Source organism: Populus nigra, chromosome 11 (assembly GCF_951802175.1).
Source record: "Populus nigra chromosome 11, ddPopNigr1.1, whole genome shotgun sequence".
Lineage (NCBI taxonomy): Eukaryota > Viridiplantae > Streptophyta > Magnoliopsida > Malpighiales > Salicaceae > Populus > Populus nigra.
This window is the reverse complement of record NC_084862.1, coordinates 10,688,062-10,760,150: the sequence shown is the minus strand read 5'-3', so window position 1 is coordinate 10,760,150 and position 72,089 is coordinate 10,688,062. Positions and strand designations below refer to the sequence as shown.

Below are 72,089 nucleotides of genomic sequence, written 5' to 3'. Positions count from 1 at the left end.
TAAGCAAATAAATTCAATTCATAAGCAAATTTGAATTTAATTGTAATTAGGTAACCGAATGGTTAATTTTGGAATACAATTTGAGGGATTTTATAAATCTTTTTGGCTGAATTCTACTTAATTTTTACCCAAAAAGGGCATCTGCTATACAAGAATTGAAGTTCCTGGAAAAACTACATGCATTGTTTATTCCGATTGCCTAATTTTCTTTCCAGCCATGTGAGCTTGTTACTGAGACACTTAAATAAATAAATCTACATTGCTAGTAAATCATCAATTCAATTTGATCTCAGCGGAACACTGAATGGTTGTGCCCACTTCTAAGCTTCAAGTCCCTTTTAATTGAAAGAAAATTTGCAGTTTGGCACCTGAACATTTCCCGGCAGATCAATTTCCAATTGCAAACATACATCAAAAACTGAGAAATCAACATTACTTAAGGCAGATTATAGGTGAGAGTGGTTAAATCATATCCTATATCCAGTCAAGCAACTGGTACCATGGTGTCCAGTAACTGAAAGTCCCTTGTGTTGGTAAAGTTTTGAAAATTCCCGTCAGCCTCAAGACCAGGGAAAAGGGGGGGATACAAGTCAAACCTCAGATAACTCGAAGTAGTTTCTGAAGAGTTCAATCCTACAAGTCAGCCTCTATTTTACTAAAATTGCACATCTAACATATACAGTCTTCAGTTATAGTAGTTCAGCAATGTGCATATTTTTAACTTTGATCCCCTTGCATACCTATAATTGATGCAGTTCTGTGATCCCTGGAACTCCAATTCCATGTCATTAACAACACTGATCCTTGATTGTCATCAATTTCCCCTTGCCTTCTCAAGATCAGGAAGATCTGCAAGCAATGCCTCATACAGTCAGATATGGCATCACAAGCAATAGAAGAAATGAAATTAAAGGTAAAGTTGCACAGACAAAAGCAATTTATTCGTTTGTATAATGCAACTTGACACTTGAAATGATATGGACTGCATAATAGTGGAATAATTTTTAAAAAAAAAACATTGTCTTCGTAGTTTTGGAATAAAAAAACTCGAATTTTCCATGTGGACTGAAAGTCACAAAGCATTCTTTTCATTACATGCACTTAAAGGTTTGGAAGTTCATAGATGATAATGCATATAAAGATTATGAAAATTAAGCACACACTGCATACTACATTGTTGCAGAATCCTATCCATGCACGTGAAGTACACACAGAGGATGGTAAATATGATGCAACCAAGGTCTAACTTACAAAGCATTCCTTCATCCTCACTGCTCCCATCATCTTTTTCATACTGCAAAAGAACAGGTGTTAAATAATCGAGCAGACTTGAAGCACTGCTATAATCATTCTTTATATTAACAGAAAACCAAACAACAAAAGAAAACAAATTACCCCAGCATTATTGTCATCAGAGGCATCAGCTGCAAGGGACAACAGAAATTTGATCAGATCCAATCAGAAACTGACGCTGTAAACTCTTGCATACTAAACCATATATTCTCGAGTTATTTAATACAAATCATAAAGCAGCCATGTTATGCAGTGAACAAAGAGAAATAAGGAAAAGTTCATGCATGCCAGATTGCTAAGGATTGTGTTGGGATGCATTATTGGTTGAAAGAATAGACTTTATTTTCATTGAAGAGCACAAGTACTAACAAAACTCAAAAGCATCACCATCATGGTATTGCTAATAAATTTCAAGAATTGTTCAGTCATTTCATGCCACACACACCCATGGTGCACAAAACAGTCAAGACTGCAAACACTTCAAAAGGTGTAAACTAATTAATTTTTCTATAAACATCGGAATTACATATTCTGCACATTATGGCATTCATTGTGAGAGATAATGAATGTCAACCATACAATAGCAATATCAACATCCATCGTTAACACAATTCACTGGCTAGAATCAATCAAAATGACTCTTGAGAGTCTTTTAGCATACAATTCTTCTTCAAGCTAGGAAGATATCTAATTTCCTCACTAGTAGAACCTCACTAATGTGCACTCCCACTTTACATGTGAGGATAGAACAATACCTGTTCATCAAGAAAAAGAAGCCAAAAATACAACCCAAGAGAAAAACACTAAGCTATTCTGGGGAAACAGGACCACACACAAATTAGAGGAAGATAATTTAACAAGGCAAGTCCAACTTGTGCTAAGCTTTTAGATATTAAACCACTCAAGTTAAATGCATTAAACAATCAAATGACAGGACTTTGGGACAGGATTAGATATCATGAAGTTCAATCAATTATACTATACCCTAACGAAGGGCAGAATCATGTTTTGAAAACTTGAGCCCCATAGAGAACTTTGAGAGACCTCATAACGTAACCCAAAGAACAGGTTGTGAGAACTTACAAGCTGACTTTTCATCATCCTCATCAAACCACTTGTTCCAATCCACCTTAATGTAAGGAGCAGGCTTCCCATCAGATTTTAACAGCCTTTTCCACCAGACTTTCTCTTCTTTCTGGATTGAGCATATAATGTTCCTCAACCCAACCTTAGTTTTAGAACCCTGCATAGTTAACATCAAAGCCTTAAAGCATGAACATTATAACTTTTCAAAAGTTTGCAATGAAAAAATCAATGGAGAAAATTACTAGGAATTTTCATATTTAAACATTGCAATTACAAATACTACACGTTGAAATGTCATATGAACAAAATTCTTAATTATGTGGCACCAGGTTTCTCTAACTTGAGCAGGTCAGTTACATGACAAAAAAGTATAAGACGTAGGAGACAATTCTAAGTATGGGATATTATATGCTACATGAAAACCTTTTGAGTAACAGATCAGGAATGGCATGAAAAAAAAATGAAAATTTTAAGATACAAGCATTTTCTTATATTCAATGCTTATGCACAACAATAATTCTAGAAAATATTCCTCATGATGTTCTTGACGATGTGATGTACATGAAAACCTAAGGAATGTCTGTGAAAGCACAACATGGAACTTATCCTGACTAGTAATGTTTCATCAGAGTGAATTGGAAGCCTGGCTTCAAAATGAGGTTTCATGCTAACTTGTCGATCAGAGTATAAGTGGAAGACTGACTGGCTCTATGTTAATTCATTCATAAATAGTTAATCATTTACTTGTAAGCTAACCAGAGGGAGGGAGGGAGGGAGGGAGGGAGAGGAAGGAGAGGGATTGACATCTCTTTGATTAGAAAGGCGTTGCTTGATATTGAATTAGCAGCAACAAAATTTTTCCGTGTTTAAGTTTTATCCTTCTGTTTCCTTTTTTCCCAGGAGGCGTTTAAGCAAAGGCATCACATCGGAAATGGTTCCAGAGCTAGTGGCAACAAAAACGGAGTGACAGAGACAACGATGGAGAGTCATTAAAAGCAGAAGCGATAGCAGCAGATAGAAAGGAGAACTATTCTAAGGGGAGCAGTACTGATGGTTAAATAGATCGAAATTGGATCTCATGTCAACTATTCTAACTTAATCCATAAATTCTCCCACCCGAAAGAAAAAAGAAAAGAAAACAGAGCATGAAGCACAACATGCATGAGTTATTTTCTCCAAACTAAGCCAATTTTCTACACAAAAATGCATAACATGAAGATGCATTAAAAAGTATGGCCAAAAGAAATGCAGCAATTCCCAACTTGGCTTCAAATCTACCAAATTCAAGTATTTTTTCCTTCTTGAGAAAAGTAAAACTGGCATGCAGGAAGTGTTACGACACCACAGATATCAAACATGATTTTACCTCCTCTAACACAAGGACCAGCAACTTCAAAAAGAACCTATCATTAACATTCTTCTTCCAATGAAACAAAATGACTGCAAACCATCAACTACACAACTGTTCTCTTTCCGATAAAATGACAAGAACCCGCAAAAGATTTCACAACTCAATGCCAAAAGAGTGAAAATACAAAGAGAAATTACATAAAATAAATAAATACCTCAGGAACAATGTTTCCAAAGAGTTCCAAACTGAAATCAAAGGATTCGCCTTGAACCCCAACAGCAGAGAAACTAAATAACCCTCCACCTTCACATTTCACTGATACGTCTTTAGCATCAGGTAATGCAATCGTCAAGTAAACCTTGTCTGATCTCTGAGCCCACAGAACCTCAGGGTGCCGACTGCACATACAAACCACCAAAGTAAAAAATAATTGCAGAGTCAGAGTCAGAGAGAAAGGGAGGACAGGAGAAATGACCTGACCTCATTGTTTCTATGGAGGGCGGGTGACTGATGGCGGAAACGAGTGGTCGTTTGAGGGTAATGGGAGAGGACAGTAGCCAACAGTAAAACCCTACAAAGAAGACGACTACTGTGTCTTTGCCTGCTCTTGTCAGTGCACTGTATATAAATTATTGTCTTTTAAGAGATTGTAGCATTTTTTTAAAAAATATTTTTTTATTTAAAAATATATTAAAATAATTTTTTATTTTTAAAAAATTATTTTTAAAATTAACACATTAAAAAAATTAAAAAAATATTTAAATTTTGATCGAATATGAATTGAACCATGTTTTATAAACGGGATCTTACTAATTATAACATGAGCCGAACTATAATTTTTTTTTAAAAAAATAATATTAGATGTTGAGATAAAAAAATATCATAAAAAAATTATTCATGAGAAATTTATAATTATAATAGTTAAAGTTAAGTCAATCTTAGATATTTTGTTAAATTTGTAGCCTATATCATGAGATTAAAATCCAATAAAAATAAAAAGAATCATAAAGTCTTAAAAAAAATATATGTTAACTTTTCAAATTCATAACCTTATTTATTAGAGTTAAAACACCCAATCTAAACAAACCATAAAATCCAATTTCAAATCAATCAAATATTGAAAGATGAAAGAAAAGGAAAGAAAGGCTCATAGGTGACAAAGAATCACCATTATAGACACACACTGCATCAACAAGAAGAGAACATGATTACGCTTCTAACAATATAAAAAGGTATTTTTGGATGTCGGGAGGCACTACACGTGCCTTCTGGGACATGGGCGCCTCTTACGAGCCTTTGGCGCACCACACACGCAAGTCCTTATTTGTTTTTTATTTATCCAAATACCAAATATGCCCTTGAGCTCACTTTATAATTACAAAAAAAAATCATTATGAAAAGACTAAGAGGCCTTTTAACTCTAGGTTTAAATTTTTTGCTTTTACAGGTATTTTTGTCATTTCACTGTGTGTTTTAATTGTTTATTATTTTTATAGTTAGTCAAATAACAAATTGTCTTTGCATTATAATAACGAAAAAAATCATTGTGAAAAGATGAGAATGCTCCTTGACGCCAAATTTAATTTTTTGCTTCTAATGATATTTTGATTGTTTTACTATGCAATCGAGATGAGAAAAGACTCATCTATCCCTAATGAATTTTATAATAATTAATGGGTATGTGAAAAGACTTTAATGCTTTTGAAAGATAGTGTTAAGTTTTTTGGATAGAATGATATAACAACTATTACACTGTTTCTGTTACAGTGAACAATGTCAGAAGATCCGGAGCTAGAGTGTTTTTCCAACACCAATTAAGTTTCGTTAATATGAAGAAACAAATAGTAAACCCTCTCTTATTTTAAAAAATTTACAACAAAGTCATTTCTAATTCAATTTTTAAAGATGCATTCTATCATATTGCATCTTTTTATTAATAATTATAGTGGGATCATCAACGTCATTGGACTTAGTAATTTTTTTTATTCTAAAGATTGTTTTACATTTAATTATACAACAACAAAGAGTATGAGATTTTTTTATGAAATAATATTTTAAAAGAAAAAAACAAAACATGTTTATAGAACTGAGATAACAAAGTATATAATTGATAATAAAAGATGAAATTGAATTTTTTTAGTTTTAAGTTAAACATAAAAATAATGAAAATTGTATTTTGTTTTAAATTAAGGGATAAAAAGGGCATTAAACATTATGACTTAACTTATCTATCCAACCAAGTTCAATATTTTTTTTCTTAAAATTATATTTAACCTAAATATAAATTAATTTAAAAAAAAAACAAAAAAAGCCAAAAAAAAAAAAAGCTTAGTGTGTCTGGGCATTTGAAAGGAAAGGCTTAGATGCATGGGTATTAAAGCCCAGGCCCATACGCTTGAGATTGGTTTTTTTAAAATGAGCAAATGACATGTAACTTACTAAGGAAAATGACATGTCAGTCCGGATTCGAGACACTGTTACTGTGCTTAAAAAAATCATAGCAATGAGTTTTTCACCATAAAAAACCCAAATTTTAAGTCATTTCAACCTACAAACACCTTACCAACACTCTTAAAACATCTACAAACTAAATCATCAACCTAAAAATATATAAAAAATCTAATAACCCGAAATCAAACCAAGTTATTTTTTTCTTCCTCAAATTAGGTTTGTTTTTTAGGCAACATTGAGGCTTCAAACAACAACTATCAAACTCCTCTCATTGCATGGAATTGGTGGACACCAATAACAACCATTTTGATGGTCGAAAATGGCATGAATAGTGACTTTCTCTCTCAACTTAGAAATCTAACAATTTCTCTTTCTCTCTCATTTCTCAAACTAGAAACTGAAAAAAAAATTGTATCAAAATTAAATTGCAAAACAATTTAGAGATTGAAATTTTAAAGTTAGAAGACTAAAGCAAACTTTTCGTGAGAACTTTGAACCTACCACCCATTTTCGATGCCTTTTCCACATTATTCCTCCTTCTTTAAATCTTATCCTTGGTCAGTAAATTTGAATCAATTGCCATTTAATTTGGCCTTAAAAGGATGCGATTTCTTAAAAAAAAAAGTTTGAGAGTCAAATTAAGAAAATACAAAAAATTTAAATAGTAAATCCATGGTGAAATGTAAAAGCATGAACAGTACAAATGTGTACAATAATTCCCCCACATGTTTTAGAATTTTTGTTAGTAGAATCATTTTCATGTTTCATACAAATTATTGTAAACTACATTAGATTTAGCATTAATACTAAAGTAAGCTCCATATTATCATTCTTGATACTTTCCTACTTCTACCTTATTATATTTCTCTAATTACTCTGGATATTCATCTAATTCTTATATGGTAATTGATTTGGCACAAGTTCAAAATTGTTTTTCTATGTCTTTACTATGATTGGTCTTCCTTGAATTTGCAAATATATGTCTGGCACACCACCTCTGTTATAGTCTAATTTAGACTCTAAATTATATAGAAAAGAACATAGACCTTATCAAACATAACAAAAGCAATAAATGATATTAATTCATGCAAATAACATAACCTTATAATTAATAAAATAATAATATATTATCTTATAGGTTTGATAAGAGTGGTTCAATTATTTATTCTTGAGGATACACAACAATACGCTTTGATAATTGAAAAACATAAATAACGATATAATTTTAATAGTCTAGTGTTCAGAAGACTTGATGAGAGTGTGCCAAAGGGCATTAAAGCTTATACGATAAATATATTTTCTTACTAAACATATCAAACTATCTATAAGTTTTATTAAAAATTACTTGATCATTATAAAATTAAGGTGAAGATTATTGGCTCAAAGGTTATTCAATCTAATATGTTGTAAAGAATACTTCTCCATTTTATACCCATAAATCCCAAAATAAAAACTATTGTTACCCAATTTTTGACCCATCTTTTTGATAAAATTTTTGAAAAATACATAAATAGCGAAAAACAACGAAAATCTAAAAAATACATTTTTTAATATATTTGTATTATTTTTAGCATCGTTTCAAAAGAATTTAAATTTTCAAGGGTCTTTAAAACACGTTTGACTTTTAACATGTTATTTTTAAAATCAATAATTTTCCTCATTCAAGTCGATGTTGATAAGAAAAATAAAAAAAATAAGAAAAATCAAATTTACAAAAAAAAAAAAAAAGAAGTTGAGGGATAGACCTCCCCCACTATCCCTTTCTCCCCTCAACCACCAACCACCACCCTCATCCCATCTCGACTGTCATCTCCCAAAACCAACAACCCTGCACACAGACCTCCCCCTCTTCAAGCCAAAGCTTTTGCCCCCCCCCCCCCCCGAAAAAAACCATTTTCCCCTCGGCCATTTCAACATCTAAAAACCTAAACCAGCCTTATTTTTTTTCTTTTGCCCCCAGCCGTCAACTTTCTTGGCTGCTCCCTTCCTCTAGATACGGTCGCTCTCCGCCCCCCTCTCATTTGCAAAAATAAGAGAGAACCTCCTCTCTCTTTTTCCCTGATCTTCACTCTTCAACTGGCCATAGTCCCACGGTCTCCCTCTTCAACCACAGACATCGTTTCTCCTCCCCCTAACCGGACAACCATCCCATCTCTATCGCAGCTTTAACGGCCACGGACAACAATAACCGTCGGATCTTCCATTGATAGAAGAGAAATAAATAAAGAAGGGAGAAGGCAAAGAAACGAGATCGATCTAAAAAAACCAAAGCAAATATGAAAAACAAAGGAAATAAAAACTAAAATCAACTAGTTGTTGAGATTTTACTGTTTGTACAGGACACCATCGGCGAGGAAAGGAAGAGGGGAGGAAGTTGTTCTAGATCCCCTTGCTTTCTTGGATTTTCTTGTAGTGGCGCGCGAACCCATGCACCGCTAGTGGCGTGGCGCGTGGAGAAGACACACCGCCACTGTTCATGCAGTTCTAGGAGGTCTTCCCTGCAATTCCTGGAGTTTTTGGGTTTATTTTGTAAATTTAAAATTATTTAATTTACTTTTTTGTTTAGTTTTGAATTTTTATAATTTGTAGTGTGCAAATATGGATGTAAAAAAGAAAAACAAAAAAAGGAAAAATATAGTGAAAGTGAATGTGTTGTTTGTATTTTTTTTATGGTTTTTTTTTATGATAAAATTGCAAAGAATAAAGAATAATGTAATATTTTGATTTGCTCACGGTTAAAAATTATGAACTTATACATAAGTCATATTTCTAATATCCGATAAAAGAACAAAATTTTTAAAACTTCTTTATCACATCAAAGTCACGAAGCAGCTTAACTCAGTTAGGGTGCGTTAGAGGTGCTAATACCTTCTCTAACCACAATCAGTCCTTTACCCGTGAATCTCTGATAAGACCAATACATCTGGATTTCCTAATAACCCTCAATGAAATACTAGGTGGTAACTCCCAACAATCAAGCAAACATAACGAAAATCACCAACGGATGCCACGCCGGGACATGCAACAAAAACAAACAAAGTATATAACCTTATACTCTACTCTTCAAATACGTCACCTCAACCAAGATTTCAAAGCAAGAGGTTTGCTTAATTTAACCTCGATGCAAACTCTAGCAAAATTATCACAAGGTTTATATAGGGTTGCCTTGTCCATCTTAATTTATGTCCTAACTTATCACCAGTTTAGGTTAGGATTATTTTATCATATAAATTGTAGAAATTCAAACCTAAGCTTGTGCTTCATCAATAATAACTTTTTTTATAATTAAAAAGCAGTTGTTGTTGTTGAAAGTAAGCTAGTGATCCACTATTAATTATGGACCTTTAAGTAGAATACTTGTACAAATTCCTTAAGCAAGTTCAACAAATGATAAAATATTGTAAATTTAGCTTTTGATTTTGCCAATAATATGCTACACTAAAATTACTTATAATAATCTTATAGGTTACTCCTTATTTTAAATTCATTAAAACTAATATTACTAGGAGTTCATTAGGCATCCCTAAAATAGTTAGGATGAGAGGTGTTCTATGAGTTTATTGTGGCTTATGAACTTTAATAACATCAATATTACTCACTCACTTTTCAACTTTTAATAAGATCAATATAGTTATGGTTATAAAGTTGCAAGCTATTTTGTCGCATAGGATGTTGAATATTTAATGGTTATTCTTGAATTTAATTCATAAGAAATGATTCACACTATCATAATTTCTAAAGGTTTATTACTTTCTTGTTATGCTATTCTTATTGATATCAATGTTCTTAGGTAGTGTTTGGTTTTTATCTCGAGAAAAACTTATTTTATGTTTTTGTCTCCATTTATCCAACCAAACATGTTTATGTCATTTTTATATATGCCTTTTATATCTTAGAATACTAACCAAACACAACCTTATCAAATAACATTGACATTGTTATCTTCATCATGTTTCACAAGAGAATAATACTATAACAAATTATCTATCAAGGTAAGGATCTTTAAAAGATAGTTCTTTTTTAATATGAGATTAACTAATTACCTATGGTATGTTATGGGTGTGATTTCAAACTGATTTTTAATTTTAAAAGAAGAAAAAGAAGAAGAATATGTTAGTATCAAGGGTGAATGAAAAAACCAATCAACCGATCAAACTAAGAAAATAAAAAAAAATAACCAAAAAGGCTGAACCAAGAAAAAAACTGAATGAACCAATAAAAAATCATAAAAAAATTCAGTTCAATTGGGTTTTGGTTTAGAGTCCAAAACTAAAAAAACTAGATCGAACCAAACTGGTTCAACCCAAAACTAAACCTAGTATAAAAGAAAAATAGGTACAAAGAAAAACTTTTCTCAAACCCTACCTCATTAGCAACTAGTAGTTGCCCCCTCTCTTTTTACTCTCTTAATCTTCCTCTAAAGTTTTTCTTCTTCTTTTATTTTCAAGAATTCCATAATCTTTACCAGAGACATGTATCTTTTTCTATGTTTAAAAAGTATTTGATGTATGGACTTATTACTGGTCACTATCATTATAATGTGTGTTACCATTAAAAGGTGTCATCTAATGCTATTGGGTTGTTTAAAAAATCCACACTATTCAGTGCATTGAAGATCTATTGACATTTTGCTTACTTTTATCTTCGAATAGGTATGAGGACTATTTGCTCCAAAATTTGTTTTTGATTTGGTCACCTATATTCTTACTAATGCACTGATTAGCCTATCTTCATTGTTTTACACTAATCGACTAGAGGATGAGACATACAGGTTAAAAAACTGAACAATAAATTTCTCATAAGTCACAAGGGATTATCACTTCTCTTTCCATAGGAATTTATGTGCAAGATTAGTAAGAGAGAGAAAAAAATCAGATATTGAAATCAAATTTACTTGAGCCCAGGAAAAAGGTGAACTGAAATAAATTCAGTTTGAAAAGGAAAAAACTGAACTAAACTAACAAAGGTTGGTTTGAACTAGTTTTTGGTTCAGTTCGATTCAAAACCTTGAAAAAACATAAATTTAGCTTGATTGTTTATTTTGGTTCAAGACCGAACAAAAAATAATCATCCTTAGCTAGTATCATGAACATATTTTCTTGCATCAGGAAGAAATCTAATTGAAAAATAAAAAGTTGCTACATGTATTTAAAAATTACACGACAAATAAATCATGCGCTAACCAAAGGTCAAAACAAGAAACTAAAAGATAGATGCATGTGGTGATCTTTGACATCGTGACATGTGATGTTCTTTAATTTTTTCATCTATATAATTATATAGTAATAAAAATGGAGTTTCATCATAAATATAGTAATTTAAATTTTATAGAAAAATATAATTCTTAGTATAATATTTTTATTAATATATTTTTTAACAAAAAATATAACTTTCATTAATTATGTTACATGAAAACTATAAGCAATTAAAATTAATATCCAAAAATATTATACCATAATATCTCTTTAATCCAAACCTCCTTCCCTTATTAATTTATTATTCTTTTACAAAATATTTTTTTATCAGAATTTTTGATTTTTAAACAAAAAATTATCATCATCAAAGCAAGTTTTATAAAATAAAATAATAAATTGATGATTTCGACATGAATATATTAAGAAAATAAAAATAATAATGTTGAGAAAAATCATATGAAAAATTTACAAAAAAAAATTAAAAATAAATATTTTATCCATATTTTAGAATGCTATGCATATTGGGTTCATACATAATTATTTTGAAAACAATTGTTAATATCACCATGAGGATTCTGATATTATTTAAAAACAATAGCTTTATGTGGATTGTTATTTAAATATCATTTAAATAAATTTATTTTAAAGTAACTCAATTACAAAATATAAAAAACAATGAGATTTTAAAAATTAAAATTAAATGACGCATCATTTATCTATTATTTTTTTGGTTACTAGAACAGGGTTCAAGTTTTTGAATCTCAGAAACCCATATATCAATATTTTTTCACAAAAAAAAATGATAAAGGACATCCCATGATCCTTTATAACTATGTTTTCAATAATAAAACACATTGTAATTAACCTAAGACCTCATAATCAGATAAAATTATTTTTTTTTTAAATTTCAATCTATTTTTTTTCAAGATCTTAGAAGGTGGAAATCACCTTCATTAAGTTTCTTAGTAAAGTTATTAGTGGTTCAAATCTGATTACTCAAAAGCTTTCTCTCACCTTAATTTTCTTTGATCATTAGAAGGTGGAAATCACCTCCATTAAGTTCCTTATTAAAGTTATTGGTAGCTGAAATCTGATTACTCAGAAGCTTTCTCTCACTTTAATTTTTTTTGACCATTTTCTCTCTTATTTTTTTGGGACATAAATGAAAAATCCAAAATGTAGATTTTTGTGTCCTTTGAACAATAAATATTTGAAAGAGACTATCATTTTTGCCGATGTTAATTTTGATCATTATAATATTAATTTTGGTTTTTTTTTTATTTTAAAATAATTTCAAACTCCTCCATGAAAAATCGAGATGCCATTCAATATTGAGACAACTTACAACATCTAGGGCTTGTAAAAGATTAAATTGAAAGAAAAAAAAGTTTGATGATCAAAACGGAATGAAATCAAAATTCATGGAAATAAGGCTAAAAAAATGCAAATAAATAATGCTATAAATAATAATAAAAATATAAGATGTTGAATAGAAACGTACACCTCCTATTTTAGTTTCTTTTTTTTTTAATTAATGTCAATATTCGCAAAGCATTTAGCTAAATGATATTATTAATATTGCTTTTCATGCGAATGTAACCAAGGAAAAAAAATGAAAAAAAAATGAAACACATCACATGAATTGCATTTAGAATCTCTCTGTAATAATAATAATAATTTCTCCTAAATTTCACAAGGAATACGTGTCCATTGCCCATGCCAAAAACCGCCCCCTCATGCAAAAAATTCACAGAATGCACATACTCTCCCTGTTTTTATCAGTGTCCACGTGCTGTTCACTCATGTCACGTGACACAAAACTTCTCCTTCTTTCCCACTATAAGTTATAACACTGAAACAGACCACTCTCATGGAAAATGTCACGCGCTTAAAGCCCAAGCTCTAACTAAACCCCCGCCTCTAAAACCCTAACAAGAGTCTCCTACCCTTCTCCCTCATCACTAAAACGATGACCCAAAACGACGGCGAACCGGCAGAAGAAGAATGCCCCCCAAAACCCCAAACTTTACTAACCCTAACCGCTACCCATTTATCCAGTTCAATCTCGAACCTCTCCGCCTCCTCTCGCGCGATTCCGTCGAACAAAGACTTCCATTTCTACTACAACTTCGACGAATTCAAGGTCCCGATTCAGGAAATCGCAGCGAAATCTCAGTCGCTACTCGAATCAATCGGGTCTTCCTCTTCAAATGATTTATTCAAAGAGAAATTACAGTTCCCTAGCGATGTTGACATCGACGAGGCTTATGATTGGTTGGTGAATGTAAACGACGAGATTTTTGAGCGTTTTGATACTTCAATTGATGAATTCAAGAGAGTCCGAGAAGAAACGGGTCGGGTTGTGGACGTGGATAATGAGGATGGGTTTCAATTGGTGCTTGGGAAGAAGAATAAGAGGTTAATGAAGGAAGCGTTGAGTGATGACTCGGCGAGTTGTGCTGGTGTTGACTCAGGAGTGAAAGTGGCGGATAACAAGAAGGGGATTTTGGGAAATAAGGCGAAGGTCCCGTTTCATATACCTACGATAAGAAGGCCGCAAGAGGAGCATAATATTTTGGTTAATAATTCGAATAGGAGTTTTGAGCATGTTTGGTTGGAGAGAAGCGAAGATGGGTCGAGGGCTATTCATCCACTGGTTAGTGATTTACACGTTTTTAGATTTCTAAATTGTGTTATATGGTTTGATTCACATTGTTAATCTGCTTTTTCACGGTCATTATTATATTTGTAATGTTAGACTTCTGTAAAGCATGCATTCAGAATTGTGTATCTTTAAGGCTTTTCTCAAGTATTATTGACTAAAAATGTTACCAATTACAATATAATGTATGGCAGGGTTAACCCATGTGGTGGTGAGTAGTCAATTGGATAGTAATTGTAAGGAAGGGCTGAAGTGTTAAAAATTAATTTAGATAAATTCATATTTTTGAGCAGTCTGTTGATTGTATTTGGTAAAAATTGTGCAATGTGGCTAGCATCTGCATACATGGTTGAAGAAGTGAAAAATCCACTCCCTCTTTCAGAAAATTTTCTATTCTAATGGCTCTTCTTTTACAAATGTTTTGGGTCTCTGTGGTTGTTTCCTTATCAAGCACATTGAATGACTTCTGATCAGTTAGCATCTCTAAATATTTTGATTACTATATAAAATGTAATCTTTGTATAGTGTCTGTATTCAGAGAAGTTTTATTGATCTTTACCATCAAAAGCATCTCTTGCTGCAATCTTTACCAATGTTATCCAGATTGCTTTTTGGATCACACAATTCTACACCTTTGCTTTCCAAAATTCACCCGACAATTTTACCCTCAAAAAAATTGTACTAGAATGAGAACAGTTGAAACACCAAACTCTTTAAAATCTCTGGCAGTGCATTAACTTATTCTCGTTATATTCTCAATTATTTGGTAATTGAGCTTTGGATATTTGACCAAATGGTTTGAAAAACTTCAACACTGAAGAAATGTCTTTTCATGGGCTTGATTTGATTATGGACCAAATCAAGTGTTAATTTGATGGCCTTGATCAATAACTTATCTTACATATAATAACTGTGTTTTATTAACCAGCTGATTTTTCTACAAAAATCCTTTTTATATGTGACTTAATATTAAGGAATACTGGAATTCAGTAGTTTTAATATTCTTAAAAATATAGATCAAAAGTGTGGACATAAAACTCAAAGACAGGATGGGTGAGGGAAGTATGGAGTTGCACATTTTAACTTATTCTAGTTATATTTATATTTTTAAAACATAATTTTAGTAGTATGTAAAATTTTTCGGTATTTATGATTTGATATTTTAGACACTCCATCAAGCCTTCTTAAGAAAGTAATTTGAACAACCTTGATCTTTACCTTAAGTAGCTCTGAACACCTTAAATATCTAGCTTTTATTTTTTGTTCTTTACAATTATTTGATGTTACTATTTCCTGTAAAATGATTCCCGAGCTGCAGACATAGTGAATGAAGTTAATTTTAATTGATTTACCTGAAACTCACTCTAATGTGTTCAATATTTACCTCTACCCTTTCTCCACTTTCCTCTTTTTGCTTGGAAAGAGTTCCCAGTTATGTCCTCAGGATTCATTTGTTACTTTACTTTCTAGGTGCGGAACTGCCCCCCATGAGATCTGTTGGGTGCATTGCTTACAAATTGCCCTGGCTTGTCTAGTAACATGCATAAGAGCAGCATACCTTCTAATTTGCTTTTTTGGCAATATTCTGTGCCAGAAGGTTTTAATGTCCTTGAAAGGTAATTTCAATGACTGGGAAACCTTTCCTTTGACAGGAGCTGGGTTCTTCTATTTCCCTCCCAGCCTGAGCAACCTTGATTGAGGGATGTGAAGCAATGCTGAATCACCCATAGGTTTTCATCACATCTAGAATTCGTAGCTAAGACAGATGCTGACTGTTCTATTCATGAATGAGCTATTTGTTTGCCTTATCCATTTACATGATCAGGTGGCCTTCTGATTATGTGTGTGCTATGCATGGTTATGTATCAATTTGTAATGGATTCTATTTGTCCAACAGAATATATGTTCGTGTTACATCATTGACTATGTTTTGGTACATCATAAGGGTTTGAAAGGCCGTTGGTTGTATTTGTTTATATATTGATGCTGTCTGGAATTTGTTTACCAATGTGATATGGTTTGGATCTAGCTATTCATTTGTTATTCTCATTCCACATCAGTAGCTTTTTGCTTACTTCATTCTTGTATTATTTGGTTATGATTTCTGAAGATAGAAGACTAATTAGCTTCTTATTATTCCTCTCTCATGTGTATAGGAAAAGCTGTCTGTTCTTGATTTTGTGGATAAAAGAATTGGGGATGTTGAGCCTGCACCACCTTTTCCAACAGAGAGTACTCCATTTAAGCTAGTCGAAGAAGTCAAGGATTTGAAGGAGTTGGCAGCTAAATTGCGTGGTGTCAATGAATTTGCAGTAAAAACTGAGTATTTCAATTGTCATTATTAGTTATAACCTTTGAATAACTAAACTAGAAGTTGTATGAATGCCATTTTGTTTCTTTCTCGAGTCCTCAAATGCACAACCTTGTGTTACAGTATTGCTGCTTTCCTCCTGTGATTACTTTTTTTGTTATCATAAAATTTTGCAATCACTCTTGAAGGTCCAATTAATGGGCATATATGTTACTTTATAGGATTACTTGTAAACTAACTTCAGTCATAGATGATGGCTTCATTTAATTGTTTTGTATGTCCTACATGCCAGTTCAATGTTGACGTTTGCTTCTTTGTTTGTTTACAAATTGTGGAGTATAACCTTTTTTGATCCAATGGCTAGGTTGATTTGGAGCACAATCAGTATCGATCTTTTCAAGGATTGACATGCTTGATGCAAATTTCAACTAGAACCGAGGATTTTATTGTTGATACATTAAAACTTCGAATACATGTTGGCCCATATCTTAGGGAAGTTTTCAAGGATCCTGCCAAGAGAAAGGTCTGGTATTGAATTTCTGCTTTCTCCCTCCCTCCCTCCCTCCCTCCCTCTCTTTTATGTCAGGTTTGTCATATTTGTGATAGAATTTAATTTAATTAGGTCATGCATGGAGCAGATCGAGACATTGTGTGGCTTCAACGTGACTTTGGCATATATATCTGCAATCTGTTTGACACTGGACAGGTCTTGTACTTTGACTTTATTGCTTCTCTTAACCACTTGATTTAATTTTCTTGCTACTCAACAGTTCTTTATTTCAACATCATATACAATGACTCTGTAAACTCGTTTTTTCAATGGTTTATCCAGAAAATCTGGGATCATAGTGGGATCATAGCTAGTTGATAGTTTGGGTGTGCCAATCTGGTAGTATGTCGTGTGATCTTGTGCAATTTGATTTTTCTTATACACACCACCTTTTTTGTCGTTAAATAAATTAGGCCAGACATTTTTTGTATTATTTAAAATGTAGTTTCTTGTTGTCAATATATGCCTCTATGAATCAAGCAAGGCTAGAGGTCTTACTCTGGAAATTACGGATCAGAAGTCAATTTTCTGTGTCCCTTTAAAACAAAGTGTCAGACCCGTATTCTTGCACATCTTAGCTGATAGATTTACCAGAATTTAATTATTTTATTTTTCATGACCTCAATAATTTCTTCTTTTCTCCTTTCTCGTTGAATGTTCATTAGCATTTAGTGCTCTTTTGATTAACACTTCTATTTCCATCCCTAGGCCTCGAGAGTGCTGAAGTTGGAAAGAAATAGTTTGGAGTACCTTCTACATCACTTTTGTGGGGTCACTGCCAAGAAAGAGTAGGTCCCCATGTAATCACTTGATCTGCCACTGCTTATGGTTTGATTCATATAACTTTGCACATACTTGTATGCCTAAATTTACCAAAGTACAACGAGTGTTTGTGTTTTTTTTTTCCTGGTTTGGTGTGTGTAGTTGTTTTTATAAAAATCCCAGTAGAGTTGACTTGTCTGTTCATGGTAGATACCAGAATGCAGAATGGAGACTACGCCCTCTTCCTGATGAGATGATCAGGTGAATTCATATTTTAGAAATTTTGTCTTTTGTTTTCCAAACATGCCACCCAGAGCATATACTGGAGTCTTGAGCAACTATTTCATGCAATCAGTGAACAAGTGTGCTGGTGAATTCAGATTAATTAGATGGATCATTTTTCCCATTTGGAGTCAATGATAGTTTTGGTTTTTGCTAGACTTGAAATATAATCAACTAGTTGGCATAGGTCGCTTTTCCAGCTATGCAATCAAGGATACTTTCCATGCTATGTTATGATACAAGAATGTGTGATATTGAAAGACTACTTAGTAGTATGTTGCATGCAAAACCTCACCACCCCTCATAATGCTAGTGTAGTGTGACAGCTTTCCCACATACAAAGATTTTCTTGTTTTTGCTGTTTTATTCACTCATGTCAAGTGTATATTTCAATCAAAATTGATCAATTTGTATGTCTGATTTTCTATTATACCAGCCAAAAGTGTTCATCTGTTGATCTGTGCTTTTGATACACAGATATCTGTTTCTGGAACAATGATGATTCTGTATTTGTGTGTGTATATATATATTGTTTAAGAAATTCTATTTAGATAATTGTAAATGTCAATTTGTCAATAGGAGAATGAGAAAATTGAAAAGGAAATCATGGAGAAAAAAATGGGAGAAATTTTTAAAAAAGGAATAGAGGTGCAGAAAACATATTGGTTAAACTTTTCTATATATTAGAAAAAGAGGAAGAAAAAGACCAGTGGTGGTTGCCGGGACCACAAGTGAGTGGATATGGAAATGGAAGGAAATTTCACTCTTTGAAGAGTAAGATGTTTCAGGCGTTTAATAACACATTGTTGGTATTTTATGAGAAAGTTCCATCTAGTGGTAAAGTTTCTTTTGTAATAATCTTCCAGTTGTGTAAGCTTGTTCTTCATCATATACAATTTGTTTTCCGGAAACAGGATGAATTACGACTTGCATGGTGCTCTGAAGTCTTTCTAGTTTGCTCATATCTCTTAATGCTGTTTTATCATCATTGTACATCTCTATTATTGATGTTGGTTTAGGTAAATGTAGTCGATGTTTACTCTCTACATTTATCTAATGGGCGACTTTTTTGGTGACAGATATGCCAGAGAAGATACCCACTATCTGCTGCATATATATGATTTGATGAGGGCATTGTTACTCACAAAGCACAGCGACCATGATAATGGTGATCCACCATTGGTAGAGGTATGGTTTTGATAAAAACAACAGGCATTTTCTAGATTGTTCAACCATGTGAAAGAATGAGACGACAGAGACTGGGAGGATGGAATGTGACTATCATCTGTCCTTTCCTCAGTTTTGTGTGGGAGCTAGGTCTTCTATTTTGGTCGGCGTTATTCTTGCTTGGTGATATTTTTTGTATTTTTTTTATTCACACGTCTCTGGACAAGTGAAGACTCATACCAAAAATGGCAGATTGCTAGAATTTCTGTAAATTGAGCATTGGATTTGGCATCACTATTTTATGTGGTTACAAGTCCTTTAATGCTGCAACCTTGATTTCTTCCATGTTATCTTTGATGGGAACTGGGAAGGCTTTCTTTCACCTGATTACTGGAGTCGATTATGATTTTAGAAATAGGTTATGGTCATTGTTGACTACAACATTACTAACGAGTGAGTGATTGTTGATAACAGGTCTACAAACGCAGTTATGATGTATGCATGCAGTTGTATGAGAAGGAGCTTTTCACTGAAAATTCGTATCTCAATATGTATGGGTATGTTACAGACCATTTTACTTTAAGATTATATGTATCATCACATGAACTGTGTAATATTTTGTACAGCAATGCTTTTTTTTTTTCCTGTTAATTTGGCTGTTTCTGTGCCTTTTCTTTCTTTGGTATTTACAATATCTTGAACATAATCCATCAGCGCTTCATTTCTATACTTTATTTCTGAGGTGCTGTTATGTCTTGATTTAGGTTGCCTAATGCTGGTTTCAATGCTCAGCAGCTTGCCATTGTTGCAGTAAGTAGTTGCCTTTTTTCATTTACTTAATTTGTCAAATTGAGTGAACTAACACTGCAATAGATGCATCTTTGTTGCTGAGTTATAATAGACTCCTGTTTGGTTTAAACTTGGATATTTTACCTACTGCATTTCTTTAATTTCCAGGGGCTTTACGAGTGGAGAGATGCCATTGCCCGTGCAGAAGATGAGAGCACGGGTTATATATTGCCAAACAAAACTCTTCTTGAAATTGGTAAGAATCTTCTCAAATTTGTCATAACTTCAACTTAGACTGTTTGCATTCTTATGGTAAATGTTGACTCTTAAATCTTCTTTTGTTTGGAAATGGTGAAAGCCAAGGAGATGCCTGTTACGCCTAGCAAATTACGTCGACTGCTGAAATCAAAGCACTCATATATTGAACGACACCTTAGTTCTGTTGTTAGCATCATTAGGCATTCCATGCAAACCTCTGCTGCTTTTGAAGCTGCTGTTCAACATTTAAAGGAGAGAAGCATGGAAACAGTAAGACTTGCTGCACATATTTGATGATCTCCACATATATATCATAGAGGTGTCTCAGCACTGAATTTAGAATTTATTATGAATCTTAACTTACAAAGATGCCTAAATTACGAGTTCATGCTAGAAATGGATTTAATAACTATTTAATTGAGGGCCATGTCCCACTCCCTGGATGATGACAGGCTGAGAATTCAACCTATCTCGTGTGGTGTTGCTTTGACTACAGTTTTGAAGAACAAAACTGTTGATATTCTTGAAAAAAGAAAAAAAATAGTGGGTTTTGATGCTCTAGCCAAAGTACTGGGTCTTATGTGTTTAAAGTGAAGCGAACCTATTCCCTTGAGATTAACAGAGTTGCACTCTAATTTGAAAAGTTGGGCAAGCAGAATGAGTCCAGGTCAATCTGAATTGACTGCATGGTTGGGCTTGTTTAATAACTGCTTGAATTCTGATGGTCCTTGGATGTAAAGTTGTAATCATGTTTCCCACTAAGTTGGAGAGTTGCTTTTACTTTTTTCTCCCCTTAGTGCCGGTTTATTTGATAACTGAAAGATATTTTTTTGAAGGCCTCACAAAAAGATATAGAAGTTAATGATGGTTGTGAAGAAAAAAGCGTTCATGGTGGCAATGGAATGAATGGCAGTGTGGCTGCTGAAACTTCTGTGCAGCTGAAAAGGGGGCTTCTGAAGCAGGGAAGCGGTATTATTGAACTTGGCAAAGGTGGGCAAGAAAGCTCTGCCAAGCATCATGGTGAAAATGGTGGAGTGAAGACTGGGTCTAGTAGTTATATTTCAGATACATCTCCAGTAGCAAAGGTTGTAGATATTTGATAAGTAGATCGATATTTACCCTTGTTAGAGATCTTTAGACTAACATGTCCACCTTTTTCTGCTCAGGTTGCTGGAGCAACTGTTCAGATTCTAAAGAAGCCAACTGGTGCTTTTGGGGCCCTTCTCAGGGGTGCAGCAGCAAAGAGGAAACTTGGTACTGATAAAAAGGTGAACATTCTACCCTTGACTTTGCTTCCTCTTCAACAATCTAGACAGCGTTCACATAACCCAGAACATGGAAATGGATCTTTCACTAGGGTGGTCTGCCTTGTGGTTGAGTTTCTGAGTACATTAATTTTGAAAGGCATTAAAATCAGTATCACACACACTAAATGGAAGGTGCATGAATGGAAATGTTCTTGCCCATCTCTATCTGTTATTTTTCTTTTTCCCACTGAAGAGTGTTTTTTTTTTTGGTTGGGGTTCTGTTACAAATTCTTTTTGAACTGTCCGCATTATTTAGCATGTTCCTTACCTTTGGTAATTCCACCACTACTCAATTATACCAGGGAACACAATTTGGGTGTCTTAACATGCTTAACTTATCAAGTCATCTTGATGCATCTAACTGCCTTTTATCCTCGTTTAAAACTCCTTTTATTCTATTTTTGACTTCTGTTTGACATTATTTTTACAAATATTTAGGCCGGGGAAGAGGTCAAGTTAGAAAAGATAAGATCCTCAGTGAACCTTCCATTCCATTCATTTATGCCCAGAAATGAACCTCCAAAACCAGTAGTAGAAGAGCCCATTGTTTCAGAAATTTCACATCCTGAAGAATCTTTGGCTGTCCCAGCCACTGGTTCTAGTTTGCAAGATATAATAATGTTGGATGATGATTCGGATATGGAACAAGACACTCGTATTGGAGAACCAGAGAGAGATGATTCCAAGACCACAAATGTCAACAGGGATGACAAATCTTCAGGAACTGCTTTGGAAACAGACAAAGTTGAGGAACCTGTTTCTCTGTCAGATTTGTCTACAAGTTCCCAAAAGCGCTTCCAATCCAGTAATCAAAATAGAAGAACTGCAGAAGGTAAGGAATCTGGAGAATCAATTAGTGTTTTGAAGCTGAAGCCATTTGATTATACTGCTGCACTCAGATTTGGTGATGGCCCGACAGAAAACTTGAAAGTAGGGAATGACAAAAATCAGAGGGACGTGCGTGTTTCTGTGGGTAAGATAAAAAGTTCTCCAGGAGTCCCAGTACAAAAGGATGATGAGACAGGAGAATTTCGCGAAGGCAGAAGACGTCAGGCCTTTCCCGCAACTGGGAATAGGAGTGCAACATTCCGATGAGTGCGTTAGGAGTCTAGTTGTAGAAAACAATTAAAGATAATATCTTGTCAGTGCTCTGAAATTTAAAACAACTTTTCACGTTACCATCCAAGCAAGGAGCTTAGCATTTTCCTCTTATGGATTCCTCGGATCATAAGCACCTTCTACATTGGTGACAGCTTGTGTTTTCATGGAATTCATTCCGAGTGGTTGGTAGGCTTGTTATACTATAGATTATGTGTGGAAAAGGGATCAAGTTGGATCGGCAGTGATGGTGGTGGTAGGCTTGCTTGTGTTGTTTGTGACTGCAGGGGGGATTGAACGGGAAGGTGGGAAGCATTTATCATAGCGGCAGCCCTCTCGTCGCAGTGGGAGGGAGATGAATGGTTTCTGTTCAAGGCCTTGCATTGCCGATGAAGGCTGAAACAAAAACTTTCTCATCACGTTTCTTCTAGATTTAGGATGGGTGGAAGGAAGGACCTTTGAAGAATCTTCGGAGACCGACTCAAAAAGCAGAGACTGGCCGCTGCCGATTCCATTATTTGCGTTTTAAAACTCTCTGAAGAGCATTTTTCTTGTCCAGCGTGACTATTTTATGAAATTTCCTTTCTTATACTATATTTGAAAGTCAACCATGAGCAGATGCATGCGAGTCTTGGGTCTTAAGAGTCCTGGTGCTCCTTTTCGCTGCTAGTTGGATCAAAAGTATGTGATTGCTGTTATTTTTTTCCGCATATGATAAAATATTTGAAATGAGAAGAAATAACTTAACTAGTATATCTGATTAAAATTAATCGTAAAGTAGTTGCCTTGTTTAAATGGTGATTTGGTTTTAAAAAATAATCCATTGCTTTAATCTCTAACTAGGTGCTTTAGCATAAATCTTAAACTTTGGACAAGGATTAAGGTGGTGTTTGACCTCCTGGTGTTTCAATTGTAGTTTTGTATATTTTTGAATTTGTTTTTATTCAAATTAATTGTGTTTCTGAATAGTTTTGAAGTGTTGATGTAAAAAATAAATTTTAAAAAATTAAAAATTATTTTAATATATTTTCGAGTGAAAAACACTTTAATAAACAACCTCTACCGATGTCTCAAATACTCTTTAAATTGTAAAAACATTTTAGAAGGTGAAATGAAAAGATAGAGATATGTTGTATTGACTTGGGTTAATACATGAAATTTATGAGCTAAATAATGAACATGATCACAATAAGTTAACTCAGTTAGACAATTTGTTTATTTCATTTTTCTTCTTCTATTTTCTTTTTGGTTAGGCCTTGATCGAGTTTTAATTGACTTGAGTTGGATTAAATAGAGAAGTGCTATAAAAGAATTAGAGATAAAATCTAAGAAATAAATAAATCCCAAAGGATAAAGTTGAAAAAACATGAGCATAGAGAAAGGAAAAAAAAAAAACAAAGCAAACCGAAGCAAACTTAGGTTAATTTTTTCAACCTGCAACTCATGAAATTTTAAACCCGGGCTCAACTAAGAAGCTTAGACCCAAGCCAATTTAATGTCAAAGAATAAAATCGAAAAACAAAACATAAAAATTTATTTTTTTCAAAGTAAAACGAATAAAAATAAAAGGAATAAGGATTAAATTTGACATAAAAATAAATGAAATCAAATGTTGAGAATGACATTGAAAAAAAAATCAGTTAATAAAAGGATTTAAAATAAAACAAATAACAATAAAAATAATAAGGATTAAATATAACAAATGAAAAAAATTAAAGGAGGATGAAATTAAAAAAAAATCAATTTTGTAAATCATTTCAAATAGAACAACTAACAATCAAAATAATATGAATCAAATTTGAAGGCAAAACAAATTGAAGGAGCTTTGAAAATTTAAAGGTTCGTGCGCGAAAATCAAGAAGATAAGAAGGAAAAGAAAAGTTGTCAGAGCCAAACCAAAAATCCATATGCTGCAAGCGCCGCCTATGGATAAAGATGTTGCCGAAACGATTTAAATGTTGACCCAAAAACCAATGTTTAGTCGTTGAACACTTCCTCATACGCCGCTCGAATAGCGTGGGCGCTCCACACGCTAGGACGTGAGTTGCATGCGCTAAACAAATTTTCTTAAATAATATTTTTTATTAAAAAATTAAATTATCTACATTGAACTTGATTATAACAAAAATAAAAATTCAAAAAAGCTCCTGGACACTGGTTTAAATTTTTTATTTTAATAATAATTTAGTTATTCAACCATGTTTAAAGATATGAAAAAGATAAATTCACTCCTCACCAATCTAATAATAACAAATAAAACTTGCCATAAAACCAAATTATCCCCATTAACAAGACTATTGATTTTTTTTTTTTTGGAAAAACAAAATGATAACTACATTATTGCAGAGACTAGTAATCTAAGATGCAGTGATTTTTCTTTTGTTAAGCAAATTAGTATTACTCAAACGTCCAAAGGCGGATCCTTTTAATCCAAACTTACGAAAAATTCTACCCAGTTTTGTTCGAAATTAAGAGTATTTGCTGTAACTACAAGGTATAACTTAATTCATTATATTTTAAATTTATTTTTTAAAAATTATTAATTTAAGTATTATAAATTTTAGAATTACTAGAGACTTACCTAGTTATTAACTTTAGAATCTCGAGAGATTAATCAATATATACATAAATTTGCTCAAACATCTACAATTAAATAAAAAAATACTTCGGTAAAATAACTATTCATTTTATAGAGGTCAACTGTATGTAAGAAATTATTTGGTATTGTAGTATTTTATTTTTATCTAATTACAAAGAGAAAATTATTTAATTAATGAAATAACATATATTTTTTATATTAAACTCCACACATTATCACGTTTCAAATCATGATATCATAAAAGGTAAAATAACTAGTTTTTTTTCCCCATATAGACATGTTTTTTTTACATGCAAAAACTTATTTCATACTAGTTTTAACCATTATTGTATTTTTTAAAATCTATATTTTAAAAATCTCAATTAACAATATTTTTTTAAACAGTAACAGCAAAAACTACTTTAATATCAAACCCACATTGACTTGAATGTATAAGCAGCACATCCGATTTTTTTCACTATGCTGGGGCTGCTGCATGGACTTTTTTAACTGTATAACAAACATATGGATGTCTTTGGAGGTTCTTCTCTATTCAGAGTTATAGATAGGTAAAAATAAATGATTTTTTTTATTCTTGTATGGTGTTGGGTCAGCTTGCGCGTACTCTGACTAATCCCAACGGCCTTTGAAATTAACGACCAGGTAAACTTCCAGTAGCTATTAATATTAACAATTATAGGGCTCGAACATGAGATTACAGAGAAAATAAACATTTTAGTTTCAAGTTTTTATTATTAAATCATCTATTAGTTGGTTAGTAAATAATTTATTTGAATACGAATATGGTGGAGGATGGAGTAATTTTTTTTTAATGATCGTAAATTATTTAGAGTAGGGATGAGGATGAAGTTTTTTTTTTTTTTGATATTTATAGAACTTTCATACGTATTACATTTTTTAAGTTTGATCAATACATGTAATTGTTTTTTTTTTATATATCCCTTAATGCTTATTATATACTTTATTTATTAAAAAAATCATATGAAGCCTTCATTGTATGTCAGGATTGAAAATTTCAGACGGATAAAAATAAAGAGGCAATGAGGTCAGGTGGCATTATCAAGAGACGCACGCGGCGAGAGAGAGAGAGAGAGAGAGAGATGCGCATTAATAATATCGTGATGTTTCCGAAACCCCAGTAATCAAAATTTATATACAATATATTAAAACATATTTAAATATGTTATATTTATAGTTTTAACATTCGGCCAGTCTGATGAAATGATCCAGAACTAGGTTAATTCATAACTGAAACTGAGTTGAGTTTATAAAAAAATAAAATAGTTAAAAATTCAGCTGATTTGATGAGTTAATTTAAAAAAAATACGGTTGTAATTTATTAATTATTTTTTATTAAAATAACATTGTTTTGATTTGTAAAAAAAATTAGGGTTGATTTGGGTAACCTAGTGACCCCATCAAAACCCATGACTCGATTCTTGGGCCGGGTTGACCGCCGGCCGGATTTAAAAACACTGGTTATATCATGCAATGAGTCCTTTTTTTATTTTTTTTCTTTAAATTATTTTTTTAATGTTTATATATTGTTTTCATTTGCTAAAGTTAAAAATAATTTTTTTAAAATAAAAAATATATTATTTTGATGTATTTCTAAGAAAAAAAACATTTAAAAAAACAACTGTTATTATACTTTTAAATATTCCTAAAACATAAAGCTTGTTTTGTAGCGCGACAAGTTTATTAAATTTGTTTTTAAAATTATTGTTTTAATATTTTTTTGATTATTTTAATAGGTTGACATTAAAAATAAAAAAAATACTATCTTATTATATATAAAAAAAAAACACTTAAAAAACTACAGTTATAATGAAATGATGGGGACAAGAATGCAGTAAGTTCATAATTCGAAATTAAAGAATGCTGGCAGATTCTGTATCGACAGGGGCAGCCATTCTTTCAAAATATTCAGATTCTGCATATTCTAATTAACTATATAACCAGATAACATTTTATGCATGAATGTTGAGGTTTATATGCCCTAACCTCTGCATCTTTTAAAAACACTGAGAAAAATAGCAGGAAGAGAAATAGATGGCAGTTTACAAGATTTTTATGCTATATAATTGTTTAATGTAAAACCTCATTATTTTCCATATTTGTTTTTGCATGACAATCCTATATTTAAGCTATTGTAAAAAAGAGAGAAGAAAATCTTGAATTCAAGGTAGTGGTTAAATGTTACATCAACTTTTGGAAGCATGCATATTGTAATATGGATTTTGGTATAATTTTCAATAAAATTTGACCATATCATACCATACTTTAAAATATATGAAAAAACACTATGCAAGTACTGTGAACCACACTATAAATATAAAATGGATGACTTTGTAGCACTTTAAAGACATTATCTTTTCTGTTTTTGATTCCAAAAACACCTAGAATGTTCGTATAGATTTTCAAAACTTAAAATTTTTTTATAAAAAAATGATTACACGCCTCATACAGAGAAGAGATAGTGATTGATGAAAAACAGTAAAAACAAATTATTAGATCTAATTTGATAGCCAAACCCAATACTATTGGATTTGGTTTGGACATCGTAAACTACATTGTAGACATAAACTATATTGTAGACATAGAGTATTTAAACCTTATAAAATTTTAATTTTTATGATCTTATAAAAACTCAAGAGTCTCATTTAATTTTGCTGCAAAACAAATCAAAAGAGCTCATTGTTGAGATTGCTGCTTTTGCCCCGCTCCCACCCTCTGGCACTTCCCTCGCAGTGATAACCGGAACTCGAGAGATTACACAGCTAGTCTCGAGAAAAGCATTGATGAGATGTTATACAACTACAGTCTCGAGAAAAGCATTGAGGTAACGAATTATCAGCAGCAAAGTTAGCATGGAATATGGTAGAACAGTGGCAACGACTGCAGGTGTGGTAGGTAGAACGTAGCAGATAATTAGCATGGATTGGAAGCAGCAGCAGCAGCATGAAGGCATAGCAAAAAGAATTAAAGGTAGCAGCAGCAACAACAGTTAGTTAGACGTATAAGAGTGAGTTAGTTGTTAGTTAATACGTAGTTGGAAGGTAGCGAAATCTTGCATATAATAGTCTGTAATAAGAAACGTGATAGTCAAGCAATAAAGTGAATAGTACGTTGTTTCTGTAACTATCTCTCTGATCTTTCTTCTTCTATTCTTCTCTGTTTCTCTTGAATCTTACAATACTTGCTAAGGGAAACCTTATAACAGTTGGTATCAGAGCCAATGCAAGACCATCAATCAGCTCTTGCCTTGCTTAGAACTTAACAAATGGTGGAGAATAATAAGATGAAGGCTGTGGAAGAACACTGTAGAAGGCTTGATGAGCAAATATACACCAGGCATCCATCAAGAACTTCAGGAATCCATAGCAGATAATCAAAAGAAATGGCAGGCATCCATGTTAGAGAATAAGGAACAATGGTAGGAAGACTGATCTAACCAACCTACAGATGGAAGCATTCATCACCCCAACTCCAGTCCTGATGGGGTAATTCCTGGTTTTAAAAGCTACAATCGTGGATAGACAATGGAAAACCATGATTTCCACTGGGCTAGCTGGATACAATATTGTAGCCTTGCCAAAGGTTGATTTACCAACTCTTTTTAGGGAGACAATCCGAGGGGTTGGATAAGGAATTGTAAGAAGTTGATCGATCACAGATATTAAGTTTTGAATATCCAATAAACATCTTTAACACCTATATTCAATCATTTTTCAAATCTTTAACACTGAATTCCTTGACATTTCATCTCCTAGTAGTATTTGGGCTGCACTTTGCTGCTGGTAGAATAAAAGGCATATAACTGTATCAAAAACTATAAACGTTGTTATTTTTTCCGATAAAATTCTTAAAATGATAGATTAAAAACCGGACCAGTATATCAAAATAAATTAGTCGACTACCATAAGATTTAATGAATAAAAAAAAATTTAGTATGACTTGTTCGACAAAGTAGGCAAACAGAAAACTAGTTGTCTCACTCAAATGGAGATTTGGTCAAAAAAAACATCTCTATCAATTTAGTTTTGTCTAACCGTAGCTTAAATGCGAAAACAAAAAACTAATAAAAGATTAAATCAGAAGAAAAAAAAACCAAGGGAGTGAAATGAAAAGATAATGACAAACCTTATCGACCCAAATTAAGTTGTAAAATTTACAACTTGGATAATAGACACAACCATAATGAGTTAATCTATCTGGATAATTTGTCTTTCTTTTCATTCTCTTATTTTTTCATGGCTGGACCTTCATTGAGTCTTAATTGACCACAAATCATATTAAATTTAGAAGTAAATCAAAGAACCTAGGTCAAAACATGATCTCAATTAGGCATAATTTTTTTAAGATAAGTAAAAAAAAATGATGAAATTGCATTTTTATTTTATTTTAGGTTAGATAAAAAAAACTAATGATAACAAAGAGTCCAATTGTATTTTTTTAAAAAAAATTTAAGAAAAAAAATTCATAAAAAAATCCCTATATGTTGTATCATAACCCGTCAAATAAACAATATGCACCAATGACTCAACCAGTCTAATTTTTTTTTTAATAAATTTATATTACCCCTTAATAAAAAATTAAAAAAATTAAAAAAATAGTCTTCACAAATGATCTCAGGTGCACGGGCTTAATGGCCCAGCAATTGGACCTATTAAAAAAGAGCTTATGCAAAATATGATCCCAATTAAGCAAAAGTTTTTTAAGGTAAGTGATAAAAAATGATGAAATAGCTTTTCTTTAGGTTAAATAAAAAAATCAATGATAACAATGTGTCAAATTGTATTTTTTAAAAAAATTTTTGGAAAACAATTCATAAAAATCTCTAGATATAATGTTATAACCCATCAAATTAGAAACTGTTTGGGAACGCGGTGCAAATAGCGTTCTCAAAAAATTTAATTTTTTTGTTGCTAAAATTTAATATGGTTTATATGTTTTGAATCGTTTTGATGTGCTGATGTCAAAAATAATTTTTTAAAAATAAAAATAATCATTTACATGCATTTCAGCACGAAAAATTATTTAAAAAGCAACCACTACCACATTATGAAACATACTCATGATATGCACCAATAACTTATAACCCCTCAAATCAATAATACGTGTCAATAATTTTTTTTAAAATTTTATCCCTTGCTGATAAATTTAAAGCAATTAGAAGCTAATCCTGCAACCAAAGCCCACAATAATAAAACAAGGTTAAGGGTTCAATACTGCTCTAGTCCATAGTAAATATGAGTGTTTTTCACTGTTGAATCACACCCTTCCGCATTAGAATAGTTTGTTTACTTTATTATTAACGCCGAACTACATGCAATTTAAATATATTACGTGTGGTTTTGAGCTCCTGCCCCTTGGAATGCAAAAGCGAGGCTGCCGCTCGTAAGACGCTGAGAAACGCCCACTTACTTTTCTTCTCGAAGTGCATCCCAGCCAAAAAAACCTTATCTTATAATTCAAAGCAAATTTGTTTATGTTATATAACTTCATTAACTTCATGTATTAATTTAATGATTCCCTAATTTAAAGTTTAGCCTTGACTAAGTTAGTATAAAAAAAGCTTGATTTTTAATTAAAATATTATTATTTTAAAATTTAAAATACCTTGGATTTTGAGTCGGATCTTGTAACAATTTTAAAAAACTTGTTTTAATTAAAACATTGTGTTTTTGAAACGGAGTTGATTAAATTTTGAAATTTTGTTCTTTTATTAAAATTATTATTATTTTTATATATTTTTAAATTGTTTTAATATGCTGATATAAAAATTAATTTTTTAAAAAATAAAAAGTATTTTAATATATTTTTTTATATACAGTTATAGGATGCCACGTTTTAACCTATAGCTCCAATAAAAAGCATCAAAAAACGGATACTTGAACCGCAATTTAAAACAGTGTAGTAAGAGACGTTCTTGCAGGAAAAAGTTTTATGTATGATCACGACAAGGTTCCAAGTCTAATAAAGACGAACGAGTCCTCTTACGACCCCAATTAATTTCCACCTAACAACACAACCATTGCATCGAATGCGGCTTCCTTGTAATTTTCTTAGCACTAACATAACAAATAATTTTTATAAAAATATAAAAATATTATTTTGATATATATTTAAATAAAAAAATATTTTAAAAATTAATCACTTTTACATTTCCAAACACTTTTCAAAACTAAAAAATGAGCAAAGATGAATAATAACAAATGCTATGATTTGCTTTAGAGTATCTTTGGCAGTTTGATAGCGGTTATTTTTCAAATAATTTTTCGTGCCGAAATGCTTTTTAATATTTTTTTTTTAATTTTTTAAAATTATTTTTGACATCAACATATTAAAACAATTCAAAACATACAAATCATATTAAATTTTAATAAAAATATTTAATTTTTTTGGAAATCCTAAACGCTCTCAAGGCTATGAATTGTGTCTTTTTGTAATGTTAATGTGAAGAATGTTGCAGGGATGAACAAAACAACCGTGACAGGTGCACAGCACAGCCTGCCACGTGATGGGAAAATCTTGATGTGTTCCTCACTGAATCAGACCCATGCTCACCTTGTGGATGTCACGTGAAGGCGGGTGCATCCTTTGTAAAGTCGATACTACCCCATCTGCTATAATATTTTTTTTTCTTTTACCATTAATGTTATTGTTATGGTTTAATTATATGATACTGAGATTCTCTGCCGTTTCATTTACATGCGAGCACCGTTTGATTCCAAAGCTGCTGCAGACAAGAAGGGAAAGCTAGTGGGATAATAATAGTGTGCTTATAAATTATAATCGTGTTAAATGTGCAGATTACTATCTCTTGTCTAAAAAGGCCAACGGACAGTGGAGCTTCGACGGCAAGGAGATAAATGTTGAAAATATGGATTCTTTTTCTCTCTTTAATTTAAGAAAAATGATCATTGCTGTTTTGTTCATGGAAAAATTAACCAGGTACATCGTCTCATACTGTTCATGGAAAAGAACTGAGGCTTTATATCAGCCTTCACACAGCAGGAATGCAGAAAATAATGGAACCATTAAAGACGTGGTCAATTGGTTACAAGAGAATCAAATCCACACTGAGATCCTAAAAATCAAGACCCAACACTTCCCTCACAGACTGAGTCACAGTGATAACCGGAACTCGAGAGATTACACAGCTAGTCTCGAGAAAAGCATTGATGAGATGTTATACAAGGTAACGAGTTATCAGCAGCAAAGTTAGCATGGAATATGGTAGAATAGTGGCAACAACTGCAGGTGGTAGGCAGTACGTAGCAGGTTAGCATGGATAGGAAGCAGCAGCAGCAGCATGAAGACATATATAAAAAGCATGAAGGTATATAACGTAGTTGGCTAAAAAATAGTTTAATGTGTTTGGTTAAGAATGATTTTGAAATTGAAGTTATTAAATAATTTTAAAAAATATATATTAATATTGATGGTTTTTAATTTAAATATTGTAAATTTAACTATTGCCATTACATCATGAAATAAATAATACTTTATATAAAATATTTTTTATTGTTCCATTAAATTACCTATAATTCCATCACGTATGAAATACATCCGACAAGGACTACAGTTTTCACAAATTTTTTAAGAGCGTAACAACATCAGGTAAAATATAATCAGAAACAAAATTGGGATTGCGATCAAATTCTACAAATACTACGTCATCAAGTTATCTTCGTCTAATTTATATAGTGTTATTGAATAATGTTCAATTAAAAGTAATTTTTTTTTATTTTGTTGGGTCGGATCTGGTTTAATGCATAGCTTTGAACCAGACCGGTCCGACCGGAACAGTGGAGCATTGAAGTAAACTTATGAACTGTTCATACTTTTACTTAGCACAAGAAGCAGCCAGGTGTTGTTTCTTGCAAACCGGTGGCTGTGCCACAGGTGGTAGTGGGTCCCACCAATAAAAATATGCTTTTCCTGTTTTACCAAACAATAATAGTTGTGGCTGCGGGTGAACCTCACCCGCAACCACAATACTAAACAGGCAGTTGTGAATTAAAGATAACAGCAACAACAACAGTTAGCTAGACGCTTTTTAGAGAGAGATTCCAAGAGTAATTGGATAAGGAATTATAAGAAGTTGATCTCTCTCTCTCTCTGCTATATATATATAAAGTTTTAAATATTCAATAAACATCTTTAATACCTATATTCAATCATTTTTCAAATCTTTAACACTGAATTCCTTAACATTTCATCTCCTATTATTATACTTTGCCGCTGGTAGAATAAAAGCATATAACTATATATAAAAAAAATATAAACATTGTTATTTTTACTTGTTTGGGATGAAATACTTGAAATGGTGATTAAAAACTCGATTGATGTCTCAAAATAAATTAATCAACCACTATAAAATTTAATAAATAAAAAATTGATGTGACTTGTTTGACAAAACTGACAAATAAAAACATCTTTGTCATTTTAATATTGTCTAACCCTAGCTTAAATACAAAAACAAAAAACTGACAAATGATTAAATTGAAAAAAAACCTAAGAGAGTGAAATGAAAATACGATGACAAACTTTATCAACTCAGGTTGAGTCATAAAATTTATAACCTAGGTATTAGGCACAACCATAATGAGTCAATTTGTCTTGATAATTTATCTTTATTTTTCCTTCCCTTATTCTTTTCATGACTGGACCTTTATTGAGTTTTAATTGACCACAAATCAGATTAAATCTAGAAGTAAATCAAAGAGTTATAAAAAGGTTTCAACTAAAACTTTAAAAATAGATCATATTGTATTGATTTTAGTCAACTTTAATTAACAAATAAAATTTAGAACTTAGGTCAAAATATAATCCCAATTAAACATAATTTTTTTAAGGCAAGTGATAAAATTAAAATGATAAAATTGCATTTTTGTTTTATTTTAGGTTAAAAAAAATCAATATAACAAAAAGTCAAATTGTATTTTAAAAAAAAAAATTTAAAGGGAAAAAATAAAAAAATCCCTTGATGTTATGTCTAACCCGTCGAATCAACTATCTACGCCAATGATTTAACCAGTCTAATATTTTTCTTAATAGATTTATGTTGCTCCTTAATAAAAAATAAAAATAATTGAAAAAAAAACTTTACAAAAGAGCTCAAGTACTCGAGTCTAATTGCCCAGCGCGTCTGGACCTATTAAAACTAGAGCTCATGCTTTTAGGCCAGTGCCCAAGCCTGCACACCTAGACCTTATATATTTTTAAGTTATCCATCTTTTTTAATTAAAATAAATAAATCTAGCAATGTATCGCTTGCTGAAATAGATAACAGTGCTGTCTATCTGTTCAAAATCTATCCATCTATTTTCAATGCTATTTTTATATTATTTTTTTCATTCAATTTTGTTCCTCGCCAATAAATTTAAAGAAATTGGATGCTTGCAATCGAAGTACACAATAATAAAAAAAAAAGTTAAAGGGTTAAAGTAAAAAAAAATTAAAAATAATACTGCTCAAGTCCATAGTATATATGAGTGTTTTTCACTGTTGAAGCAAATTCACACCCTTCCGCTTTGTTTACTTTATTATTAACGCCGAACTACATGCAATTTAAATATATTACGTGTGGTTTTGAGCTCCTGCCCCCTGGAATGCAAAAGAAAGGCTGCCGCTCGTAAGACGCTGGGAAATGCCCACTTCCTTTTCTTCTCGAAGTGCATCACAGCCAAAAAACCTTATCTTATAATTCAAAGCAAATTTGTTTATGTTATAAAATTTCATTAACTTAATGCATTAATTTAATGATTCCCTAATTTAAAGTTTAGCCTCGACTAAATTTGTAAAAAAAGAAACTTGATATTTTGGATCGGATCATGTAATAATGGAGTCGTGGTTACTTTTTCGCTTTGTGGTGTGTATTTCTTTTTTTTATTATTATTATTATTTATTGGTTGAAATTGTTGGCTTGAATCTTGGTTTGGAATTGAGGTTAAACTTATTTATTATTAAAATTTGATTTTTTTATGTAAAAAATTTCCTAACACTTTTCAAAAATAAAAGATGAACAATAACAAATGTTATGATGTGTCTATGTGTTTGGTAGTGTGATAATGATTACTTTTCAAATAATTTTTCATGTCGAAATGTTTGCTAATAATATTTTTTTAATTTTTAAAAATTATTTTTGATATTAGCACATCAAAACTATTTAAAACATACAAATCATATTAAATTTTAATTTAAAAAATTTAATTTTCTTGGAAATCCTAAACGCTCTCAAAGCTATGATTTGTGTCCTTCTGTAATGTTAATGTGAAGAATGTTGCAGGGATGAACAAAACCATGACAGGTGCACAGCACAGCCTGCCACGTGATGAGAAAATCTTGATGTGTTCCTCACTGAATCAGACCCGTGCTCACCTTGTGGATGTCACGTGAAGGGGGGTGCATCCTTTGTAAAGTCGATATTACCCCATCTGCTATAATATTTTTTTTCTTTTACCATTAATGTTATTGTTATGGTTTAATTATATAAAAAAATGAATTACGAAAATATAAAATTTATTTAAACATATCAATTTATATTACATTACCCATATATAATTTGATCTATAAAAAATTAAATTTAATAGTATACTTTCCATTTATCACTGTAAAATAAGTTTGAATTTCTCTAGTACTTTTTTATTTACTATTTACTATTTTTAATCAGGTCATATGTATTTTTTTTTGTTCTTATCCAGATATCTTTTTTAAAAATAAGACTAGTTCTGTTCGGGGTTTCTAGTTGCTCCTCCCAATAAATACACTTTTTAGAGATTGAATTTATATTTTTACTTTTACATGAATATTAAAGTGCCTTAATTACTAAATCAATACTGTTATGTGTTTTTTATTTTAAACACTTAAACCATCACTATATAAAATAACAAATTTCTTAATGTATTTGTTAATATCACTATCCTTTGAATGAATATTTGATTTCTTTTATTCATTAAACATAATTCAATAACAAATAATTTTTAATAAATGCATTTAAATAATTAATGCCTCACGGGTGTCTTAATAGCACTCGTTAGCTTTTTCTTTCTACTTTTGTCCTTTCTTAAAATCAATCAAATCTATATTTAAGATATTGATGTTAAAATGAAATTCTCTGCCGTTTCATTTACATGCCAGCACCGTTTCATTCCAAAGCTGCTGCAGACAAGAAGGGAAGGCTAGTGGGATAATAATAGCGTGCTTATAAATTATAATCGTGTTAAATGTGCAGATTACTATCTCTTGTCTAAAAAGGCCAACGGACAGTGGAGCTTCGACGGCAAGGAGATAAATGTTGAAAATATGGATTCTTTTTCTCTCTTTAATTTAAGAAAAATGATCATTGCTGTTTTGTTCATGGAAAAATTAATCAGGTACATCGCATCAGATTGTGATGCAGTCTCCATAATTCACGATGATCAGTGATACGCTAAATCACCAGAAGATGTTGTTGCAGATGTCACAAAATTGTTGGATCCCAATCAGCCTCCACCATGACATCATTTTTTTTTTTAATTTAAAAAATCATTCATTCTTCTTCGTGCATGCATAGATATTTTTTGAAGAGTTCCTTTAAAATCTTCTTTTCAAGATTAAAATGCCAGAAATATTTCTTTACCCATTGATTTTAATAAAACCATTAAGATCAAAACAACCATTATAAAATCAGTCTAGTATAAAAGCTTCTAGTTATTAAATCCTTTTTATTTTGATGAAAAAACTAAGTTTTGATCAATTTTTAATTGAATTCATAAAAAAAACTAGAAAAAACCTATAAATACCCCACGAAAAATAAAAAAAAAAGTAGAAAAAAAAAGAAAAACATAGGTAAATACCCTAGATTCTATTTTGAAGGCTCAAGAGCCGAACATCGAAGATCTAACAAGTTTTAAAAAGAAAAAACAACAAAAAGGAAAGAAGTAAGAAAAAGAAAAGGAAAAATAACAACATATAATCAGAAGGTTTGAAGAAAGTATAACAATGTAACAACTCAATCTTTTCACCGAATCAACTTCCATTATATATTTTTTAAATTAATTTCTCAACAACTAATAAAAAAAGAAAACCATGTTTAAATACTGAATAACAAAGGAAAAACTACGTCTGGAGTCCATTATCAATTATTTCAATTACGAGAATTTGGAACCTTCTAAAGGTGTTCTCAAGTGTGTGTATGAATTGGGAACTTGATTACTTCATTTTGGAAACACGACCTTTTAGAGCATCTCTTTATCAAACCAAACATTCTATGTGCATCTTCCTCTCCTCAAACAGCAAGCACTCTTCGTTACCAGCTGGTTGTGGAGACAAAAGGTGATCAGTGGGCTGAGTTCTGTGTACTTTCTATTATTAAATAAATATTAATTTATCTCTCAAAATTCCTTATACGAGCCCAACTTGAAGAGGAAATATCGTGTTTTTTCCCTCTCCACCCTGTCACAATCCAAAGCTTCCTGAAAAGCATACGTTTTGGGAGACAACAACGTCCACGTAGTCACCATTTCTTTTAAATAAAATAAAAAAACATCAACATCCAGTAGTTTTGCGGCAAGAAATAATACAACATGGCTTACTTAACTAATTAAATTTTAAATTTATTTTTAATGATCATAAATTTAAATCTTTTTATTACCATTAAAATCTTATATAATTATAATTTTAGAATTTGTAAAATTAATTAATGTACATATAAACTCGTTCAAATAACTATATTATTAGTAATGAAAATAATAATACAACAAATACAGATTTAATAGATCACCATATTTATTTGTAGTAGCGCAATGAAATTTTGCTGTCATAATAAAACCCAAAGGGTTGTAGTACTAAGAATAACATGATTTTTAAAAATAAAATAAAATAAAGGATTGTATTATTGCAACCCATGCAAATACAAGGCACTGTTTTCTTAGCGAAAACAACATCCAAGTATCTACGTTTTCTTAAAATAATATTATATATATAAAAAAACACTGTTCAATAGTTTTGCTACTAGAAATAATACGACCAAATCATTAAGAATAGCTTAACTGGTCAGATCTTAAGTTTATTTTCTAATTGTTATGGGTTCGAGTCCTCTCAAAGCCACTGAAAATTTATATAATTATTAATTTTAGGGTCTGTGAAATATATCAAGATACACGTAAACTGTTCATAACACATATATTAATAATAATAAAAATAATACAACCACTAAAGATTCAATAGATCACCATATTTATTTCTAGTAGCGCAATAAAATATTAAGAATAACATGATTTTTAAAAATAAAATAAAATAAAGGATTGTATTATTGCAACCCTTACAAATATATGGTACTTTTAATTAATAACACAACCCTTTAATTTTGTTTTTGTATTTTTTAAAGGATTTTGCTCTTTCAAATAGCACAACTACGTACCTAGAATTGTCTCTAATTGTACTAGTTTGCAGATTGTTTTACTACTCCACAAACTTTGGGAGCACTTCAACATATTCCGTAAGTTTTTATTTCTTACAATTTTATAAAAATTTAATTTAAAGAAATAAAAAAGAAGCAATTCTCGGCCTAACAGTCTTTAAATTATTCTTCTGGGTGTGGTTTGGAATTCTGCACGCATCCATCTATAAACAAATTTTAACTCAAAATATCAAGAGAGGTTTTTTAGAGGGGGAGACTTAAATTTTAAGTAATTGACCAAAAAGTAAAGTCAAAGGGAGCCCAAATGAAAGAGTAAAGTTTTCCCAAAAAAAAATGTTGTTTAATTAATTAAGTAAGTAATTAATTTGATAAAAACAAGCCTCAAAATGTGGAGCAATCTCACGACAAAAAACTTCCAAAAGAAAATCAATGCACTTAATTGCCATCCTCCAAAATAAATAAATAAAAAATATATATTTTTAATATTTGTAAATAACTTGAAATAATTAAAACCACAACTCCAAAATATGAAAAAAGAAGAAAGGAAAGTAAAAGAAGAGCGAGGCAGTGGCGTTTTGGTGAATATATGGAAAGTGAAGTGTTATTGTTTGAGATGAGGAGGTCAGAGAAAAACAAGGGGTGATCCTGAAAATCCAGCGGTTTCAACACTCAATCTTGGGGGCGGGAATTGGCTTTCCCAGTCGCTATCACAACCCCAATATTATGATAACCACATTTTGAAACTACGTTCTTTCTCATGACGCTTCTCTTCCTCTCTCTCTCTACCACTAGATACTTTCAAACCATCTCCTCATGGCCCCTGGTTTTTGCTTCCCATTTCTTACTATATTATATGTGTATATATAACACACACACCATCTCCTCCTCCCCCCCTTATAGTTTAGCCACCTCCTCAAAAAAGCCTTGCCACCGCCAATCTCCAATCTTGTCGAACCATCATCTCATGATTTGAAAGAAACCATAATTTCTGCTGTTTTTCTTGGTGGGTTTTTCGTTTCTGTTCTAAACATTCCTTGACCAGCTTTTCAAGTACACATATACATTAACTGCAGCCATCTTAATAGTGGTATGCAAAAGAGATACAGATTTTACAAGTCCAAAGTATTTTAGTGGTACTTTGTTAATGACCATTGAAGCTATGGGGGAGCAAAGAAGAGAACCAGTTGCACACGTGCACAGGGTTGGATATGCCAATCGGGCTATCAGGAAGAAGAAATGCAAGAGGACTAAAAAGTGCGCATCGGCAGTTCCCATGGCACTGCAGGATCTGTTTGTGTCATGTAGACAAATGTTTAAAGGTCCTGACACTGTTCCTTTGCCTGAAGACATCAAGAGATTGTGCAACATACTTGGTAGGTCCTTGTATTTGATGGTCTTTATCTCGGTTCCTGTTGTTTATTTCTTTTCAAATGCACTATACCACTCTCTAACTAGTTAATATTTGAGTGATCCCTAACTATTTAATATGATTCTGAACCTGGAAACCGGTCCTATATTAGAATGGTAAAATGGATCCATATCTTTGTAGACATGGTATACGTTGTTCCCTATTATAGATTGGCTTAAATATTGAAGCTATGATCATAATGTCTTGCTTTTATATACCCTTCATTTTCTATAAAGAATTGCACTTTTAACTTAAATGTAGTGATAAATAAATATCTTGTATTCTCTCGGCCAATGGTCGATGCATGGGTTTAGAGAAATGTCCAATGAGTAGTGTAAAGATCCAAGTGTCTTTCTAAGATACCCGGATCAAATCTCGCTAGCATCCAAGATGGGATCAAAGAGGAGATCAGCCTTTGTTGTCTAGTGCTAAAGCCCCAACAAAAGAAAATCATGTTCTTTCTGGTTGCTGTTTTCTTCAATTCTTTGTGCTGTTCGATCATGTTCTTTGCGTGTGGTATGCTACAACTGTGGTCTAGTTTTGGTATTCTTGATGCATGAATTGGTTGTTAGCTCGAATTCAAAGGGCTCATCGAAGCACTTCCATTAAGATTTTCTAGTTAATTATGGGAGAAATCATTCACTGCCTCAGTGGAGGCACTCTCTCCCTGCGTTTATATGAAGTGGACTTGTATGGCTCGTCTATAAATTAACGAGGCAAGAGATAAACTACATCCACTTGTATGGCCATAAAGCCCATTTCTTTTCAAGGAATTGCATATGAAGAAAATTACTCAGCATTTTTGTTGTCTATCTTTACATTTTTGGTAGGAATCAATATCTTAAACTGAACATTGAACATTTTTCTTTTTATAAAATTTAGGTTTTATTTATAAGATGTAAGTGTGTAGGTTGAGCAAGCATACAGCCACAGTTCCTTTCGTAGTTGAAAAAGAAAGGACACTTCTGGATGACCTCGTTAGTTGGGTCTTTTCTGCATGCCAGGCTCGATATATTGCAGACATTGAATTTGATATCCATTGTCAAGGCCAAGACAAGTTTTAATCAACAGGGTACATATGAATTCTTTTCTTAATTCGAGATTTGGTACATAAAAGCATATATCCTATGGTCGTGGGGACTAGCATTCATAAATACTGTGCATATTTTAACTAGGTGACAAAAATACGTTTCAAGGTCATAAACTAATGCAACATGGATGCTTTTTTTGGCCTACTATGGCGAATGGGTTCTGCAGGAAGCATTTCTAAATTAAGCATTTAGTTAAATATAATATTATCCTAACGTTATGCAAATATAAAATTTTCGTGGCCTATTAAAGTAATGGTGTGATTGTACTCTTTGTCCTTTCCTTAACGTGCCTTCTCTCATGCTGTAGATAACATGAAGCCCGAAGATGTTGGGCTAAGTAGCGAGCTGCAATTCTTCAAGACTAAAGCTGCAGTTAAAGGGACTCCAAGGGTCACTTACACGACCATTTACAAGTGCAATGATTTTTCGGTGAGACTAACTGTTGCTTGTTTGTTTATTATCATTTTCTGGTCATTTGTACTGGAATTTGCACACTGAACCATTTGAGTTCCTTGAAGAGCTTATGACATGGCAGTCCACTCTGTTATATTGTTGATTGCATGATCATATAAATCTTCAGCAGGGTATATATAAGACCTTCAAAAAATTTAATTTGAAGTTTTTCAAGAACATTTTGAATAGTTGATCCAAACAGGATTTTGCGCTGTGACCATATGATTGTTCATGTAGAGTCTGAAATTCTCGCATTCTTCAGTTTGAGCTTTGAAATGAGCACATTCAACTAGCAAGTTCCTACAAGAGCATAAAGTCTGGATAACCAGCAGATTTTAAGAGTCCGAACATGTGTTGGTCCTGCATACTTGTTTTTGTATAGAACATAAAATAGTTTCAGGAAATAAAATTTATGTTTCAGTTGTTGATCAGTTTTCTTGTCATGTTTCTCTGTGCAGCTGTGTATTTTCTTTCTTCCAGCAAATGCCGTGATCCCTCTCCATAACCATCCGGGAATGACAGTCTTTAGCAAACTTCTTCTAGGGAAAATGCACATAAAAGCATATGACTGGGTTGATCCTCCTAGAGCAGATGGGCCTGACACTCCAATCCAATGTGAGTGTCTCTTGCTCTCATCCACACTACTATTATAATTTAATGAATTAGCAGAACGAGCCCCATAACCAAAATCCATGTTTTTCCAGTGCGGTTGGCGAAATTGGAAGCGGACAGTGTTTTAACAGCTCCTTGCAACACTTCAGTCCTATATCCAACAACAGGTGGAAATATCCATCAATTCACTGCTATCACACCTTGTGCAGTTCTTGATGTGCTTGGACCTCCCTATTCCAAAGAAGGTGATCGAGATTGTTCATACTACAAAGACTTTCCGTACACTGCAGTGTCGAGTAAGTGATCTCCACCTTGCTTTCCTTCTCATGCCAAGAGTTTTGTGCAAATGACACTTGAACGAAGATCCTTTAAAAATGAATAGTTTTATTTTCAATCCGGACTGCTAAGGGAAATTAATCAGTTCATCACACATTAACGTTTACACGGGCCACGATACACACACAGATGCATAGGCAACATGTTTACAATGCACGGGAAAACATTGAAGCTTGATTTAAGTTCCTCATGATGGGAATTCATTGAGTTAAAAGAGAGGTTATTGCATAGAGCAGCTTCAATTCTCCATGGCATGGACATTGGCTGGAACACCTGAACGTTGTGGTGTATTTAGGCATTAGCCTTTCCGAGTCTGCCATTTTAATGGGAATCTTGCTTCATGTACAAGTGAACCGAGCATGTGTGACATGTAAATTCAATATGAAGTGGTGTTATCGAGAATGCTAGATGATTTTATGATTTTTTTGATTGTGTGGCATCACTCCCTCCCATGTGTTTGTTACCTAACATCCTGTTTCTTGAATGTTATGAACATCCCTGTATTTACCTGCCAAGAAATCAATGCAGATGGAGAAATGGAGCTGAAAAAAGAAGAGGGTAGCTGTTATGCATGGTTGGAAGAGACGGAGGTGCCAGAGAATTCAAAAATGGATGGAATTGAATATTTAGGTCCACAAGTTGATGAAAGCAGGTGCTAGATGCTAGATGCTAGATGGATGCCTTCACACAGAGTTCCTCTGTTTCTTCTTCTTCTTTTCTTTTCATTTTTCTAAATCTTTGATAGTGGAACTTTACTTTCTTTTCTTTTCTTTTTGTAATTCTCGTGTGCATAGAGACCTCACATGATATCGCGTTTTCTGTCTGCTATGAAACCAGGGGCTTCAGTTATTAGCCCTGCCAATGGTTTATGGTTTTTCTAGCATGTCTAAAGCCCAAAAGACTTCATACTATACTGCCATTGAAGGGTGTCCTCAATCTTGAGCAAAAGCTAGCCAATCTAGATGCTTCATTTTTTTATAAAAAGAAGAAGGATAGAAAAGGATAAAGAAAGAAATCTCTACTCTTTAACAGCTCATTGCTACGCAACCTAAAGCCCAGATCTAGATCAACCGAAATTGCTAATCTGGGTCGGCCACTTTTGTATGAACACTGAATTTTCTGTCTTCTATTTTATTTTGCTTTTTCTTCAAACTTTTCTTTTTTAATTACATCCTTTTATTAAAATAAAAAAATGAGAAAATATATGACTTATCCTAAATTTATAATAATTTTTATTTTGATCTAAAAGTTCATCTTAATTATTTTTGTTAGAAAATAGAGAAAATAGTTGGTTGTTGTGATATGCATAACAAAACCTTTTAGCATTGAGTTTTTAAAAATGATGGTGATTTTTTTCTCCCAAAACCTTTTAGCATTGAGTTTTTTATTTTTGATGATTTTTTTTTAATTTTATCATTTAATATCAAGTTGATTTTGAATTGCTTTTTATTTTTTTATCATATAATTTAAATAAAAAAATTATTGAACCCTTTAGAATCCATAATATAGGTTATAAGTTTATTGAGTAAACTCAAGCTAATTAGAATAAATCCAATATATTAGCGTCTACAGGTAAAAGAAAAAAATATGAGCTTCATTTTTTTTAAAAAGTCAAACTCATTTTTAATGATTATCTAGATTGACCTTAAACTCACTTGTCTAATCATTTTTTTTATGTTATTTTATGTCCTTTCTTATTATTATTATGAGACCCACTAAGTTGACAATATCACATAAAAACAACTCTTATTTTTTTTAATTGAAAACCCAAACTTTATAAAGACTCAAGTTAGAAGTTTCACATTTAACTCACTAGGCCGAGTTTAATGATATTATAGAATTCCTTGCAGCCTAGATATTCATCTTTTACATTCTTTTTTTTTTTTGGTCTAAGTAGCAACATAACTTGGGTATTTCACTATAGCTCCACCAATATATTTTTGTTCTTATTTTTTTTAATTACATTCTTCTATACACAAATTGACAACCAATCAAAGTGTGAAACACAAAGAAATCTCATGGTCAATTTAAAATTTTTGGGATAAGTTTATTTTAGCCCTTATAATTTCTTTTTTCTTCCTTAAAAGTCCTTATAGCTTTTTTTTTAATTCAATTTTACTATAAAAAGCTTATTTTTCTTATTTTTTAATTCTTTAATTTTAGAGAGGAGAGAGAAAGTCACTAGATTCTAGTTATGAGAGAAAAGTCGTTGGTTGCTATCAATTACGATCATTGACAAGGTTATTTTTTATATCAATAACTTCCATTCAATGAGAAGAGTTTAGTAATGATTGTTTCAAATCTCAATACTTTCTAAAAAATTAGATTGAGGTCAAGAAATAAAAATATTACCCGGTTTAATTTTGTAATTTTGAATCCTTTTTTAGGTTTTTAAAGTAGAAAAATTAGTTTTTTTAAATGTGTTAATTAGGTGTTTTTAGGTGAAAATAAGTTTTTATACAAAAAAAATTTGCCTTGATTTTCTAGTCACCATTATAGTGGCTGAAATATAAGTAGACAAGCAACAAATCATCATCGTCGTCGTCGTCATCTTCTTCTTCTTTTTCTTCTTCTTAAAAAAAAAGGTTTGTTTAAATAAAGGATTAAAGCAACTGAATCAATAATTGCCCATATGTCCAAATGGTTAAAGTGATGGACTCAAACTGTGTTCATCTCCCCCGCATGTTCAAATCTTGTTGTTTTTCCCAATTTTCTTTCTTTTCATTCCTTTTTTTTTTTAACTTTATTTGTTCTTTTTTTCTTTTCTTTTCTTCAATGTTCATTCCTTTTTTTTTCCCACGTGGCCCACTTTTTAAGTTCTTTTTCTCTTTTATTCTTTAAGAAAGTTTGGAATTACATTATAATAAAAAAATTAAAATTATTAAAAAAAAACTTTGATGCGTGTATTTTATTATACAACTAAATTAAAAAAATTATTGAACCCAACAATTTGACAAATTAATTTAAGTTGATACAAGTACTTTTTTTTAATGCATTATTAAAAATAAAATTTTTTTAGAACACACAAAGTCAAATATGAAGTTTTTTTCAAGTTTGACGTGCTAAATCAAGTTTAATAACAATACTAATGAGTTTCCCATGACTTGGATATATTTTTTTTACATTTATTTTTCTTCTAACCTGCAACGAAACGCGAGAAATAACTCAGTTTACTTCTAATGAGCTAATTGTTTATAAATATTTTTCATTTAGAATTATTTCTTAAAAAAAATCAAAAGAGACTACAACACAACATGTTAAATGTCCACCTTTTCTTTTTGACATTTCGGGGGAAAAAAGACATTTTGTGTTGGAAAAATTGTTTTAAGATAGTTAATAGGTATATTTGAAGTTAAATTAAAAATATGGTCCATTCACTCTTGGGTTAAAAAATAGCTTGAATTTACTTTTTAACATTAGCTTTTTAATATGAAACTTTAACATGATTAAATATTTTATAGGTGAATGAGAACTTAATTTTAAAAACTTGGGTTGGCATGTTTTTTAGAAACTAAAAAATAATTTTAAACTCTATCCTGCATAGAAAATAAACAAGTTTTTATTGTAACTTATTTAGTAGTCAAGTGAACAGTTAAAATTGGGGTTGTGGGGGGTTTTTTGTGTGCCGAGATTTGGGATTATAGGAAAAATTTCTAGGCTATAAAAAAATTATTTTTTGTTGCCAACCTATTTTTCTAGGTTTGAGTTTCGATTTATAATTCTTTGGTCCATTAATAATTATTTTTTGCCAACCCATTAGTATATCTAGCCCAAGAACATGGTCTAATTAGTTTTTTTAGTAATATACACAATTTCTAAACAATTTTTCAACAAAAAACAAAATGTCAGATTTAAAGTTAAAACTACCAGGTTTAATTATGGTTTTATGGAAAATAATCAAAATTGATAATAAAGAGAATTAATTCTAATAATAGAGGTGAGAAAACCAAAGCAAAGTGAGTTTTAAACTTTAAGCCCCATGCATGCATGCAATTGAGTTTGGATTTGAGTTTATTATAAAATAATTTTTTAAGCTACATAAGATTATTTTTTATTGTCAACTTATTTTTCTTGGGTTTGTGTTTGGGTTTATAACTCTTTGGCTCATGAGGAATTATATTTTGCTAGCACATTAGTATATCCAACCCACGAATAAAGTCTGATCATTTTTTTAGTAACCTAAATAGTTTTTGGATAATGTTTTTAGCTAAAAACTATTAGATTTAAAGCAAAACAAATATTAGTTTTAATTCCGGTTTAGAGTGGGTAATCAAAATTTATAATAAAAGGAATTAATTTTGATAATGAAGGTGATATGATCTGAGCAAAGTGAACTTTGAGTCTTAATCCACACACACACGCATGGTGTGACCCAGCTTATGCTTAGGTTTGGGGTTGGATTTAGGTTTACTATAAAATAATATTTTAGGTTATAAAATATTATTTTTTGTTGCCAACCTATTTTTCTAGGCTTAGGTTTGGGTTTGTAATTCTTTGACTCATGAAGAATTATTTATTTTTACCAACTCATTATATGTCTAATTAGAGCGTGTTTGGCAGTGTGGTTGCGGGTGCTTTTCAAATAACTTTTCGTGCCAAAATGCATGCCAACAATGTTTTTTTATTTTTTAAAAATCATTTTTGACATCAGCACATCAAAACGATCCAAAACGTACAAACCATATTAAATTTTAGCAAAAAAAAAAAAAATTTCAAATTTTTTGGGAACGCGGCCGCAGCCGCGTTCCCAAACGGTGCCTTAATGAACAAAGTCTGATTAGTTTCTGTATATTTTTTTCAGTTAAAAAACATCATATTTGAAACGAAAATTGTTAGATTTTATCCTGGTTTTATGATAGATAATCAAAGTTGATAAAAAAAATTAATTTTGATAATTACCAGAATTAATTCTTTATCAGTTTTGGTTTCAAAATCCACTATAAAAATGAAAGTGAAGAAAGAGTTCTCAACACTATATTTCCATATTTTACAACTTTTCCTCTCCTCAATTTTTAGTGTTTTTCTTCTTTGTTTTGAGGTGTCTTTCCTCCTAATCTAAAGCTGAAGTTTGGTCTTTGTAGAGACATGCTTGAATCTATTTTATTGTGTTCATGGATCTTGTTTAGAAATGCATTTAAACAATGTGGTGTTGTTGAAATTTTATGAGACTTATTGCAAATATCCTATTTGCACTAAGTGATGAGTAATAAAACTTTTAAAACAAATGTTTAATCATTGATAAGAACAAAGCTTGATTATATTTAAAGTTCTTCAACAAGTAAATATCTTAGTTTGTTTTAGTTTAAACTAATATATTATATGATTAGTGTGCATGTTAGGATTGCTTTTTAATATCTTGTGCTACTTTTGATATATTCTTAGTATGCATGTAAGAATTTTTATGTGATTTTAGTTTTAATTACATGTTTGCTATGATATATATAATTTACAAGCTTATAAACTAAACTTGTATCATCTTTAGTTTATACTTGGACATTTTATTTTTTTAATTTCAAGTTTTCCAACAATATATATTACAAGCTTATAAACAAAACTTGTACTATATTAGTTTATATTTGGACATTTTATTTAATTAAAATATTTTTGTTATGATAAACTAATTTTTCTATGCTCACAAGACTAATTTTGAACAACAATTTGTTCCTTTTATGGTATCGCACAAGACAAGTGCTATGGAAACCGAGGGTGGAGTTATGTTAAGGGCTACGGTGGGCTGTAGCTCAAGTCAAGATTTTATAAATATTTTTTTACTAGTTTTATGTAAAAAAATTTGTAATTCTCGATTGAGTTATCAAAAAATTCTGAAAATTTGTGTGAAGCCTTCTAATATGATGCTTTAGCTTGAGTTAAAAGTTTAGATTTTTTTTGAGAAATTCAGAAATTTGATGAAAAATCACAATTTGACCAATTTTACATTGTTGGGTGTAATTTTCAATCTGACCATCAGATTGAGCTGAAATTTTACGAGGAATCTTAAAATATATTGAATAAGATCTGGTTAAAATTTTAAGATGAACAGATCTTGTTAATGCTAACAAAAAAAAAAGAACCGTCAAATAAAAGCAAAACGACTCATTAAGAGTAAAATGATTATTTGCCATTAAAAAATAAAACAAATTAGCTCTTCCTTCCTTTTATATGTTGCCGACTGGGCAGAAGCAGAATAGAAAAAGAAAGAAAAGAAAAGGTTAGAGAGGAATAGAGAAAAGTAAGGGGAAAACATAAAAAAAAAATTCAAGGAAAAAAATAAAAAAAGTGAGAAAATAACTTTGTAAATTTACAAAGTCCAACTTATAAAAAACTAATTTAAGAAAGAATCAAGTGAAGGAATGAGGAATTGAGAGAGGAAAAAAATTTAATTACTTTATTTTTCAGTTAACATGAGATTGTTATTTTATCCCGGTTGATGAGTTGTTACAATATCGATTCAGATTCGATTATAGATGAATTATATTTCACAAAATATCGAAGGATGTAACTTTAATAGTGAGTTTATTTTTACTTTAACTTTAATTTTATATACTTTTAAATTTATTTTTTTAATATTTTAGGTAGTGTATTTGAATTAAAACTTCACTGTTAACTTCAAAAATTCATGTATATAAATTAATAAATGATCTTAAAAAATATTTATATATTTATTTAACAACCCAGACAGGAAAAATTCCTGACTACACCCTTGATGGAACCAAATTTTAATAAGTATTATTATGAATTCAACTTAGCTTCATTGCCATATAACTACTCTGCTTTCCAAGCAAGATAGAAGTCTAACCTCTAATCTTTAGGATCATTGTGTCCGCCTCTCCTATTTATATGGAGTTCTTCAAGGTTTGACAATTCTTTATTTTTTCTGTCTTTTCAGAAAATAATATGAGAGTTTTTTTTGTTTTGTGTTCATTTTATTTTCTATGAGATAAATAGAGGCAATTGAAGAAATTTGAATCAAAGATCAAGCTTGTATTTCATTGGGGAATATGAAAACAATTGACAAGCATTGCACCATCGCATTAATTAATATCTAAACCTGTCTCGAAGACATGGGGCCATGAAGTGGTCACAACGCTATTGAGGCCAACACCTCTCCTCCTAGAGAATCAAGAAGTTATAATATTTGTATTATTTGACCTAACCAACCCATCAAAATTAAATAATGCTGATATTATAAATGATAGTGGATTAAAAAAATCTAAGAAATAAATATCACAGTTGAGGTTGGGATTTTTAAAAACCGGTTAACCTGACCTAACATATATACCCGTCGCTTATTTTTTATTTATATTTAATAATTTGTAGATTGAGCATTTATTTATTTCTATTTAAAAATATTTCGGGTTCAAAGCTCTTGTTTACGAGCTTCTTATTAGATTTCTTTAATATAACAAAAAAAAATTGTCTCTTTACTAAAGAAAAACAAAAAATAGCTAGAATTTAATAATGGTGTAAGGTACGGAGATTGGATCTAAAATTAGGGGTGTTGACACATATTGTCCATGTTGTTGGTCTGCTTCTAAATCATGAAAATTAGCAATATAAACTCAGTATGTGAATATCTATAATATTCACACAAAAATTAGCTTAACCCGATATATCTAACCCACTTGAGTCATGAAACATTAGGATCTTTCTAAGAATTCATGAAAGGTTAGGGACTAATATGATGTTAACCATATAAAAAAAAACATGGCCGCGTGAAATTTCGATTCTCAAGACTTTTTGGCCATTGATGTTTTAACTTTTAAGTTCTTAAAGGACGGCCATATCTAAGATTGAAATATTCTTGAAGTGAATTTTCAATAATGAAGAATAGGACCTCTTGAATTTTCTTGGGAAATAATTCCATCTATGAAAGTTACAGGAAAAAGGAAGACGACATGGTGTGTGGGCTGAGCAGGAACACCCACCTTTTCTTTTCTTACATTGCCATGATAAAGCTCTCAATTTCATGCTTGGGATTTGTCAACTTGGTTTCTTTTCCACTTTCACAAGTGGGTTTAGGATTTGTTTGTTTGTTAAAAAGTTTTTTTTATTTTTTTTAAAGTGATTTTGATAAAAAAATAAATTTTTATAAAGTGAATTATTTTTTGATATTTAGTAATGTCATAAAAAATAAGTTGAAAAAAATGTTTAGTTACGTTATGAAAAATAAGTTAGAAAATAACTTATTAGTGCTTTAATTTATTTTTTAAAGTTTATTACAAGAAAGAAAATTCTGATTTTATAAACAATATCAAATAAAAAAATAATAAATCAAAATAATAAGGATCAAATCTGTTAGTGCCACTTTCTTGTGTTTTCACCGATACATCGTAAGTTACTATAGCAATTGTAATAATCATGTTATTAGGGACCTTCACTTGTTTATAAAGAGCATCGGTAGTGTGCATTTCGTCACCCTACTTTCATTTTTTTATTTTAGTTTAATTAGTCTTTCTAATTTTTTTAAATCACAAAGTCATCCCTCAACTTATTGTTTCTATGCCATTTAGTCCTTCCATCCACTAGCATCAAAGACCATCACTTGCAATAATTGTCAAAATATCATATTATATATATATATATATATATATATATATATATATATATATATATATATATATATAAAATGCCCCAGTAAGACATTGAGAAAGGGACTTCAAATTATTTCAAAGTTTATTGCTGAATCTCTTATAATTACTCTTTATGCCCCAGCACCATTCAGTCAATTAGTTTGAGAAATTTGAATTATTGAGGAAGGTACAATTATTAAATCCATTGCTACTTGGGTAGCACATGGGAAACACTGTTTGACAAAAAAAATAAATTTATTTTACCTAAAATTATTTTCTTATATTTTAATTTGTTGATATTCTAAATAAATAAAATAATTATTATAAATAAAAAATATTTAAAAAAACAATCTTTACCGTATCAATGCCTTCGTATCACTGCCTTCTAGGCTGGAAGGCATGAAAAGGATAGTTTATTCATTGTGCTATTCAAGGTTTCAATTCTAGCTTTGAAGATTGGATCCCCAGCATGTGGGGAGTAGCTGGAGTTTCCATGAGTTTCTGTATCTCGCTGACCTTCCCTTCCCTGACAATGCAGACCATTTTCCATTTTCTGGAATTTTATATTTGTTTTAATAGCTTCATAGTGCGCTCTGATTCTAAATAATGCTTGCCGGCTTGAGGCAGCAATCAAAGAGTTCAAACTCTCTCTCTTCATCCTCTAGCAAAAGCTTACAATGTTCAGAAAATTAAAAAAAAAAAAAGACTATATCAAGTCAAATCTAATCAATGCATTTCTTAGTACATTCCTGTATAAGAAAAAAGGTATAAACTGTCTATGAGAAGAAATCCAAGAGTAAAATCAAAGGTTGTTAAGATGCAGCTACAGTTATTTCAAGGATAATACCAAGTTGCAGTGTCCTTTCTCAGCTTTTATATGTAACATATTAGCTATGCTGCATCATTTCAAGATCATAAACATGGCAGAAAATTGATTAATAAGGACATGATGCATGTGAGATTAAATAAATTAAAACAATAATACAAAGGGAAATTAAAAAAGAAGAGAACAAGTGGTTGGAGTGAGCTGCAGAAAGCGATGGAGCATAGCTTGCTCCTGCTCCTGTGATAGTAATTGACAAGCATCATAAATTTAAAATGAAAATTTGAAATGCTTTTACTGTTAGTTGGAGAGAAATAGCAAGCAAGGATCCAAAAGCTACAGTCTCATGTAGCCATAGTGGGTCCTCAATACAAGGTGACAGGACCATAGAGAGCCAGAACTTTGCCTGACCCAGAAAGTGAAAGCTTACATTCCAGTCTGTCTTTTTTTTTTTTGCAAAGAATAATATGACAGAAAATGTTTGGAAAAAAATAAAAAATTTAAATCACAGCTGAATTGTTGCATGCAAGGAATAAAGGTTTCTCTTCTGCTTCTGCAACAAGAATCTTTGCCTTTATCTTTTTCATGGCCATCTCTTTAGACTTCCGAAAGAAAGCACATGAAATAAATAACTGCAAAATAATACATTTAAAAGAAATGCTGTTGGTGTTCTTTTATTGATCCTGAGAGTAAAAGAGAGAAAGAAAAGTCGTGGCATTAATTTGCAGGTATGTTATGGTTCTTCCAAGTTTTCTCTGAACCCCTGTCATTAAATTGCCTGTCTTTGCATGTAGAAAGAAGGAGTGTGTCAGTAGGATTTAGAGGACCCTCGTTGACATGTCTACGAGTGTATGGTAGCAGAGCTTTTTGAGTTTTTGTTGAAGTGGCCTGTGGGTGGTCTTACGGAGTGTGATGAACACTTGAGTCTTCTTAAATTTCCTTCTTTTTGAGGATTGGGAAGGAGGTTGTTAGTTGGGCTATTGGATGTTGCCAGGTGTGAAATGCAAATAAATGTGCGTAGTCTGAACTGGCTTTGAGGAATTTTTGAGGATTAATTTTTGTCCTGATTTTGGAGATTCCTTTGTAGCTTGTTGAGAGGGTTTCTTATCTTCACTATGAAGTCATAACCATCCATTAGTCTGCTTTTTTATTTTTTGCTACAGGGCTCAAGAAAAACTTGAGGGTTTGGATTTGATTCTACTTGTCTTGTATTCTTGAAGATATTTAGAGGGATGGAATGGGCAGTAGTTTCGTTTCCAGATCATTTTAAAGGCTTTTTCACTTCCAGTATGATCCCAGAAGTGAAACTGGTTTGAATATCCACTCTGTGAGGTAAGCTTCTCCATTGAAATTTGAACATGCATTGTTGATTAGATGTTTCATTGCTGTGAAACTAAACAAACTTCTCAAACATTTGTTGTTGTTGTTGTCTAAGAAAAGACTAACTATCTATAAATTGTTTACAGTGAAAGGATAATTGTTGTCTTCTATATTTTCTATGATCTGCTATAAATAGTGGGTTGCATTTGTTTTATTTTGGCCTTGCATCAATAGTTGGAGCTCTATGATTTTTTAGTTCATAGAACAACACTCAATACCAACCTGCTGTTTTTAATTGCAAACTTGCAGCTGATGCTCATTTCCTAGTTCTTGAGAGCTCTTCAACATCTTCTATGCCTTGCTCCTTGTGTTGATTCTTTATAAACAACAAATGGCTAAGGCATTCCAATATTCTGCAATCCTACTTTGCGTCGTCCTTGTGCTTTTAATTAGTGGTTCAGAGCAATTACAATCCTCCCAGGGTGAAACCCTTTTAAGAATTCAGCGGCTTTTGAACTATCCATCCGCTCTAAGCAGTTGGAATAGCACCACTGACTTCTGCAATACTGAACCAAATGCTTCTGTAACTGTGGTATGCTATGAGAACAGCATAACACAGCTGCATATTATTGGCAATAAGGGAACTCCTCTTTTGCCTAGAAACTTTTCAATTGATTCCTTTGTCACAACGCTTGTTGGTCTGCCAAACTTGAAAGTGTTGACATTGGTTTCTCTTGGTTTATGGGGTCCCTTGCCTGGTAAAATTGCACGTCTGTCTTCATTGGAAATACTTAATGTGAGTTCAAATTTCCTATACGATGCTGTTCCTCAAGAAATTTCATCACTCGCTGCCCTCCAATCACTGGTTCTTGACGATAATATGTTTGCTGATGAGGTGCCAAATTGGATCGGTTCACTTCCAGTTTTGTCTGTCTTGAGTCTCAAGAAGAATATGCTCAATGGTTCATTGCCAGATTCATTGAGTAATTTGGATAATCTTAGAGTTCTAGTGCTTTCGCATAACTACTTCGGAGGAGAAGTACCTGATCTTAGCAGTTTGACAAACCTTCAAGTGCTTGATTTGGAAGATAATGCTTTTGGACCGCAGTTTCCTCTGCTTGGAAACAAGTTAATTTCTCTTGTGTTGAGCAAGAACAAGTTCAGGGATGGCCTTCCTTCTGAAGTGACCTCCTATTATCAGCTTCAACGGCTAGATCTCTCAAGTAATAAATTTGTGGGACCATTTCCACAATCATTATTGTCATTGCCTTCAGTAACTTACTTGAATGTTGCAGACAACAAGTTCACAGGGATGCTTTTCGAAAACCAGTCTTGCAGTGCTGACCTTGAGTTTGTGGATCTGTCCTCAAATCTTATGACTGGACAATTGCCAAATTGTCTTCTGCAAGACTCCAAGAGAAAGGTCTTGTATGCCGCGAACTGTCTGGCAACCGGTGATGAAAACCAACATCCTATTTCCCTCTGTCGTAATGAAGCATTAGCTGTTGGGATTTTGCCCCAGAGAAAGAAAGGGAAAGCTTCTAAAGAAACTATTGCATTCGGTGTCATTGGAGGGATTGTTGGAGGGATTGCTCTTGTTGGTTTAATTTACTTAGCCGTCAGAAAGGTGAAATCAAGGAAGACAATCAAGAGACCAAATACTAGACTAATTGCAGAGAACGCGTCAACAGGGTACCCTTCAAATTTGCTCCCAGATGCAAGTAAGGTTTCATCTCTGCCTGTGCTTATGCTCTTTGTCTACTAAATGCGGCTACAGATTTGCATTGTTTTATAAAGTCATGCATGCATAGTAGCGAAATCTAATAAGTCTGTCGGTAATAAGGAAATGTGAAGTATAACTGAGATGGAATGATGAGTGCTCAACTAGTCTCCATTTAAGATATCCCTTTTCTATCCCCAAATAAGTATATTCAAGTGAATCCCTTGCCAAATGTATAAATTTAGATGATGAGAATCTTCTTCTTCTTCTTCTTCTTCTTCTTATATATATATATATATATATAAAGAATGCCTTAATCATCACTTCAATTGTTTGAGAATGTGGTTTATTGCTCCAAATTCATTCTCATAAGAAAGGACTTTACATACATTTTGCTGACATATTTTCAGGCAGCCCATCTAAAAGTGTTCTTGAAAGAAAAGACAAGTTGGTGAGGTTCTAGCACGTTATAAAACATAGAAGGAAGACGTAATAATTTACCTAATAAGAAGAGCAGAGAATCTTACTGTTCCTTTTTCTTTTTTGTTTTTGGCAAAAAATGAAGGGTATATTTCTCAAACAATGAAGCTGGGAGCACTTGGCCTTCCACCGTATCGTACTTTTTCACTAGAAGAGGTAGAGGAGGCCACAAACAATTTTGACACATCTGCTTTCATGGGTGAAGGTTCTCAAGGGCAGGTAATGCAAATCCGTTGTAACATATTCTTTGTATTTCATTCAGTTGAATTAGCCTGTGATACTCTCATAATTTCCTCCGAGCATGAGCTTTTTTAAATTCTTCAAGTATTCTGGGTCAGCAAAATTCTTTCAAGTTCATGCCAACGGAATTTCCTTGATCAACTGAGCAATCACAATTCGCAAATTGTTTCTGAAAATGAATCCCTTGCTTGTTCGGAAAGATGGTCTGTTTTATCTATAACAAGTTGTTTCTCGTGCTCTTATGATTGGCTTGACAATAGGAACCTTTCAGTAAACTGAAAGGCAGAAAACCCCCTCCCTAGCATGTGTGCTGTTTATTAACCATGAATAGATTTCCTGATATTCCTTGCTGTTCGTTTTATGGTTTCAGATGTATAGGGGGCGGCTTAAGGATGGTTCCTTTGTTGCTATCAGATGCTTAAAAATGAAAAGAAGTCATAGTACCCAAAACTTTATGCACCATATAGAGCTGATCTCGAAACTAAGACATCGGCATTTGGTCAGTGCTCTTGGACACTGCTTTGAGTGTTACTTGGATGATTCAAGTGTCAGCAGAATATTTCTAGTTTTTGAATATGTACCGAATGGCACGCTAAGAAGCTGGATCTCTGGTGAGTGGTAGTCCATAAATTTTCTCAATTACATACTGGCAGTGCTGTGATTGCTTAGCATGCTTTTGATGCGAGTTAACTTTTGATCAACCTCTCGATTGTTACTGGGAGCAACTCATAAATCTTTTACAGCATAGTTCCAACTGGGTGTTATTTTGTTTCCTGCATCCTGCATTTTAGTAAGTGTATACTACTCTGTCTCTGTTGGATTTGATGACAGACATTTCTTCTTCTTTTTTTATCCCAGGAGGACATGCCTGGCAAAAACTTCAGTGGACACACCGTATAGCTGCTGCAATAGGTGTAGCAAAGGGCATCCAATTTTTGCATACAGGGATTGTGCCTGGAGTATTTTCAAATAATCTGAAAATAACAGATGTTTTATTGGATCAAAACCTTATTGCAAAAATTAGCAGTTATAACCTACCCTTATTAGCAGAAAACAAGGGAATGGTATTTTCTTTCCCCGTCATGAAGGCTGTTTTTCTTTTCAATTAAGCAACACTTAGAAGCTGATACCTAACAACTTCATTATTGCAGCTTGTTCATGGAACATCATCTGGTGCATCCAAAGATCTTAGCACCAGTGCAAGGTTAGATCTGACTGCTGATATGTTTTGAGGGTTAGGCCGGTTCAAACTGATTAAATAGTTTGAGTTTATTATTTTGTCGCATAATTCGGGAGTCAATATAGATAAAACACAGCGGCATTTACAATGGATGTAAAGTTTCACAAGTCTGTTGAAACTGGTATATCAGAAAGCTAAACACTTAGAGTCATCAGTCCCATGATGATTTTTTTTGCTTTGAATGTTGTTATTGAACAGGATAAATCAAGACCAGAAGGTTGATGTTTATGACTTTGGATTAATATTGCTTGAAATCATTGTGGGGAGATCATTGACATCTAAGAATGAAGTGAGAGTTCTAAAAGATCAGGTGACAGATATTTCTCTTTGATTTATGTATTTTAATCTGCAGAAAAACGTATTTCAGTTGATGCCCTCTTCCTAGTTTCAGGATTGTCTTACAGTTAAATATTTCTGCGTAAAACTTGTGCAGTTGCAAGCAAGCATTACAAGTGATGATACTGCTCGAAGTAGCATAGTTGATCCGGTTGTGCGAAGATCATGCTCAGATCAATCCCTAAAGACAATGATGGAGATCTGCGTCAGTTGTCTGCTTAAGAACCCTGCAGATAGACCCTCCGTTGAGGATATACTATGGAACTTGCAGTATGCTGCTCAAGTTCAGGATCCGTGGCGGGGAGACTCCCAGAGCAGTGAAGGATCTCCAGTCTCACCTGCCATACGACCGCGTTTACATATTACCATTCATTAGCAGTAAAATTCAGGTTTTTACAGTTTCTCTCAATGAAATCTCACTTCTTATTTTACTTTAAAGTATGGGCTTTGCCTCTGATACGAGAATGTAGTCACGAAATACTGGTATGTATATGACATATCTCCGAAGGTGTTGGGAAAAGCCATCATTATAACCAAATTCACAATTCAAAGTACCAATTCTTTTCCTTTTTTATGCAATCAATACATAGTTAACCAATCATTAAACTAAGTAAACAATCACTATAAATTAATATACTATGATTTCTTCTATATAGGAAAAAACCTCCATATCATAGTCTATCTAAAAACTTTCACTAATAATAATAATAATAGATACGTAAGTATTATTTCTTTATTAAAACTAAAGGATGCAACATAAATAATTAAAAACAACATTTCTAGGGATACGTCAATATTAAAAAGGAAACATTGAGAAGAATCTCACAAAACTGACAAACATGCTTATGTGAAAAACAAGCCAAATTAAAAATAAGGAGTTATGTGTCTAGAATTTATTGTCAAAACTCCAATGAAAAATCAACTATTTATCAAAGTTTGAACAAGGACTTTTCAAGCTACCCTCATCTCTCGTTTTCTCTTTATATATGTCAGCCACCAACTTAAAAATAAGCTAAAATTTGTTTTTTTAACCTATTCATCTACATGACCTAAAAGTCTTTAAGCCTTTATATATTATTTTTCTTAGTTTATATGGGTTAACCCCAATAATTCCCCCTCTCCCGACTCATTTGGGGGGCTCTACAAAGCCTACTTACATTCTATAGAACTCAAACTTCTTTTACGTGGCATTACTAATGACATCTTTATCACGAATCAACTGAAAGAACTTATCAAGGAAGTCATCATAGACCAAGTAGAAAGCTCAATTTAACTCTCGTATTCTTATATGAAGCTGTACACTATCGACTTGCCAAGTAGACTTCTGAGCTATCAAACACCAAAGTTTCAACAATTCGATGGCAAAGAAAATCCTAGGCAATAAATAGCTCACTTTGTGGAGACTTGTAACAATGCCAGAATTGATGGTGATCTTATGGTAAAACAATTTGTTCGTTTCTTGAAAGGTAATGTCTTCGACTAGTACACTGACTTGGAGTCTGGCTCGATCGATACTTGAGAGCAATTGAAACGTGAGTTTCTTAACTACTTTTACAGGACTCGTCATGTGACTAACATGATTAAACTTACCAATGCATGTCATTGGAAGGAAGAGCTTGTCATTAACTACATTCATCGGTGGAGAAACCTTAGCCTCAATTATAGAGATTGGCTTATCAAAACTTCTGCACTAAACATGTGTATTCAAGAGATGCATTGGTGATTACGTTATATTTTACAAGGCATCAAACCAAAGTCTTTGAAGAATTGGCTACTCGATCACACGACTTGAAACTTAGCATTGTGGTGAATTAAAGCTCATTATTTCTTATACAAGAGCCCAAAAGAAATAAGCCTGAAGGTCATAGATTCAGAAAGAGCACTCTAAAGGTTGAGGGAAAGCAATCTTTAGTAGTTAACTCTGCTACTATAAAGGTACCAACTAGAGTTAAGAGGAATGATTGTGTAACATCAACTACTTTTCAAAAAAGTGATAGAAAAAGTCATCTCTGAAAGAGCGACAAGAAAAGTGTATGCATTTCCCGACTTAGACATATCTAGGATGTTGGATGATATGCTTGAGGCATATCTCATCGAATTACCAAATGTGAAGCATCCTGAAAAAACAAACCAAGTGGACAATCCTAACTATTACGAATACCATCGCTTGATCAACCATCCTGTAGAGAAGTGTTTTGTGCTGAAAGACAAGATTATGAGGCTATATGAGAATGGGGATATCATTTTTATAATGAAATAGTAGCTTTTAATATCATAACCATGATCAATTTGGTCCCACGCTAGTCGCTCCCTACAATATGTTTCAGCTCCTTTAAACCTATAGAACTTGGCATCATTTTGCATACAAGCTTCACCGAATGCTCAAGTTAAACTTCATGTATAACCTTTGCACCTCAAATTGGCAACTTGAAACCTGATTCATTTGAAAATTATAATGATGAAGGATGGATTTTAGTCACACGTAAAAGAGGAAGGAAAAATCACATGCAGATGACTGAGCCAACTATAATTAAAATCTCGATGGTGAGGAAGCTAATTGATGAGTTGATACGCCAAAAGATTTGACAAAAATCCATACTAGTTGGAAAGGAGGTCTTTCCAGCTCAAAACTTAAGAAAGCCTGTTACATTGAATGGGTACATGTAAACCCCCAGTTATAATTTTTCTGGGTATTTAAAAGATGAGAAATTTAACCAATAGTAAAATGGGTTAATTTAAATTAAAGAAACCTAAATCAAGATAAAAATAGTGAATTAATGAAATGAAAAGTGAATATAGTACTAAATTATTAAAAAGAAAAACATTTGTGAGGACAAAATGAATACGTAAGATCAAGAGAGGTCAATACTCAAATAACAGAAGGTTGGGAGTTTATGTACAAATGATAAAAAGGGGTGGGGATAAATTTGAAATTAACAAGATGTTAGAACTATAAATATCATTCTATTTTCTCTCTTGGGGGGACCGGCAAGAGTAAGAGAGAGTTTAGAGAGAGGCTGGAGAGAAGACATATTGATGGCAGAACATCCGACAGCTACAACTCCACCTTTCACCGTTGGATCAAAATGATATTCGGATATATTGTTCTCATCCATGTTGTGTACATTGTCACCTGAGGGATTTTCTATTTCAATCCCTGTTTGAGAGATATCGAGGGAGAAAAATATCTGGAAAAAAACACTTCTGGACAATCTTCTTTGCTGTCTGATTTCTCCTTCAGCCACCGTTGGATTAGGCTATAATTTGGATATGTTGTTCTTTCTAATTCTTTCTAGATTCTGAACAGTGGAGATCTGAAACAAACATTCGATATAAAAGTTGTGTATCTCGCACAGTAGGTCTGCAAGTTTGAGAATGGACCACCGGTGTGGTGCAACAACAGCAACAGGGGAGCACGAGTAGAGCTTCTACTGCAGGTAGGTGACTTTCACCTTCCTTTTAAATAATATTGAATAATGAAAATGCTTTATCATGAATGTTATTGTATTGTGTTAATTCAGATATCAGACTGTTAAATGCTTAACTGTTAACAAATGATTAGCTTTGGCTATGCATTCGAAGGGATTACCAGGACAAACAATTGATTAGCTTCGGCTAATGGCATCCAAAGGGATGACCGGGAAAAACAAATGATTAGCTTTGGCTAATTGCATCCGAAGGGATGATTGGGATAAACAATAGATTAGCTTTGGCTAATGGCATCTGAATGGATGATCGGGACAAATGAATGATTAGTTTTGGCTAATAGCATCCGAAAGATGGCCGAGACAAATGAATGATTAGCTTTGGCTATGCATCCGAAGGAATGTCTGGGATAAACAATTAATTAGCTTCGGCTAATGGCATCCGAATGGATGACCGGGACAAACGAATGATTAGCTTTGGCTAATTGCATCCGAAAGGATGACTGGGACAAACAATTGATTAGCTTTGGCTAATGGCATCCGAATGGATGACCGGGACAAATGAATGCATCCGAATGGATGACCGGAATAAATGAATGATTAGTTTTGGCTAATGGCATTTGAATGGATGACCGGGATAAACAGTTGATTAGTTTTGGCTGATGGCATTTGAAGGGGATGGCCGGGGTGAGTGAACAGTTAACCTCGACAAATGATGTCTTGAAATAATGGTCGGATTTAAGATTATGGTTGATTGTAAGAAATGGTGCATATATATGTACTGCAAGTTGTGTATACCAAGAACATGAAGGAACTACAAATGTTGCGCTTCAAACAGGAGATAATGTTAATGCTTCATTAAACTGCCAGACCATTTTTATTATTATTATTATTAAATAATTGAATTCTTGTAAATGTTTTGTACTACAGTAGGGACGTCATACCAATAAGGTGCCTAGGAAACCCAATACACGGGAACCTACTTTTGCAAGGAATCATGTAGTTGCATTCTAAATCATGATGTATTTTATATGAATCAATGTACTGAATGTATAACTATTATTAGATCCTTTTAGATTAAATTCGTGATGACTATTTATAGGATAGAATACAAACTCTTATCTATGCATGTATATTTTAAATGCCAACTTCTAATCATGCAAACATAATATTATGAGTTTATGTAAGATTCATTTTTAAATAAAATGTTGATTTTTGTTGATGTATGGATTGTATATTGATGATGTGAAAGGAACATGTTCGCCGATTACCGACACGATGTGTGTCAAGTACGAAAAAAAAAATTATTGTTGTTTTGGGCTTGAAAAGCTGGGTTGTTACAGTACATGCCATTGAAGATGAGAAGAATGTAAAATGTACTTATTGCTTGCTATTATATTGATAAAGAGAAAACTCCTACTAAACTTGTCATGATGACTCTTCAAACTTATCTTATAGTGTATGCACCATAGAAATATCTTTCAACGATAAAGACTCATTGCTTGGATCAAAACTCCATAATCAACCTCTTTTCATTAAATGATATGTTAATGGAAATAAGGTGAATCATATCTTGGTGGATGATGGTTCAGCTGTTAATATACCACCTTTTAAAACTATGAAAGAGCTTAGGATTCTTATGGATGAACTTTTTCCAAGTCATCTAATGATTTAAGGTTTTAATCAAGGAAGGAAAAATGTCATAGGAAAGATAAGACTTGTGATACACATGAAAGATATGGAATCCAATACACTTTTCCATGTCATTGATGCTAAAACTACTTACAACATGCTACTTGGACGACCATGGATGTATGAAAATGGTATCGTCTCCTCAATGCTCCACCAATATTTTAAGTATTGTCAAGATGGATAAGTGAGAAAGATAGTGGCGGACACCGACCCCTTTACCATAGCTAAAGCCTCATTTATTGACGCAAAGTTCTATTTTAAGTCAACTGCGATGGAAGACTAAGATCCCTACCTAACCATTCAAGAGAGGGTTGTTAACTCTAAAAGCTCAAAAAGGCATAAGCTATCTACAAATGAAGGAGTGACTCCTCCAAAAAAGAATAAAGGAAAAGAAAAGGTGGTAGAAAGCTTTGTTGACAATAAGGTATCATGTGAAGTTATGGTACTCCGATATATCCTAGTATCAACAATAAAAAAGGTCAATCTTCTTTTACTAAGGATTAAGAGAAGATTAACAAGGGGCTTGAAAACTTGACCTTGTCAACTACTAATCTCGCATTGAATATTGTCTCAAAACCTTTATTAAAAGGTTCGTTCATCAGACTAAGATAGTGGTTACAAATCCTAATGGACTCCATAATAAACGGGTAAATGGCTTCGATCTCAATGCTTATAAGATTTTAGCCAGGGCCGGTTATAATCGTGAGGACATCAATAAGTTAGCAAAAAATGACAATATGATTTAACTCGAAGGTAATACGTTTTTGTAAAGACTAGGAAGACTTGAAGAGAGAAGAAAAATTCTAGCAAAACTTTAAGGGATGGTCTTGGGTATAAGTGTTCCACATTGCTGCATTTTTCATATTAGTAAAGAAGTCACGCAATACATAAGTATGGAAAGTGAAAGACAAACAACAAAGTAAGCCTACACCTCTTAGAGATTTAGTTTGGGATCGTTTTGGTGTGGCTATAACTCATGCTTTTATTTTTGTTAGGATTGGAATCCAAAAGAATAGAAAGGCACTAAAACGCACATTAGTCTTCACAATGTGGTGAGTGTTGAGGCGACATTGAAAGGGAAAAAACGTACGATAGTGATCACAAATCCCTCTAATAAAGAAAAAAATGAAATAATAGATCTCACTTCAAATTACATTACTATTGAAGAAAATTATAATGATAAGCTTATCATTGAAGAAGATGTTGAGAAAGCTCCGCCCTCCCTTGAATAAAATAAAAAAAAGCCTATAGTGGATGAGCTTAAAGAGATTAACTTAGGAACTGTTGAAAACCCACGCACAACCTTCATCAATGCAAACTTGTTACCTGAAAAGGAAATAAATTACATGGAACTTTTAATGGAGTTGTCGCACCCTCGCGGCGGAGCGCGACATCGCGGCGATCCTCGATTGGTTTCGGGGTCTTGTTTTATTGTGAATAAGGGAGTCGCCACCTAGTATTATGGTTACTAGGAACCCTAACTGGTCTTTTAGAGATTCTAAGGCAAGGGATTGGTTGCGTAAAGGGAAGTTATTAGCACCCCTAGTACGCCCTACCCAAGGTAAGCTGCTTGGTGTTTGGTTTGCTTTATAATTGCTATGGTGTTGGTGTTTTCTAATCCCCTCAGTTTTCCTAGGTTTGATTCAAACTAAATTGATTAAGATAGAAATCCAAGGAGATTCCATGTGCTTCAAAAGCTTATTTTTCCCTTAGTATTTCAAGAGTTTGCGACTCGTAAATCGCAAGGAGGAGGGATAAAAATTTAGAAATCTAGGGCGCTTTTAAAAAAACCTATTTTTGCCTTAGTGTTTAGTACTCTCACGGCTCGTAAACCGTGGAGTACAAAAAATTGAAGTGTCCTTGATTATAATCAAGGCTTCTTTCAAGGATGTGTGCGGATTTATTATTCCTAGAAAATTATTTTGGATATTTACCGCTCAGGGTTTTTTTATCCAAATATTAACAGTGAATAATAACAAATTATTCCCAATAATATTTTGGATATTCGTCCTTTAAGGATTTCTTTATCCAAACATTAGCGGTGAATAATAAGATGAATTTCCCCTAAAAATAAGATTTTTATATTTTTTTGAATATTGGTCAATACCCTTTGGAGTTTTACAAATATGTTGTAAAATCCAGAAATACAAGAAAATAATTTTTGTTGTGTTTAAGAAATCCATGCGAAAACATATTTTTGAAACTTCAAATATTTTTTGTATATAAAAAAAAACGTTCAAAACATGTTAGGGTATTGGCTGTATGCATGAAAACATATATATATATATATATATATATATATATATATATATATATATATATATATATATATATATATATTTGCCATCTTTGTGTTGAAAACCGGGTATTCTAAATGCGAAATTGATATATTTTTTATAATAAAAAAATACAACCTTAAATAAATATGCTAGAAAATCATCAATCTCTCTCTCTTTCTTTTTTTGGAGAAAAAATTAAAAAAAAAGGGTGAAACCAGTTGATCCGGCCGGGTCACTTGCCAAAGCAAGTGAACCGGCGGGACACAAAAAAAAGCTACTGTTCAAGTGAATTATAATTCACTTGAACAGTAAACACAAAAGGCATGCACAGTAGCTATGTAATTAAAATGCAAAGTGAAGAGAATGCATGGAAACTTACCTGGCGCTGAAACGGGCGAAGGCGATGGTGCTGAGACGACTGGACGCTGCTCATGAAGGAAGATCCGGCCTGCTGCTCTTGCTTATTGCTTCTCAAAGTGGCTGAGGAATTGCAACTGGTGATGACTGCGCCCCTACTGGCTCTTGCTCCCAGTGCAGAGAAGAAAACAAAGCTACTGTTGGCGATGGGGAAGAGATATGGACGACTGGGATCAGCTGCTGGTGCAGAGACGAGACTGGTCGCCATCCTGGATTGCTGCTGCGGCTAGTACCTGCTCCTGGTGATTGAGGGGCTGCGAGTCAGCGATGGCTTCCGGAGCTGAAGACGACGCCGCTGTTGAAGCTGGAGACGGCTGCGTACTGGTGCAGGACTCAGAGAAGAGCTGTCTGTTTGGAATGTTAAGCAAAGCTCCTGACGCTGCTTGTGGCTCACGGTTTTGGCTAGTCTTAAGAGAAGTTGCCGGACCGTGGGGGAGAATCTGGTGGTGATGGGGAGAAGCCAAAAAGAAAGAAGAAGAGGACGAGGCTTTGGTTTTCTTGCTGTTCGGGTGATAGAGGGAAGATGTGTTTTGGTTTTGAGAATGGAGATGGAAAGGGCATTGTGCGGCTGAAGGTGAGTGGTCGAGAGAGAGTCTGAAAGTTTGTGTTGATGAGCGGCTATGGGCTGTTTTTTTTAGACTAACGGGAAGGGAAAACTTTGCTGAGGGAAGGGGGAAGGTCTGTGAAAAGAGAGATGGGGTTGTGACTTTAATGGGGTTCTCTGGTTTTTGCAAGGGAAGAATGGAGATGGGGAACTAACAGAGAGGGGAGCTGCTGCGTTGTTTTTATTTTTAAAAGATGAGCAGGGGCTACAGCTTCTTTGCTAGAGAAATAGGGTTAGGGTTTTTCTGTGTTTCTCTTGATTTTTGTTTGTCTCTTTTGCCCCTTGTAAATTTTTCTTTCCTTCATCTATATAGAAAATCTCTACATGTTCTATATAAAGAAATATTGCAATAATTATTATAGAGATTGTCTTCTATAACCAGCACCAACAAATCCTATATATATAGTATTTTTTATTGCAATGATTATTTTCCATAACCAGCACGAATCAAATCATATATCTATGATATTGCAGTAATTATATATGATTCAGTAATTATCTCCTTGACATATTCTTCCTTAACCCTAATGCTCTATGTTCTGGCCACATGTAAACCCTTATTTTTTATTTTTTCAAAATTTATCAAAACATAGGTCAAAATTGGATAGCAACAGGAGTATCGAGATATCTTCGTTAGGTCCTATAATGAAATGTCAGGTTTAGACCCAAGGGTTGTTGTTCATCAATTAGCAGTAAAAAATAGGGTTAAACCTGTAAAACAAACCTAGCATCACTTTCATCCTGAACTCATCTCACAGATTGAGACTAGAGTGAAAAAACTTATCCAAGCAGGTTTCATTCATGAGGTTAAATATCCTACATGGATTTCAAATATCATGTCGGTAAAAAAGAAGAATGGCCAAATCCGTGTTTGTGTGAATTTTCGAGACCTTAACAATGCTTGTCCTAAAGATGACTTTCCATTTCCAATCACTGAGATCATGGTCAACGTTACCACAGGCCATGGGAGATTAACCTTCATGGATGGTTCTAGCTATAATAAAATTCAAATGGCACCCATAGATGAGGAGAAGACAACCTTCAGGACTCTAAAAAGGATATATTGCTATAAAGTCATGTAGTTTAGCTTAAATAATGCAGGTGCCACTTATCAAAGGGCGATGCAAAAGATTTTTTATGATATGCTTCACCAACATGTTGAATGTTATGTTGATGACCTCATGGTGAAATAAAAAAAATCATTTGCAAGATCTTTGTCTGGTATTTGAATGGTTATGTTGATTCCAACTAAAAATGAACCCATTAAAATGGGTATTTGGTGTGTCCTCAGGAAAATTTCTAGGATTTACTATTTGACATCGAGGAATTGAGATTCACCAGTCTAAGATTGATGTCATTCTAAAAATGTCAGAGCTAAGAAAGATCCACTAGTTGAAGAGTCTCCAAGAAAAGTTGGCCTATATACGAAGATTCATTTCTAACTTAACAAGTCAATGTCAACCATTCACCCACTTGATAAAAAAAGATACATCATTTTATTGGGATGAAACTTGTACTAATACCTTCAATAAGATTAAAAAGTACTTTCTAAATCCACATATCTTACAAGCATCGGTATCGGAACGTCTACTTATCCTCTATATTACGACTCAAATATTTTTCATAGAAGTGTTGTTGGCGTAACAAAATGATGAAAGCAAGGAAACTGTTCTTTACTACCTTAGTAGGATATTAAATGAGGATTAATTGAATTATTCTCCAAAAGAGAAAACACGTCTAACATTAATATTTGCGATAAAAAAGTCAAGGCATTACCTCCAAACGCATTCAGTATGACTAATCTCTTGAGCTGACCCTCTCAAGTACATCATCTTATGGCCGGTACTATAAAAAAGATTGACAAAATGGGCTTTATTGCTTCAAGAATTTGAAATTGTCTACATCTTATAAAAAACGATCAAAGGCATATAATGCCTTGATATTTACCTAGTATTTTGCCTATGTTATATATATAATGCCTTGATATTCTTTGTTTAATGTTTTGAAGGCATTTTTTGATGTAAGATTAAAAAAGAAGTAAATTGGAGATAATTGACAGATTTGACCTCCGATTGATGTTTAGTGCAGAACTTGAGCTCTAAAGGTCCAAAACGAAGTGATTTCAATGGCATTAGAAAGCTAACATCCATACCTTTCTATACATAAATAACATGAAAAAAAAGCATGGAAATCACAGCCTTCAAAGTCAAATCTTGTATTCTGCCGGTGTTGACCTTTAACCATTTCGACTTGAATATCTTGAGCTACAAAAGTTCATTTAATGCAAACTTAATTTTGTTGGATTCTTGACTTGAAGACCATTCAACCTACCAAATTTTGTCAGCAGACAGGTTTCGTGAAGAAACAAGTTCAAATTACGTCCCAAAGCATCCAAACCGACATCCAAGTCTTTATTTCGGTAATTTAGCTCCTCTAAGTCAAAAGTCAAAGCTTGAAGATTTTATGCAAGGTTATTTCTCTTTTTTTAGGAAAATAGTTATTTAAATGTAAACTGTCTACTTAAGAAATGACTATTTTGTAGAAAATGGATTAGGGTTTCCTAGGATATAAAAAGAAAGAGAGAAAGGAAGAGGAGGCAGCCAACCAAGAGAAAAAAACGCCCCTTTCCTCTAAAATACCGGAAATCATGCATTCTTCTTTCTTTTTTATTAGTTGTTCAACAGACATGCAAGGCTAAATTCTTTTTCTTGGTTGTAAGGACATAGAAACCTTCGGATTTTAAGAACTGTGAGAATTATTTTACCTTTTCTTTTCAGTTTATATGATGAATGCATATGTTTGTTTTTCTATGCTTATTTCTTAGGATTGTTTATTTTAAAACAAACTCTAAGTTATTATTGTGAACAATCTATTGCTAAGTTTGCTATCAAAATCAGAGTTATGATATATGAACTTGCGAAGCAACTAAGTTTAATAATTGTAGCGGATCTATGTTATTAATCTTAGGGAAAACATTCAATCAAATCAAACATGGACTGCGAAAAGTTATGTTTTCTTGATTAATCACCTTATCTAGTTCTTAAGGCTATCATTGAATTAAATTACTAATGCGGACATTGTGGTTGTTTGATGGTCATGATTAGTTATACAATAGATTTGTTAACTAATCAACGAAAGAAAAGATAAATATTCAAATTATAAATTGACGTTTCATTTTCATGATCAATTCTGATTTTTGTAGGTGGTCGTTTACTTATGAGCAAGGTTTGTTTTCTTGATAAATTTCAGTTTTTTTTGATTTATCATTGATCATTTCTTTTGTTTACTATAGCATAACATAGATAACTTCATAATCCCCCCCTAATTGCACATCGTATAACATAAAAATCTGAACTAAAAATTCCTCGTGAGATTGACCCCTCGCTTGCTTTATACTATCTTGTTTATTTAAGTTACGGTAATTAATTTGTGCGATCACGATATTCTCACTGATTATCCTATTCTTAGTGAATGAAAGTTCTTTGAAGACCTATCTGATGAGGATGTTTTGTTTATTGAAATGTCAGAATCATGGAAAATGTTCTTTGATGGTGCAACATGATAAAATAGAGCCTGAGCTGGGGTAATATTCATCACACCAGAATGAGAGGTCTTGTTTTTCTCCTTCTCACTTACCGAATGTTATTCTAATAATATGACTAAGTATCAAACATTTTCTTGGGTTAGAAATGACAATGAATATAAAGATGTCTCGCCTAAAAGTTTTTTGGGATTCTTAATTAGTCATCTAATAACTCCTCTCACTTTATGAAGCCAAGAAACCAAAATCATCTCATATCACAAGTATACACTAAAACTGATAACATCAGTTGATTGTGTCACTTTAGAACATGCACCACAAAAGAAAAATAAGCAAGTCAATACCTTAGCAAATCTAGTGTCAACATTAGCATCATATAGTAAGGAAATAAAAGTCCTTGTATGTCATGCTCCACCAATAACTCATAACATAGAAGAGAAAGAATAAGTGGGTGTAGCTTTTGTCTATGAGATAAAAAAAAAAGGACCGACATCAGCCACTTATCCACTATTTTAGACATGGTAAGATACCTAAGGACCTACGCCATAAGACAGAGGTGAGACGAGTAACTTCTCGCTTCATATACTTCCAAGACACTCTTTATCGACACTCTTTTGATGGAGTCTTTTTGCTTTATCTCGGAGAAGAAACACACTTGGGGATCTGTAAAGCGCACCAATCAAGTCCTAAACTTCACTTTCAAATTAAAAGAATGAGGTACTACTAGCCTACAATGGTGAAAGACTGCATAAACTTTGCTAGAAAATACCAAAGTTGTTAATTGCATGCTAATTTGATCCACTAGCTACCCGAGCCTTTACACCTAATAGTTGCTTTTTGGTCCTTTAATGCTTGGGGGCTTGATGTGGTAGGACCATTGCCGAAAAGCTCTAGGAAGCATATTTACATATTGGTTGCAACAGATTACTTCTTAAAGTGGATAGAAGCTACAACATTAAAAGAGATCAAGAAAGAAATGATTGTAAACTTCATTCGAACAAACATCATCTATTGTTATAGGGTACTGAGATATATCATAACTGATAATATAAAAGAGTTCTATAATACAACCATGAACAAGTTGTATGCACAGTTCGGTTTCAAACAATATAAATCTTCCATGTGCAATGCTCCAACTAATGGCTTGGTAAAATTTTTTAACAAAACCTTGTGCAATATTCTTAAGAAAGTGGTGAATTTCTCAAAGAAGGATTGACATGATAGAATTGGAGAAGCGGTTATAGGCTTATCGTACTACATTCCAGACACCGACTCAAGCTACTCCATATTCCTTGGTATATAGGGATGAAGTTGTTCTTTCACTAGAATATCAAATTTTATCTTTATGAATTGCGATCCAAGGACTCTCCAATAAAGACAATGTATGTCTATGCCTCAAAGAACTTGAAGCTTTAGATGAAAAGTGTCTTGAGACACAACAACGATTAGAATGTTATCAAGCACAACTTTGCAGAGCTTTAAACAAAAAGGTGTGATTGCACTCGTTCCAATAAAAAGATCTTGTCTTGGCAGTACGACGCCTGATAATCATATTAAAACACATGAGCAACAAGTTCCTCTCCAAATGGGATGGCCCTTATATGGTTCAAGAAGTTTACACAAATAAAGCTTACAAAATTATCAATGAGAATGGATTGAGGATTGGGCCTATCAATGGTAAATTCTTGAAAAGATACCATGCTTAAAATCTAATGTAGCTCCTAACTCGCCATGAGCTAAAATTACGAAAGGCATAAAAAAAACTATATAATGACTTGATCCTTTATCCATAAAGATATGTAAGCAACTTAGAATTCATTCTGAGTACAATTACACAAAAATAAACTCATTGACAAAAACAAATCATTTGAACTACATTGTGACTTGATCCTTTATCCACAAAGGTACGTAAGCAACTTAGAAATTATTCTAAATACAATCACTATTTTTAAAACTATTTGAACCCATATGGTTATTCGTGTCATCACCCAATTTTGGGTGATTCCCCAAAATTCATTTTTTCCTAAAAAAAACAAAAAAATCAAAATAAAAAAAGGGTGGCAATGCAGAGAAAGTCGACCAAGAAAGGCTGCAAAAATAGGTGAAAATCAAGCTGCAATTTTTAGAAGAATTTCAAGGCCTAATTGTACCCTATTATGCCCAAAAATAGAAAAATGCAAATTCAAAGGTCAAATTAAATGAGTATTGGACGAATTTGCATAAAAATTAAGTTCAATGACGTAATTAAATTTTTAATAGGCCAATTTGATTTAATCATGGGCCAAATTGAATTTTAATTATGTTCAAGAATTAATTTGGGTCCAATTGAAGGATTTAATTAAGTGCAAGAACTTAATTATACTTTAAGCGGGTCAAATTAATTTGAGGGCTTAATTGGTGAAAATTAAGTTTGGGAGCTTAATTTGGACTTAATTGAAAAATCAGAATTTTAAGAGACCCAATTTAATTTTTACCAAGTGAATCAATTGAAATCAGGGGCCAAACACAAAACTTGAGGGACCAATTTTGAAGCCCGAAAAAATACTCTGCCTATAAATAGCAGCCTACAACTCAGAACAAAAAGGGGGTATTTTTGACAACAAAAAATACAAAAAAAACCTAACCCTAACAAACTTAATCTTCTCCTCTCTTGAGGCAGCCACCATTTTTCCTTCTTCTGGCCGGCCAAAGAAACCAAACCCCCTCCCCTTTGTGGATTTTCAGTTTTGTTTTCCTTTTCCAGCAGCAGCGTCTCCCTTCACAGCTCCTGAACCGAAACCCCCCTTCACCTAAGCCTTCTCCTCAGCGGCTTCTTCTTCTCCTCCGATCTCCATCAACGCCGGCTCCACCAGGTCACACAGCAGCAGCGTCCGTTCATCCTTCCTCCGCCGACCCAGCTGCTACTTTCCTTCCGCCCGGAGACCAGTTCC

The 72,089-nt window shown here is 32.6% G+C and overlaps 4 protein-coding genes across 7 annotated transcripts; 3 read left to right on the top strand and 1 right to left on the bottom strand.

Annotated features, from left to right (window-relative positions):
- Nucleotides 1-21: 21 nt before the first annotated feature.
- LOC133668189 (co-chaperone protein p23-2-like) lies at nucleotides 22-4,336 on the bottom strand. 2 transcript variants are annotated; one of them, XR_009833638.1, is made up of 7 exons: nucleotides 4,211-4,336; nucleotides 3,945-4,128; nucleotides 2,377-2,536; nucleotides 1,396-1,424; nucleotides 1,252-1,294; nucleotides 741-849; nucleotides 22-368 (listed from the first exon to the last, which is right to left on the bottom strand). XR_009833638.1 is itself a non-coding variant. In XM_062087940.1 (6 exons), the coding sequence occupies exons 1-6, from the start codon at nucleotides 4,213-4,215 to the stop codon at nucleotides 815-817; spliced, it is 456 nt and encodes a 151-aa protein (XP_061943924.1). In that variant the 5' UTR covers nucleotides 4,216-4,336; the 3' UTR covers nucleotides 412-814. The 2 variants fall into 2 exon arrangements, 1 of the variants encoding a protein (XP_061943924.1); XM_062087940.1 differs by lacking the exon at nucleotides 22-368 and having other exon boundaries at nucleotides 412-849.
- An 8,899-nt stretch (nucleotides 4,337-13,235) lies between these two features.
- Nucleotides 13,236-23,315, top strand: LOC133668432 (protein RRP6-like 2). Its single transcript, XM_062088279.1, has 14 exons — nucleotides 13,236-14,032; nucleotides 16,195-16,350; nucleotides 16,714-16,872; nucleotides 16,972-17,055; nucleotides 17,608-17,687; nucleotides 17,872-17,922; nucleotides 19,023-19,131; nucleotides 19,585-19,667; nucleotides 19,875-19,920; nucleotides 20,068-20,155; nucleotides 20,258-20,427; nucleotides 20,994-21,242; nucleotides 21,324-21,425; nucleotides 21,903-23,315. Exons 1-14 carry the CDS (start codon nucleotides 13,346-13,348, stop codon nucleotides 22,557-22,559), a joined length of 2,721 nt encoding a protein of 906 aa, XP_061944263.1. The 5' UTR covers nucleotides 13,236-13,345; the 3' UTR covers nucleotides 22,560-23,315.
- A 16,027-nt stretch (nucleotides 23,316-39,342) lies between these two features.
- Nucleotides 39,343-43,348, top strand: LOC133668326 (plant cysteine oxidase 2-like). Its single transcript, XM_062088107.1, has 5 exons — nucleotides 39,343-39,945; nucleotides 41,379-41,500; nucleotides 41,983-42,139; nucleotides 42,229-42,432; nucleotides 43,001-43,348. Exons 1-5 carry the CDS (start codon nucleotides 39,717-39,719, stop codon nucleotides 43,129-43,131), a joined length of 843 nt encoding a protein of 280 aa, XP_061944091.1. The 5' UTR covers nucleotides 39,343-39,716; the 3' UTR covers nucleotides 43,132-43,348.
- A 9,002-nt stretch (nucleotides 43,349-52,350) lies between these two features.
- On the top strand, nucleotides 52,351-57,759 carry LOC133668372 (probable inactive leucine-rich repeat receptor-like protein kinase At3g03770). Of its 3 annotated transcripts, none has more exons than XM_062088169.1 (9): nucleotides 52,351-52,593; nucleotides 53,029-53,197; nucleotides 53,495-54,906; nucleotides 55,471-55,604; nucleotides 55,996-56,236; nucleotides 56,484-56,689; nucleotides 56,777-56,829; nucleotides 57,064-57,175; nucleotides 57,299-57,759. In XM_062088169.1, the coding sequence occupies exons 3-9, from the start codon at nucleotides 53,577-53,579 to the stop codon at nucleotides 57,575-57,577; spliced, it is 2,355 nt and encodes a 784-aa protein (XP_061944153.1). In that variant the 5' UTR covers nucleotides 52,351-52,593; nucleotides 53,029-53,197; nucleotides 53,495-53,576; the 3' UTR covers nucleotides 57,578-57,759. The 3 variants fall into 3 exon arrangements, with proteins under 3 accessions (XP_061944153.1, XP_061944154.1, XP_061944155.1); XM_062088170.1 differs by having other exon boundaries at nucleotides 53,004-53,197; XM_062088171.1 differs by lacking the exon at nucleotides 52,351-52,593 and adding an exon at nucleotides 52,611-52,878.
- Nucleotides 57,760-72,089: the final 14,330 nt, after the last annotated feature.

What these genes read in the sequence shown, in the direction of transcription:
- LOC133668189 (XM_062087940.1), bottom strand. An exon ending in GGATGATGAAAAGTCAGCTT is followed by an intron (nt 1,425 to 2,376) that starts GTAAGTTCTCAC and finishes TGTCCCTTGCAG; the next exon opens with CTGATGCCTCTGATGACAAT. An exon ending in TGAGGATGAAGGAATGCTTT is followed by an intron (nt 850 to 1,251) that starts GTAAGTTAGACC and finishes CATTGCTTGCAG; the next exon opens with ATCTTCCTGATCTTGAGAAG.
- LOC133668432 (XM_062088279.1), top strand. Translation starts at nt 13,346, where the DNA reads ATGACCCAAAACGACGGCGAACCGGCAGAAGAAGAATGCCCCCCAAAA. An exon ending in CTTCCTGATGAGATGATCAG is followed by an intron (nt 17,923 to 19,022) that starts GTGAATTCATAT and finishes TTTTGGTGACAG; the next exon opens with ATATGCCAGAGAAGATACCC. An exon ending in TCGTATCTCAATATGTATGG is followed by an intron (nt 19,668 to 19,874) that starts GTATGTTACAGA and finishes GTCTTGATTTAG; the next exon opens with GTTGCCTAATGCTGGTTTCA.
- LOC133668326 (XM_062088107.1), top strand. Translation starts at nt 39,717, where the DNA reads ATGACCATTGAAGCTATGGGGGAGCAAAGAAGAGAACCAGTTGCACAC. An exon ending in ACAAGTGCAATGATTTTTCG is followed by an intron (nt 41,501 to 41,982) that starts GTGAGACTAACT and finishes TTCTCTGTGCAG; the next exon opens with CTGTGTATTTTCTTTCTTCC. An exon ending in GCCTGACACTCCAATCCAAT is followed by an intron (nt 42,140 to 42,228) that starts GTGAGTGTCTCT and finishes ATGTTTTTCCAG; the next exon opens with TGCGGTTGGCGAAATTGGAA.
- LOC133668372 (XM_062088169.1), top strand. Translation starts at nt 53,577, where the DNA reads ATGGCTAAGGCATTCCAATATTCTGCAATCCTACTTTGCGTCGTCCTT. An exon ending in AAATTTGCTCCCAGATGCAA is followed by an intron (nt 54,907 to 55,470) that starts GTAAGGTTTCAT and finishes CAAAAAATGAAG; the next exon opens with GGTATATTTCTCAAACAATG. An exon ending in GATCTTAGCACCAGTGCAAG is followed by an intron (nt 56,830 to 57,063) that starts GTTAGATCTGAC and finishes GTTATTGAACAG; the next exon opens with GATAAATCAAGACCAGAAGG.